Source organism: Camarhynchus parvulus, chromosome Z (genome assembly GCF_901933205.1).
Source record: "Camarhynchus parvulus chromosome Z, STF_HiC, whole genome shotgun sequence".
NCBI lineage: Eukaryota > Metazoa > Chordata > Aves > Passeriformes > Thraupidae > Camarhynchus > Camarhynchus parvulus.
The window spans coordinates 39,560,358-39,632,446 of record NC_044601.1 but is presented as its reverse complement, the minus strand read 5'-3'; the positions used below and the strand labels follow the sequence as shown (position 1 = coordinate 39,632,446).

The 72,089-nt window shown below is 37.6% G+C and overlaps 1 protein-coding gene across 1 annotated transcript; it reads left to right on the top strand.

The window, feature by feature from the left end:
- The first annotated feature begins 15,668 nt into the window (after nucleotides 1–15,668).
- LURAP1L (leucine rich adaptor protein 1 like) lies at nucleotides 15,669–36,062 on the top strand. The gene is made up of 2 exons (XM_030968877.1): nucleotides 15,669–16,170; nucleotides 35,224–36,062. Exons 1-2 carry the CDS (start codon nucleotides 15,973–15,975, stop codon nucleotides 35,596–35,598), a joined length of 573 nt encoding a protein of 190 aa, XP_030824737.1. The 5' UTR covers nucleotides 15,669–15,972; the 3' UTR covers nucleotides 35,599–36,062.
- The last annotated feature ends 36,027 nt before the right edge of the window (nucleotides 36,063–72,089 follow it).

The window sequence follows — 72,089 nt, the reverse complement described above, 5'->3', positions numbered from 1 at the left end:
ATCAGAAAATATCAGGTTAGGTGATTCAGTCTACAGTCTCTGCTGTCATCAGAGGCTCTTAATTTAACTAAAGCAAGATGCGGATAAACCATTTCTATTCAGTAGAAGGGTATCAACTGAAGTTGGAAAGTTGGGTTTTGTAGGGACTGCCCTGGAATTTAATGTTCATAGTGTTTTTTGTTAATGACATAATTTTAGGTTTAGGCCATGTAAGCACCATCAGCTAAGGCAAAGCAGATGATATCACAGTGCTGTGCATGCAATTGCAGATTACTGCTGACGGTCTAAATCCAGCTGGATTTAAATCTAGCTATATCTGCTCAGAGGTATGGGGGTGGACACTGGTAGGGGACTCCATGAAATGAGGATTACTGGCTTGAGCTGTACTAGAGACTTAATGCAGACTTCAGTAATTGTGCACAGTATTATAACTGGTTTGGAAGTCTTCATCCATGTTTTACCTCATTTTATAGAAAATCAATGCGTTAATTTAGTAACAGCATTGGGATTAACACTTGTTCCAGTAGGGAAGACACGCAGCAAGAATTACTTTTCTGAAAAGTTTTCAAGACTACGTGTGTGCTTTGTAGAGAGGTATGTGCTAGGGTATAGAATACATGAGGAACTGATTTGCTAATATGGATTGACTGTCCAAAGAGAAAATATTAAATCAAATTGATATGAAAATAAATAAATCAAATTATAAAAACCTATGGCTAAACTAATGGCATAGTTTACTATGAGATTAGGTTTCAAACCATCAAGACCTGATCTGCTGTTTCGCCAGGCAGAATCAGGTTTACCAGCTGAAAACCTCCCACATGCTAAATTTACATTTTGTTTCTTTGGCTTCACAGCAAATAACACTGCTCGACCCATATACTAAATGGCAGACAGAATGGCTGAGAGTCGTTTAGGGCTGACCATGGGGACTAGAGATCAGTCAAGGACCAAGTTTCAGATGAACCTTGCAAAACTGGTTACGGGAAGTTACTGGGGGTTACTGGAACAGATCCACAGACTATCCTGGTTGAACTTGCTGGCTGGATGGAGCAGAGCCACTGGGAGGGATGGAGCTGATGAGGTTAGAGATGTGCTGCACACTTACTTATATTTGGAATAAATCCCCACTTCCTGCAAAACCAGAGTACCAGTGACAGAGAATGATATTTGGCTTCACCTTAATGGACAATGGTGATTGCCATTAGTTTGTTTCTACTTAATGAGGGAAAACTGAGAGTAATCAGATGAAAATTGTATGCAACCAAGTTGGGAATAGGCTAGTTTTGGTGTGTTTTATGAATCTAGGCAGGAAATAAATCAGCCTAGGAATTTTAGGGTTTTTTACCTCTTGCTACCTATCCATAAGTGTTAGTGAAGTTATTGTTAGAAGCTCACAATAGAGAGAAAATTCATATTGCTGTATTTATTCCATGTTAAATATATTCCTGGTGGAACTGGGAGGGGTGGAAAGCAATTCAAGACACTTAAAATAATGAGCTATTTCCTCTCCTTATATCACTTAAAATAATTGTCTTGGGGACGGTGAAGAGTCATTTCTGACAATAATTTACTGTGTTCTCTTCATATTATTCCTTTCAATGATATCAAGGTTGTTTGTAATAAATAACTCTTCTACAGTTGACAGCTTTGATAACACTGTTCACTTCCCATAATAAATAAGAACAGCCTTCAGTGCCACTTTCATTGACATTTATCTTGTGACACTACAGGTTTTTTAATCAGTGCAAGGCCAAACACAGACCTTACTGTGTTTGTGACAGGTCCTGAGCCTGACTGTACAGCTGCTATTGTAGTGAATAAATATCCACCCCCTTTGCCTAAGAAGTAAAGACTAGCTGACATCAAGTTGTGTGCAAACGAAAAAAGAGGGGAGAGGTTGCATGGGCTACGCCTTTAAGATGTCAAAAGTGAATCTTTCAACAGCAAGATAAAAAGTAGGACAGCAATCATGACCTGCTTTGCATGCGCTTCCTGACCTCCCATGTTTTTCCACTGTCTGCCTGGGGACAATGAGAAGCTCTGTGCTTTGAATAATGAGTGTGGTATCTTTCTAGGAGAGCCCAGAAGATTCATGTCAGATCTGGGTCTGAGTTACTGTCATTTCCCTTGGAGACATTACTTGCAAAATTCATAACTGGCTGAAGAGCTATTAATACGCTACAAACAAAAGGACTGCTGTTCAGAAGACAGAACTCTTCTACTATTGTCTAGAAAAAATAAGGTTTGCCTCATCAGCAAGCCAAATAAGGTTTGCCTAAGCTGCAAGCCATTAATAGCAGTTAATACATACTATGAAATCTGTAAATCCAAGCAATTATTTTGCTTACATACTGAAAGAAATCTACTTCAAGGCCAGATTGGATGGGACATTGAGCAACCTGTTCTAGGGGAAAGTGTCCCTGCCTGTGGAAGGGGGATTGGAACTAGAGGTTCTTCCAGGTCACTTTCTATCTTAACCATTCTAGGAGTCTATGAATTCAAAAAGTGAATTTATAAAAGATTAAAATTCAGAGGAATTAACAAATAAAAGAATACAATATCTTGTCTCAAAAATTTAACAGTTTCATTCACTCACAATTTTAACATAAAAATTAAGGTCCATTATACTTGAGTTAAAAACAACTAACATTCAACAGAAATTTTTTGAGCCTGGACAGTAGTTACACCTTCAGAAACTGTACAAATTGACTGGTGATGTCAAAAGGTTTTGACCCTTTTGAGCCTTCCTTCCACCACCTATCCCTCAACCCTCCCACAGTGGATGGACACAGGAATCTTTGTGTTGGAAACTGAACCTATAAATCTGTTTCTTCCTGCAGTTCGAGAAAATGGGAATTCTTCCTAGTAAAGTTAAACATGGAACAGAACACACTCTCAAAGTTTTCAGCTATTATCTGGGAGCCATGGCCTCACAAAAGCAACCAAATGTTGTGAGGATGGAAGATCCAGGACAGGTTCAGAGATCCGCTGAGCTGCACTGACTGAAGGTCTGCCTCCAGAGGAAGGGTTCAGCGGCAGAGGCAGTAATGTGCAAATGATCAGCAGCTTCCTGGGGTAGTGGGGGGAACTGACAAGAAGCAAAGGGACAATACCTAATTTATGGAGTGCACAATTTTTTACATGGAACTTTGTGTCATGGGAAGCAACAATAAAAGAATTTAATCAGGCTTAATGGGTGTCTGTGTCAAGCTACACAGTGTCTTCACTATGCTAGGAGTTTTAGTGTGTGGGCCTAAATAGTTCATTCATACGCAAAGAACAGGAAAGCACCCTCTCTAGAGACTGAGTTAATGGATCCTGGGAATAATACACCTTAGCTCCTGTTGAAACTGTGCTGATTCTGGTGATGTAGTTTTGCCCTTTATGAGTGTGACTCTTTTTCTTTGAGTTATTTTTGCCTCTAATACATTACCAGCTTCTGCTGTTAAGAATATAGCTAACCTGATTTATTTTTTTAATTGATGTCTAGAAATATGCAGAATGCTGATGATAAATATATAATTAACAACAATCCTATCTTCCATGCCTTTGCATGATAGGTGTGTAGAATACCTACCTTACATCTGTGCTGCTGGAGCAACAAAAATAGCAACGAGCAGTTCCCTGACATTTTGCTGAAAATGAAAATGGGCACCTTCACATCACTCAGTTTCATAAGACAGAAAAATTTCAGGATCCTGAGTGGATCCTGAAATGTCTTCATGGCTCCAGATATTAGTAACGCATTACAACTGGCTTACAAAGGCAGAAAGTTTAAACTGGCTATCCAGGCTGAAGAAAAAGAAAATTGAATGGCTTTACAAGTCATGTGTTCCTTATGAATCAATCTAATAAAGAGAATCTTACACTACTCTTTGTTTATTGGTTAGATTGGCACAATAGTATGTGTTATTACTGTGGCTCTCCTTCACATTAATGCTGTCATTTCACAGACTTTCCTCATTTAATTTCTATTATTTAATTTTGCTTAATTGCTGCTATTTTACAAACCAACAGACTTAATTTCATTTCAATATAATATGAAAAGATGCTTCCATTGCAAATGCTCAAGGGGAAGGCAGGGTGTGGTATCGACAGCTTACTGAGTAAACTGGACCTAACTGGCCTCTGCTAGAGCCTAATGCTATATAGATGCTTTGACATTTCTCACACCTCCAGAATAGCTGTGTTTCCAGGAATAGTTACAAGGCATAAGAGTTCCCTTTAGCAATTCTTCAAGCCCTGAATAGAGTCACATTTTCTTGCAGTCCAGTTCTATGCCTAGCAGCAGTGATAGACATTTCTTAAAATACAGCCTTCCCTTCACCTCAGTATATCCTGGACAAATATCTGAAAACTAATATGCAAACTTAAAAAGGGTAAAAAGGGTAAAAAAGACTAGTTCTAATGAAAATTAGTTGTTTAAACTTCTCAGCAACCTACTATATCCCAGAGGTATAATTTCAGCCATTTAATCTTAGTTCTCTGCAGGATTAAATCACAAATCCTGAAGCTACAAAATGTTTTTTATTTCTATAAATATATTAGAAACTCTAAACAGTGAAACAATGAGAGCACCAGATGTCTGTCTATTTCCATTAGCAAGGCTGAAACCTGGAACAATATTGGCATCACTCAAGGAGGAAGGCTGATACAAAGGGGTATCTGAGGTGGCACAGGGGAATGAGTCATGGCACTGACATTTGGCCTATTGAACACAGTTCCTCTGCAGCAACCTTGGGCAACTGTATGTAGCCTGACATGTAGTAAAATAGTAGATTTTCATGACAGCTACTTAAATAAGGGAAGTTATAAGGAATTGGGGTTTTTTCTCTTTTTTTAACAGAGATGTGGAAGGAATGTGGAAAGAGAAACACTTTTTTTTTTACCATGGGATGAAAATGGGGGAGATGCTAGCAAAAAATGCAACTAACAAACTATAAATCCATTTTTTGTTTTTTTATATATATACATTAATTATTCTTATAAAGAGTTGCTTGTCTTCTAGCAATCCTTGGATTTCCAAGTAAAATATGTGTAATACGCCCCAAAAACTTATGGCTGTTGTTGAAAATATTACCTTACCTATGGTCAGTTATCTTTCTCCACCCTGACCTTCTAAAGCCCTCCCTCAATGACTTCTATATCCCCATGCAACATGCTCCTTCAATGATCAGAGGGTCTTTGCTGTATCGCCTTACAACCAAGCATAATGAGAAGGCAGATGCACCCATGAATTCTGTCACTAACTGGTAGAACAGAGCCTGATGCTTGCCTTTGACAAGTCCAGCTGTGTAATCAGATGCCAGAACTCAAAGCAGAAAACTACTCTTTTGTTTATTTTTACTGAGTCCTCCAACCAAAACAAAACAAAACAACAACAGACAATAAAAGAGTACCCCTCCAGTCATCCCTGCCTCCCCTCAAAAAACTCACACCAAATAAAACACAATGCAAAACCCTAGAAGTCAGGTGTAGATTAAAGAGACTGGAAGAGAAAGAGTGGAAGGGAAACAGACAGACAGAGGAGGACTGGAAAAGTTGTTATGCAATAAAAAGTGAAGGAGATTCTGAAGAATTCAGCAGGTAGAGAGTGAACTAGAAAGGATTCAGGTTCAAGCAAAGAGAGATGGAAAAGAAATGGTTTCTTAGTCCTACATAATGGTTCTTAATGGCTTTAGCTGACTGAACTGTAAATGAAAGAGAAGAAATTATTTTTTAAAATTTTTTTGGCAACCTATTCAGTGGAACTTGTTCAGTGGAAGGTGTCCCTCCCCAAGATAGGAGGAGTGAACTAGGTATTCTTTAAGGTCTTTTCCAAACCAAATCATTTTATGAGTCTGACATCATTGAACTTCAACTGGCACTTCAGTGACAGAATGGAAATTAGACAGTCATTCATAATCTCAGGACTAGCAGGGAAAGAAAAGTAAGACTGAAATAACAAAGCTTAAAAAAAGGGAGGGACTGAAAGACATGGGTGAGAGAAATTATGTTGAGTCAGGAAGTAATTGAATGTGAGAAAGAAAGCAACTGAATGTGTAAAAGTAAGATGTGGTTGAAACTAAAGCCTTTGATCACATAATTAAATGCAATATTGAAAATACAGAATAAGACAGTTTGAGCTGTGCTTCAAAGAGTTGAACTTCTACTTGCAACACTTCCAAACTTCTGAGTACTTAATTTCTGGGTCTACTATTGGAGTGGATGCATACAGTTTGCAGGAAAAGATAATTTTGCCAACAAGGAAAGAGGTAGCAGGGCTAAACCTTAACTGAATAGTCCTGATGCCTTGCATCTGCCCTTTAATTTCAGTTGTTATAGAAGAAAATACACATTTTCTCCAAAGACTTGAACAAAGGTTTAAAGCCACTGAGTACCAGTGTTATAAACCACATGGTTAAGAATGTTTTCATCATATGCTATAAGGGTTTAGCATTTTGTCATATGTGTTAGTCTTGGAAATGGTAAGAAAAAATTGCAGGATTCATTTGTAAAAATATGTTTATCCCATTACTTACCTTCCCAAGTCCTTTTCCAGAAAAATACTGCTTATATGCATAGTAGGAAGAAATTAAGTTGCACTAACAACCATGATAATTTAGATACCTAGTAATTTAAAAAGCAAAGTTCAATCAAAGGAACTGTTTTTCACAGTACAAAATTGTAGAATCATGGAATTGTTTAGGTTGTAAAAGACCTTCAGGATCATCAAGTCCAACAACTCACAGCAAAAACAGAAAGATGCTCAATGATCGAGACAGGTGCAAGTAATCTGTTCAACCAAAATTATAAAATATTGTAGAATAGCTGCTTTCCCCCACCAGTGCTATCCATGAGGGGTGCACCAACATTGGCAGAGACCCTACTGAGAAAGCAAGATAGGGCTGTACCACTGATCAGCATCCTCAGGCTCTACCAGGTAAAGCTGAAGATTCAACAGGCACAGAAGTACTTTGGCAAATGACCAGGAAGTTTAAAGCACATAACAGAATACATTAAAAGCATAGACTGTCTAGAAATCTCTGTCCTTGGCCACACAAAGCTTCATTGCATTCCTGAGCCAATTAGAATCCCTACAGCATTTTTCATCCAATCATGACCCATTCACTCAGCTTAGCCAGGACATAGCACAGGCCTGCTCATGACCAAGACTCAACTGAGTAAGGTTGTATTTGAGTATGTAGTGCTGCTGACACACTCTGAAAATAAGGGGAATTGGAAAAAGGTGTATGAAGTGTAAGTTTAGCATGTTCCTGTGTGCTTAGGACAAGTTCTCAAAAATAATTTCTGTTTTGTGAACAGAACTGTGTGTGGTTTCTGAGCCCACCCTCTTGTACTGTTAGCCAATTCAACTGCTCCTTTTATTTACAAGTTGCTCAGGAAATTTTAGAGAAACAAGATATTTTACAATTTGAGTTTATCTTGCTAAAAGGACTAAAAGTTGTACTCATAAAAACTAAATACAAACCTGTTGCTGCATGGAAGAATATTTTTGGTATTTGGGTGGCATACTTTTGATGTTTTCATGAGGATAGATGAGCATTGTGAAGAAAGACCCTGGTGTTTTGGGTCACAAAGGTGGTTGTGCTTTCAGCCACAAAGAAAATCCTTCCCTGTGGACAGAGGTAAACATACTATATTTTGGAAGCAAAGTATCAGAAATTGAAGTAGTGAGAACTTCTGATAATAACAAAATACTTCACAATTCTACATCCAGATAAGCAAAAATAAGGTTTGAAAGTTTTAACTGAGAGACCAAGTTAAATTCATTCTATGGATAGGAACAGGATACATAAAGGTTTGAAGTGATTTTTCTGAGAGCCTCAGAATACCTGGAAAGAGAACTACGGTCTTCTGAACACTAATTCAGTATTGACTGTGTTATGTTGATGCATCTTTTTTCCCCCAAGATTTCTTCCCCTCTTCAGGACAAGAAATTATCCCTATGTGACATTTCTACATCAATATGTAAGAGACTAAAAATCATCTCCATAAACTTTCTCTAATTAATAAGTAAAATACCTTTCACCTGATCTTTCCACTATAGATACTATTTTCTCACTCAGGCTGAGACTTTTAACAGAATAAAACTACTAGTGCTTGCGTTTAGGTCCAACTCTGTCAGCAGTAAACATGAAAATGGCTGCAGAAAAGTGGTGACATTTGGAAGTGATGTCACAATAAAATAACATTGAATTTCATTGCAAAACCCATCCCCATATTCAAGCTTTATGTTATGATGTATCTGTGATATCAGAAGAGCAGACAGTCAAAGGATTTATAAATATGACTAAGCAACTCTCACATTTCTTCCTGTAATGTGTCAGAACCGCAAAGGATGAGCATGATTCACAGTAGTTTGTTATTCTTCTCCTTCCTAATGTGTCAGATCTGACTGATTCTAGAAGTTTACTTTGCGGTTTTTTGGTTTTTTTTTTTTTTATGTAAATGTGATGTAGCCCAATGCTTGGGTGTGGTGGGAAGGTTTTGGCACAAAAACATTGGGTGGTTGAAAATTTTTTGCCCCAAGAGGAAAAACTTTTAACTTTCGATTGTTGCATTGAGTAACATTCTCTTGTTCTCTTTATCTAAAAAAATGACAGATGTTATTAATTTCACAACAGCTAAAGGACCCTGTTCTTTTGGTGCATTGGGATTACAGCTAAATGAAACAGTTTTTCAGCCAGTGGCTTGAAATACTTGGCTTGTTTCTTAGGCTTCCTTTACCAACTGGTCTGTATAAACTACTGTCAGTAGATTTCAAGCTATTGCGCAGCAAGGATCTTTCATCAGGAAAATATTATGAACTTCACCATTGGGAAAAAATATTAAACCAGTGAACTTAGAAGTTGTTGAGGTGGCTTCATGCTCTTGGCTGTTGAACAGAATTTTAAACACAATCTCCAGTGTTGCTTACAGCCTTAAAAAAATCAATACCACTGTAGGTCTGAGATGAATGTGTACCACAGCCTTTAAGGTCCTTGCACTAAACTTGACCTGGAGGTGCAGTACATTGTTTCATGAATTTTTGAAGTAAAGTCTGGATTGTATAAGAGGTATCTACAGTCTCTTCCCAGGGGCAGTAATGGCCAAGGAAATCATGTGTACACAGGTAAGGCAACAGAGAAAGAATAATAATGCTTCAGATACACTTTTGTGTTCTCTGTATGCAATGATTAATGCCTCTGGAGTCAGTGCATAAGCAGTTGCTCTGAACACATTGAAAAACTGAACATGTCTTTCGTTCTGATTAATCTGGCTTCTTGTACGAGCCTGTGAAACAGCAAATGCAGCAATCCTATCTCCTCCCTTTAAACAAAACCAAGAAAATAACAATCAGTGTTTCTGAAAGTTTTTCCTGCATTCCTTTTTCTGCTCTTGTCTCCCACATCATGCAAGGAATTCCAGAATGGCATTAATAGCTTTTAGATGTCACTGAGAGAGTGTGTCAAAACTGACAAGTAAAATGCCCTACTGCTTCTCACCACCATGTTCATGTTCCACTGTTCACTGTTCAGATTTTGGACACAGGACAATGCATAGCTGCGGTATTCCTCCTGAGGCTGCTGGGTGGTAACAGTGCAAGGTACCTTTGACAGCTATTTCAGACTTTCACAGTTCTTGTTTTCTTACAGCTGTATGCAGTCTTAAATTTGGGGAAAGCCTGCTTTGGGGTGAGTTCCCTACACAGTGCCCCAGATGAAAGTTCTGACTTTGGTTGTTATGACCCAAACTTCTCCAATTCTGTAAACATGCATCAGGCTTCACTTTGTTAGTGGAATTGAGGAATAGTCACCTTGATGATGATTATCATTACCTCCTGTTAGGCCTCCTGACCATACTCACTTGCTTTAGTTCTAGAGTATCTTCATTCCTCCTAAGGGAACTAATTAGGAAGCTCAGCTTTACTCTCCCCAGGTAGGAGTCATGCAATGTGACACTAAAGCATGGCCAATGAACACCCCTCTCAAAACACCTCACCCTCCTCTGGGTGTTGGTTTGAATAAACAAAAAATGATTGCTTCCCAGAAGCACCTGACAAAGACTACCAGCACTATGAGGTAACTGGCTGGCTGAAAGCAGGAAAGGCAGGACTACTGTCTACCACACCCTATGCTGTCATGTACTTGGAACTCTCTTAATGCTCCTGCAGCCTTTGAAGACAAGTCAAAGGTCCCATTTCTGTAGCCCAAACTCCACAGGTAGGTTATTATGAGAAGTACATTACCACAATATGAGAAATCACTCCCACAAAACTGGCTGACCTATAGGAAATTTTCTTTTAAAATCCTTAAATATTCACAGTGTAATACAACATAACTCTAGGTTAAATATCAACCAAATTCTTGCTGCACTATTGGAATCTGACAGATTAGGGAAATAGAAAACTTCTATAGGCCTAAGGCACTTGCTGTCTGCCTTTTGACATATTCTTCCAGCACTATTTTTATAAAGGAGAGACAGAAATTACAGTATCTGAGCATTCAGCTCAGTACAGTGGAGCATTTTATGCTGTCCAAAAGTTGAGAACTGTCTTATTGTCCAACCAGTCAACAGAAATCCTTGAGTAGTCTCTGGACTGGGCTAGTATTTCCCACATCACTGAGTCAAATTCATCTTAGATGAATTCTAGCTGAGAGAGGGCCTGACTATAGGTGCCTAGCTTTGCGCCTGGTTTTGGGAAAATTCCAAAATTTCAGAATCCTATTACAACACTTTTGGTCCTTTAGGACATCCTAAGGACTGTATTCAATATAAATGGAAAAAAATGTATTATAAAGAGATACATTATTATTAAAATCAATTATATAAATAATTTGAGCTGCTCATTCCTTATATGTAACATCACTGTAAATAAATTTTCATTTGTTTTGTTGGTTTTTTTTACATTTTGAATTCTAGCACTCTTCAATAAGCATCATCTTTTAGGGAAAACAACAAAAAAGAATAAACTGAAAACAAGCCTCTAAGCCCCTTCCTTCTCAAGCTGCCCAATGTTGTCCTACTTCATGACTTTTGTCCTCTGATTTCCCATGTGATTAGCTTAAGCAATCATTAAAGAAATAAATCTCATGAAGATCTACCGTTAAAATAAAGAACTCACCTTACAGGCTTGAAAATAGTTGCCTGATTAGACTACATGACTGAAGCTCATAAAATCAAGTTGACAATGTCCTCTTTGGAAACGCAGGTGTGTTGCATGATGGCACTATAGGGTTTTTTAACAGCATTTTCACTTCCCTGGACAAAGAGGGTACTGTGTTCCAGATTGCATATGTTGAAGGCATTGACCCCCCCCGCACAAAAAAAAAAACCAACTGTTTACTTTCAAAATTTTTAACATAACATCCACTCTTCAATTTCATATGTAAAATCATGGTTTGACCTAAGGCAAGTCTAAGGCTGTGCTAAGTAGAATAACATGAGGAAGTTTTTATTCCTTTGATCTTAAAACCTGTGGGAGATGCAGATGATATCATGTGACAATAGAAAGCCTATCTAACAAGAGACTGAACAGTATGGTCTTTTAGGCATACAAGCATTCACATTTTGTTGGACTGAAATATCAAGACTTCTGGCTACAGAAGGAATTGAGTGATTGATAAGAGTATTTAACAAGGCATTAAAGTTAGTGACTATCTCTATCTGAACTTAAAACAAAAAGAAATAAAGAAAGAAAAAAAAAAGCTAGCAAACACTGATATAAATGATCTTACTGAGAGATTCAAAGTAAGATATTCAAAAAGCTCTAAATCTCACCCAAAGAGTGGACAGCACAGGGCTGAAGAATACAGAGAAATGGAGGAGGACTACAGAGATACTATTCAACACTATAGGGAGTAAAGTCTTGTGACCAAAGCTCAGTTAAAGTCTAAACTGAGCAGCACTTTGAAGGATAACAAAAGGCCTTCTTTTTAAAATACACTAACTTGAAAAGAAGAACCAGAGATAATATTGGTCCATTACTTGGTTAGGTCAGTCACCTCAAAATCAGACTGCAGACAAAGCAGAGGTGTTTATTGCCTTTTTGCCTTTTTTAACATCAGTGAGTCCTAAACTCTCTTTTGGAAGGCTGTGATTAGGGAAATTATAAACTTCCAGCTAACTCTGAGCTTGAGACACTTGCTGCTCCAGATGGATGCATATAAATTTATGTGGTCCACTGGGACCTACCCCACTGTATCGAAAAACCTGGCTAATGTTATTGCAGAAATGCTCCCCATTATTTTTTTAACAGCGTTTGGAGTCTGGAGAAGTCCCAGTCAACTGGAATCATAGCAGACGTTCTTTCAATTTTCAAGAAGTGTAGGAAGGAAGATTCTGGTAATTACAGGCTTATAAGTCTCACTTCAGTGACTGGCAAAATTTTGAACAAATTTATTCTTAGAGTTAGTGAAAAATACCTGAGAAACAATACAGTCATTAGCCATAAACAGCACTGGTTCATGAGGGGAAAGTCCTGCTTCACTAAATTAATTTCCGTTTATGACAAAGTCACCCATCTAGTTGTCCAAGGAAAGGCAGTAATGTGGGTTCTTAGATTTTAACAAAGCTTTTGATTCTGTCTCTCACAGCATCCTTCTGGATGAAATGTCCAGCACACAGCTACTCAAATTCATTATACACTGGGTGAGCAATTGGCTGACTCAAAGAATTACAGTAAATGGGGTCATATCAGGCTGGCAGCCAATCACCAGTGGGGTTCCCCAGGGCTCCATTTTAGGCCAGTGCTCTTTGGTGTTTTTATAAATTATCTGGATGTGGGAATTAAATGTATATTGAGGAAGTTTGCCAGTTATACTAAAGTAGGGGGAACTGTTAACTCCCTCAAGGGTAGAGAGAATTTACAGAAAGATGTGCATAAATTAGAGAGATGGCAACCACCAACTGCATGAAATTTAACAAGAACAAGTGTCAGATTCTCAACCTGGGGCAAAGTAATCCTAGTTATATATAATTGGTGGATGGGATACTGAAGAGAAGCACCGAAGAAAGACATCTATCTGATAGTTTAGGTAGATGGCGAGTTGGATACGAGTCAACAACGTGTCCTGGCAGTCAAAAGAGACAGATGTGTCCTCTGGTGCATCAAGCACAGCACCATCAGCTGGTCAAGGAAGGCGATTGTTCTGCCGTACAGGGCACTGGTGCAGCCCATCTCAAGACCTGTGTGCAGCCGTGGGTGCATGCCTGGGTACAAGGCTATCAGACTATTAGAGTGTGTCCAGAGGAGGGTGACCAAGGCGCTGAAAGACCTCGAGGATAAGGCATCACAGAGCAGTTGAGATCACTTTGTTCACCTTGGAAAAGGGAAGGTTGAGTGTTGTCCTTGTTAGAGACCACAGCTTCCTCACAGTGGGCAGTAGAAGAGGTTACTCTGTTACCTTGGTGACCAGCAACCGGACATGAGGAAACAGAATGAAGATTCATCACAGGAAATTCATACTGGACATAAGGAAAATGTTCTTTATCAAGAGAGTGGATGGCCACTGGAAAAGATTTCCCAGGGAACCAGTCACAGCACCAAGCCTGTCGGAGTCCAAGGAGTGTCTGGATGGTGCTCTTAATCATATGCTTAAGGTTTAGGTAGTTCTGCAAGGAGCAGGGCATTGGATTAGAGGATCTTCATAAATTAGGACACTTTATTATTCTAAAATGAAGACAGAGAATCTGTCCCATGAGATGAAAATGGAATTTACATAATGTTTACTGGTTTTGTTTACTTATAGAGGAACCTGTTTCCTTAAAACACTTATTAGTTTAGCAAAACTGGTAACCTTGAAGATTTAACAAGGTGACTGCAACATAGGTGTATCTTTTAATCTTTGTAATTCAAAAGCATATCCAGTGACTTGCTAACTGCTATACTAATGCAAGGCCAGTGGGAGGTAAGAATCAGGCCATCAGATAGTAAAGCATGAATTCATGAAAGCATAGGGTGCATGATGTAGTTTACTTTCTGAATGTTGTTTGTAAGTCCTTATTAGAAAGGACTTATTTTCATTACTTTTAGATTATTTAGAGCAGGATTTGGGGAAATTTTTTATCACTGAAAAACCTTTTGTCAAACTAGCACAAATTCTTTGTATTATTTCTCTTCTATTTTTATTTTTGAAACCTTGATAATTCAGATGATCTGAAACATTTTAAAAAAATTAATGTTTCAGAAGTTTTCTTAGGTTTCTTCAAACAGAAAGTGTGAGCACAGTTGAATCATGACCTTTTTTATAGGATATTGCTTGTAGAACAAAGGAGTTCTACAGTTCAATGTTGTAACAACAATCATGAAAACTTAAAATTTTACTTAACAAGGTTTTCGTAGCTCGGAGAGAAAGAAAAAAGTGTGATCCCTACTAACTTACATAATGGCATAAATCAATATTAACATGAGACTATATAGAAGCTAGTCTGTAAATATCAATACATCAAAATAGAAATTCAGGAAATATTTGGGGGTGGCAGTAAGAAAGAAAATTCTTATTTGTAAGCAGCTGGTTTTGGCTTTCTTTTCTGAGAAGAATATTAATGGTGCTTTGTCATATAAACTAAACATATATGACAAACATGAGAGCAATAAATGTCTTTTCATATGTGTCTCACACAGTATTTCCAGATGGTTATAGTGATAAAATAAGGGTCCTGGTCTAAAATCAATCTACCTTTAAGATATCAGATACATCTGCAGACTTTTTACTTGACTGAACTAAACCCTTGCAAAGGTCCCTGATAATAAATCTTAGATTTTAAAGTATAGATTAAATTATTTCACCAAAAGCATCCAGTTTGCTGTAAAAACATTTTTTTCCTCAAGTTCACCACAGCACACCTTGTGATTCCAGTTGCTATAGAGGACCTGACACCTAGAGTGGCTGGCCTCGCTTTCTCACCCCCCTTGACACGTGTCAGCTGTAGCTCCACAGATGTGGCTATTCATACTTTAGTGCCTAAAATGTCTTTCAGTGCCATGGGACAAGGAGCATCGTGTGACAAGGAGCAACAGGACACATCCAGGGCTGCTATCTGCACAGCCAACGTGTGCCTTGCTATCAGTTGGAGCAACTGATTCAGCTTTGCTTTGCTTCTTAAAGAGGAGGGGGACAAAAAATAATAGAAATATTAAGAAGAATGCACTTGCTTGCAATAAAATTTGTTTGATAAGTGGGAATACCATTCACACTGTACTTATGCTCCTGTCCCTTGTGAGAAGGGATGACCCACATTTTCCTTTTTTTTTTTTACTTTCTTTCCCTTTTTCCTATTCATTTTCCTATCCCTTCCCTTCCCTTCCCTTCCCTTCCTTCCCTTCCCTTCCCTTCCCTTCCCTTCCCTTCCCTTCCCTTCCCTTCCCTTCCCTTCCCTTCCCTTCCCTGTCTTTTTCTCTCTTTTTTTAGCTTTCTTCTCTTTTTTATTTTTTCGCTTGCTCCTTTCGCCTCTCCTTCCTTTTTTCGCTTTCCTTCCGCCTCTCCCCTCCGACCCCCGGCAGTCTCTGAGGGACGCGCGTTCCCGCGGCCCTGGCGTGCGGGCCGGGCGTTCCCCGCCGTGCGGGGGCGCCCCGGGGCCGCGGGCGTGCCGACCCTCAGCGCACGGGCACCGCGGTGGGAGGGCCGCGCCGCGCCTCTTCCACTTGCCCGCGGCTTTAAAGTTGCAGCCGGGCGGGACGCGGAATGACTCGGGTCGTGTTGTGCCGGCCGCAGCTACTGGGGCGCGTCGCGGTCTCGTACACGAAGTGGGGCCGTTTTTCTCCATTGCCCCCGCCCGGCCGCTGCTGCCTTTCCCCGGCGGCCGGGGAGCGGGCGGAAAGGGCCGGTGCGCCCGGGAGATGCCCATGCCTGCCGCGAGTCCCCCGCGCGGCGCATCCGCCGTCCCCGGCGCTGCCGTGGTTCTCCGCGCCTCCGCGCCCCGGCAGCGGCCGGGCGGGCGCGGGTAGTGCCGCCGCTGCCGCCTCGGGCCCCTGCAGGGCGAGCGATGGAGCCCGGCGCCCCGCCTGACCTCCGCGACGTCGAGCAGAAGCTGGGGCGCAAAGTGCCCGAGAGCCTCGCGCGGCCCCTGCGCGGGGAGGAGCTCTCGGCCCGGCCCGCTGCCGCGGCCCCCGGGCCCCGCCGCCGCCGCGCTGCCGCCTTGGCCCGTCTGGAAACGAAACTTCAGCTCCTGAGGCAAGAGATGGTGAGTAGCCGGGCGCCGGCCGCAGCCCTTCCGCACCGCTCGGCAGCACCGGCGGCGGCCCGGGACGGGGACCGCGCTGCGTGCGTCCTGCCGGCCGGGCCCCCGCGGGAAGGAGGTGCTGCCTGCCCCCGCAGCAGCCGCCGCCGCGCATCCATCCCCCGTGGGGCCGGGTAGCAGCGAGGGCTCTGCTGCTGGCTGGGAGAGCAAGAGGCCGCTCGTCGGTGCGGCGTAGAGCGAGGCACTTGTCGGCTCTTTCCCTCGCAGCGGGGCAGTTCGTCAGGGACTCGTAGTTGCCTTCTGTTCCTGTCAGCTCGTGAGAAGTACTGAAAGCTGGAGGACCAATAAAAGAAATTATGCACTATCCATTTGTTGTAACTGCATTTTCTGCATTGCACCTGTTTCCTGCTCATGGCCAGCACCTAAAGACACACAGGATATTTTCAGGCTGGAAATTTGGCCTGGAATTCGGGAACTTGATTGCTGGACTTTAGTCTTCAGAGACTTAATTAGTTCCAAACAGGCTGATGAAAAGTTATTGAATTATTGAAAATAATTATTATTGAATATAATTATTGAAAAAACAACTAATTCTACTTTGGTTGAATGGTATATTTTCTTCTGCCAGTGATCTGTGATAGGACTATCCTTCCTGTATGTAGTTCAAATCCTCTAACTTGTTTACTATCTTAGTGCAGTGCTTGTCCTACTTTATGTTCCCATCTCAATGAATTTATTTTGCCATAAAATGTTGCCATAAAACTGGCTTTTTTTTTTCAAAGACAAACCGAAAGGAAACTCTGCAAGCAAGTGGCGAAGTCATTAGTGAACACTCAGCAGATACGATCTTGACAATGCAGGTCACCTCAGATATGTGAGCACAGATAGCTTCCATTTTTATTAGTGGGTGCTATGTAAAGTCTCAAAAGACACTTTGTAGTAGCAGTTCTTTCTGTAGCTCCTGTCATTTAGCTTATTTGAAAATGGGATGAATTTTGATCGGGTTGGGATGGGGATTTTTCTGGCAACATGTTGAGATAACTTTATGCAACAATCTTGGAACTCAGCCATTTACAGCCAATAAATCAATATTCTGTGTGAACAAGTTCAATGCCGTACCACAAGTCCCTCTGCAGTGCTACATATAGGTACATAGTTGTGTAGGTTTATAAAGATTTTTAAATAATAAGTGTGCTGGGCAAAAAGGGGAAGAGAATGGTTATTCTGAGAGTTAATAGCCAAGATGGTAATGTTAATCTTGAGGTGTAACTTACAAATTACAACTGCTGTTGTATGGCTTCATATTATTTAAAAGATTTCCACAAATCAAACTATCAGCATATTCTGTGGAGATCTTTTAGCCACCTTTCAGTACCTAGACTACGCCAAACAAGAAAGCTGGAGAGAGGGACTTTTGACAGCAGCGTGGAGTGAACAGGGTGAGGGGGAACAGCTTTGAACTGGAAGTGGTTAGATGCAGAGATATTGAGAAGGACTTGTTTACTCAGAGGGTAGTGGGGCATTGGGACAGGAGCACTGACCCAGAGACATTGTGGGTGCCTTTCTGCTTGTCATTTGGAAGGTGTCCCTGCCCATGGCAGGGAGGTTGGAACTAGATGATCTTTCAAGTCACTTCCAACCGAAACTATTCTGTGATTTTAGGTACTGATCACTGGGAATTTCAGTTTTAATATTGAGTAAGACACTGTCTGCTTATCTCATGCTTATTTTTTAGTTTTAAGCTTGCATGATGGTAATACAGTGACCTGCAGGTAGCTTATCATGTATGGGATGTCAGACCGCAAAGGCAGCGAATAAGGTAGCCAGAGTTTTTTACGGAACATGACTGTTCATGTCAAGACAACTAGGCCTGTTGAGGAAGGGGGACCTGAGTGAATTGCCCATATCACCTTTTCCTTTCAAGCTGGTCTCTTCACTTACTTCGCATTTGCAGATTTCATGTCACACTCTTTTTTTGCCTCTTCTTCCTCACTGCACCCAGTTTCTCTCTTTCCTCTCCCTGCGGTAAGCAGGAGCATGTTTTTGTCCCTCTCCTGTTTTTTGTCACGTCAGTGACTGACTGACTTTTCTTATCTGAAGTAATTTCTCATGCTGAGTAAGAGGAGTTACGTTACAATGCTCTTACCACTTCTAGTCTGTATATGCCCATTAAACCACCAGTACAATGAATAACTGTGAAGTATTGGTACCCTGTCTATACCTTTCCCGTGCTCTCAGCTGTCTTCTGTAATCCAGAGTGTGAAAGTGAACTACCTTCCTGGATTTTTTTGCTCTAGTCTCTGGCCTCTTTAGGATTTTCCGCAACCGTAAGGGTTTCTTCAGCTTCTTAATCTGTTACTTTCCCCGCTGTAGTTTTCTTAGTGGACATATTTTATAAATTTAAGAACAATATCAAGTAAAAATTGTGGTTACATTCTATGTTTCTTTCGTCTTTTTTACTGCATATCATTTCTAAAATAGAGCTAAAACATCTATTTTCTTATTTCACACCTCTTTCTAGTGCATTATTCTTTGGCTTTGCTGCAAGGCATAGGAGGTCTTGTGTAAGACAACAGTCTTGGACATGTAGAAAAGTAGTCTATAGCTGCTGCAGTAGTAAACATGCAAAAAATGGAAACGGCTAGAAAACCAAGTGTCATGTGTTCACCTTTCTTTTTCTAGTTGTACAATGATGGCAGCTTGTACAGCTTACTCACTGAATTTTGGACAGACCTATCTCTGCTTTTGTTACTTGCTGATTCCAGACTTGAGAAGAACTTTCTGTAAACATATAAAGCCCAAGGTTATTCAGGTCCTTCTTTTCTAGTGGTATATAAAAAAAGACAATGTTTGATTGGGAAATGTTGGGTTTGACTGTGAGCTGCAGTACCTGACAAATAGATGGGGTGTAAGTGGCAACTGTCTGGGTGAAGGACTTGAGGCTTTCCCTTGCTCCTTCTGATTCTTTTGCAGTTCAAAATGGTTCTTTTTACCTCAAACCTGATTTTGCTAATGGCCGCTGAAATCACACACAAAGCACACAGCGTATCGTTCTTGAAATACCAATCTGCTTGGCCAGGTTTACTTAGCTTTTCTTATCCTCCGTTTTCCCGTGAAGGCCATGATGGAGACTCCATTGGATCCTGAAAACCTTTGAGTTATAAGGCTATAAATTAGAGAACAAGAAAGATGTAATTGCCAGCATGAGTCAAAACACTGTGCTCTGGTCAAACTTGGGTAGAATGAATACCTCCCACTATCTGACCCTTTAGTATGAAATTTGTCACTGTTAAAATCTTTCTTCCTATGGTGTTATAGGTGGATTGTTCCGCTGGGGAGCTGAACATAAACCTTTATAGCTGCAGCCTTTTTTCTAGTGTACCATGCTCTGAGGACGCCATTTAACACATGCACCTTCACCGCAGTAAATAATCTGTGAGTCTCATTCTGCAGCCTGAAATGATACTGCTTGTAAAATCTTATTTCTCCTTCACAAGTTCTGGGGTAACTCGAAGGGAGATTTTCTTTAACACTCAGAGAAAGAGATAGGGTGGGTTTTTTCCCTTTTAATTCAAAAGTTTCCAAACTCAATTTTTGAATGCCTCTTTGCAAGCTAGAAATACAAACACAGTATAGCCTGCATTACATACAAAAATCTAAAAAAATGTTTTACATGAAAACATTGAAGGCAGAAAAGCTGAGCTGTGTCTTGGAAGTGAGGGGTAGATGGCAGTGCTGGGGCTTTTAATGAGATTCCTTCCAGTGAATACTGTTAAGAATCAAATTGTGTTAGTGAGTCTGACCATCCAGGTGCATATACTGAGTGCAGCAGTTTTTAGACTGAAGGATAAATAATCCTATTTTCAAGAAGCTGAGCATGCTAAAGCTGTTTAAGATAGAGGAATATTCTTCATGCTAACTCATTAGTTTTCTTCTCCTTTGTTCTCCTAGCTCAATTTTAGTATAACTATTTTTTAAAGGCAATTAACATTGATCCCTAACAAAATGAAACTGGAATTGAGGCAAATGGGATAATTACAATGGCAATCCTTCTTGGTGTTTTCGATGGTTTGGTTTCTTTTTACTTTTTTTATTGGTTTTGAGTTTGTTTGTTTTTTAACCATCCCTAGCACATTAATGAAGGTTCAGGTTGAAAGACAGGGCTGTCATAACCCTATTCTATCATCTCTAACATATTTTCTCAGATTTATTAGATCCACAGTTTTGGAGGTCTGCATTTATTAGTTTCTTTGAAGGACTGATTTTAAAAAATCTACAACTGTGACTTGAAATATCTCTTTAACACATGCTGTAGATGCAGGCTGCTACATTCACTATTTTGTATGATAACATCAGTTGTATTAACTGAAGCCAAGATCTGGCTTCATGTGTCTCATCAGCAATGCAAAGCTGTGTATCACATGCTGGTTTTCAATTAGATTAATTGAAATTTTTGCTTAAAACTTGACTGAAGATAAAATCTTAAATATAAAATTACTGTGCAGGTGAGTTTGATTAACCTTTGTTTCTTAATGAGCCGTTACTCAGTGAATCCCTGAAATGAGGCTCTTAGACAAAAAGAAGGCATACAGAAATAGAAATTAACTTGTTTCCCTAGGTCCTCCTGATGTTCACTGAAAAAGGGGTTAATCCTCCATCTTGCTAGCAAGTTCTCTCCATGCTACTCCAGTTTGCATGATGTAGTAGAGGAGCTTGTAATTTTTGCATATAACGCAGATTGGGCAGTGATCATAACAGTGACTCGTTAAAATTGTCTTGTAGATTAATCCTTAGGGAAAATAAACAACTCTAATAAGGGAAAAATGCAACTTAATTGTAGTGCCAGTACTTTGCCAAGTTTTCCATCTTTTCAGATCATCTCTGGTAGGATGAGTTGACCAAGGTTATTTAAATTAATGCATATTTAAACAGATGTTTTGACTGGGAAATCTCACTCTGTGCCTGGCAGAAAGAAGGATTTGAATTGTAGAACATCTCAATGTTGTACTCAGAGTTTATGTCTGTTCTTACTCAGCTTTAGCTGCTGCATGGCCATGAGTCCATGAAACCTTGCTGGTACCTTAGCGAGCAGCATCAGTGTGAGGTACTTCAGTATACATGCATCTGTCTGATGTGAATCATCACAGCAACATCAGGGATACTAAAGTCAAGACTTCCAGTTAGACTGCCTGTGTACTGTGAGACTTTTGCCAGCTTTTTTTCCAAAGAACATGTATTATAATTTCATGATTCCTTCCTGATTCCTTTTTCAAGAGTAGAAGAACCATTGAAGTTGGTTTTGAAGTCTGATTCCTGACAATTTGTAATGAAATGATGTGAATACTAAACCACTTCTGCACAGAGTTGTAGAGCTTATGATAACTTGTAGCAAATAGATTATAACTTTTCTGATGGAATCATCATAACAGCATGAATAGAATAACCTGGGGTGGAAGGGCTACTTCAGAAGACCATCTGGTTTCACCTTTAGAAGGAAAGGGAGTCTGGGTGACATTGCCAGTGACCCTGTCCATCATGAAAACCTCAGTCATGTAACTGAGGAGGTTGATTGCCTTCAATCATTCTCATGATTGATTGCCTTCTCTGAAAAAAGTTGAGCTCATATTAAGATGAAACTTCTCCTGGTCCTCTTTGTATCAGCCCAAATTACTGGAATGCTATGAGGAGATACTCATATCCCCAAGACTTCTCTTGGGAGAAAAGACCTACCTCCCTAAGTCTTTCCTCCTATGGCAGATTTTCCAGCCCTTTGATCATCATAATTTTGTGTGGATGCTTTTTTTATGTGGTTACTTATGGCAACAACAAATTAAAATTACCTTTTGTGTATGAGCAGGAAAAACTTGAAATGCATAATACCAAATATATATATTAAGCAGAGGTGATTGCCAACAAGTGCATTTCTACACTGCAATACTTCCTTTTTCCTAACAGTAAACAGTAAAAGAAAAATAATGGATTTTCAATTCATGTTTTAAAGGTCACTAGGTTTTTGTCTGTTCTCTACCCTCAAGGTCAAAACCTAGTAAACTTTCCACAGTGGATATGGTTATTTTCCATGTGTTTCATTTCTGTCCATGTCCTGGAAGGGAGGCTGCTTACTGGAATCTGAAGCAAATGAAGTTACAGGAGTGAAAAGACACAGGATCTGAGCTGTTGAAAAGCAAGTGGAATTCAGTTAAATTGGATGCAATTTCTCTGATGGACTTAACTTGCATTTATAAACATGGAAGTTATGCTTACTATATGTAAGCAGTTCCAAAAGATGGTTCTCAGCTTACTATTTGTAAGGATGAAGAGCTCTGATCATAAAACTAGAAGACAATCTCATAATAAAAGGGAAGCTTGTTGTGAAGACAGACTCATAGCTTTTGCTATCCAGCCTTACTCCCATAAAGGTGGCTTCTAATTATAAGCTTTCCCTGTGGTGGAAGTGTTCGTGGTAAGTAACTGGAAGCAGCTCTAATTTGGAGGGTGACCAAAATGAGTGACCAAAACACATCCAGAGGGTCCATAAACCATCTTGTATTAAATCTTTGAAAGATATAAACAACATAGTTCAACCTTTCAAGCTTTTTCAAATCTAGAAGGATATTGGGATGGTCATTTATTTCACTGGTCACTTGTTGTGTGTTTCAGAGTCCCTCTGGTGCCTGCCTGAAGATAAAATGTGTCTGAGAATCCCCCTCTTTGAAGTAGCTCTCAAGCAGGTTTCTTTTCTTCCATAGAAGAAGATAAGGAAGGACATTGAAGAGTATATTTATGTCAGGTATATAAGTATCTAAAGTCAGCTACTCTGTTTTGTCAGGATATGCAAACTCGCCTATAGCTTCTATAAACATGGAGAAGAGCATACTGGCACACCAATGCAGCTCTGGCCTCAGCAATCCAATCCTTGTCTATCCCCACCAACCTAGCTGTTCTTAACACTTACAGTTTGTCAGGAGAATGGTATGGCACATTTCTTAATTAACTGTAAACACAAACTAGCTAAGCTGCCAGAGAAGTTATCAGAATGTTTCATTTGCCATGCTGTACAATGAACTCCTCTCCAAGCTGTATGGCCCTGGTGGGTGCAGTGCCAGATGAAGTGAGAGCATTTAGTGACTTTAAAGCAACGGTAAATTTCTTTTTAACTACTGGGAGTTTCAGGTTCTATAAACTCTTCACTGGCATAATTAGTGATTTTGTTTGCTGCTGTTAAGATATCAGCTGCACTAATGACAAATGCTTCCAGAAGAAGAGCCATTTTACTGCATTCTGGTTTAGCTATGAACCCTGTCTCTTTATAGGTGCAGAAGGGAGCACAGCTAAGAACTATAATGCAACAAGTGTTTTCAAGCTCACACATTTTTACCCTAGGGTACAAAAAAATAGAACAGCTTGGTTGCTTTGTATTTTTCTTTTTCTTTTTTTTCTTCCTACAGGATTTCCATTGGTTTAAAGAAGTGTTGTATTTGAGATAGTTGCACTGCTCTTGTTAGCTCAGACACTTGCTTATGAGCTACAGCAAACTCTGGACATCTCTTAACATTCATTTTAAAAAACTTTTTTATTTAAAATTTTCAGACTCAGACCTTGATCCTTCCAATAATTATAAATTACTAGAAAAAAACAGTCCTGACACCTGACAAGGAGGAAACTATGAAGCATTTCTGTGGAAGGAGGAATAGGATCTGTATTGTCTAGCCACCTCTTTAGACAACCAGTGAAAATCATGTAGGCAGGCATCTATTCAGCCCTGGTAAGGCCATATCTGGTGTGCTGTGGGGGGATCCATTTTGAACTTTCCAGTTTAAGACAAGGAACTACTGGGGAGCTGGTCCAGCAGAGGGCTATAAAGATGAGTAGGGGTCTGGAGCATCGTCTCTCTTATGAGGAAAGCCTGAAGAAACTCCAGGCCAGTTTAGCCTGGAGAAGAGATAGCTGAACAGGGATCTTACCAATGTGTACAAATATCTTAGGAGTCGCTGTCAAGAACATGGGACCAGACTCTCTTCAGTGGTGCCCAGTGACAGGACAAGGGACAATGAGCACAAACTGAAATACAGAAGGTTCCATCCAAATATAAGGAAAAGCTTTTTTACTTTGAAGGTGACTGTGCATTGGAACAGGCTGTCCAGAGAGGTTGTAGAGTCTGCCTCTCTTGAAATTTTTAAAACTTGCCTGGACTGGATCCTGTGGAACGTGCCTTAGCAGTGGTGTGGCATTAGATCAGAGGTTCTTTCCAACTCCAACTCTCTCATGATTCTCTGATTCTGAATATCTGGTGTTCTTCCTGGAGTACCTTTATAAGTGTGCCTGGAGAAGACCTGTTCCAGCCACATTGAAAGACTGGCACAGCCTTTGGAGTTTGGCAGCTAATACAAACCATTTTCTTTGTTAGACAAAGGCAAATGGTGCATGTTTAGAAGAAAGTGCTTAATAATAAAAGTGATAATGTAGGAGGTTTAGGTTGGATTTTGGTGTTGCAGAATCCTATTCATGGATAGGAAGGTTTTCTGACTAATGAGATTTAGATGAAGCTGAACAAAAACATAACAACTTGAAGAAGTCATTCAAGGAGTCATTGTAAACTTCAGGCTATTTTTCTAGTCTTCTTGAAACTATACAGCTATGAGAAGGGCAAATATGAAGGCAGAATAATTTTTACAGGACTTTTCCTGTTCTGTGACTTCATAGGGCTATTTCAGCCACTGTGACTGTTAATGGCTTGTCCACATGTCTTGGCAGAATAGTGCAGTGCACTGAAATATTTTTATTTCATGTGGTGTTATGTGGCAGGGTTCTAGTGTTACAGGGTTTGTAGGAGATAACTGTAAATTCTGCTACAGCAGAGAGAGGAGAAAGCCTCTCTGCAAGAGAAGAGTTTTACTACTAGCAAATCAAAGTAATAGTGATGTTCTTCAAAGGCCTGTGGAATTTACATCCTCCTTTGTTACCACCTGCCACCAGTTGCTGTGACTGAGGCAGGGAAATGAAGGCAGGTTGCTATTTTCCCCGTAGCCAGATGAGGTAGCCATCTGTGATGATAACTTCATAAAGCTGCTTAGGCATTCGCCAGTGCATCAGTCCACCCATTTCAGACAAGAAAGAAAATGCAACCAAAACAACACTATGATCTTTAATATTTTGTAATTTCTTTCCTTCATTGTTGTTAGTTTGTACTCTGTGAAGTTTAATAACAAAATTACTTCAGAAGAGCTGTTACCAGCTCTTTTCAAATACAACCAAACTTCTCTAGCCCAGATTCTGCTGTTTTCCTTGACTAGTTCTCTCTTTTCCCAGGTTACCTTTGGTTATTCAGAAAGCATATATGTCTTTCCCTAGCCATGTTTTGCAAGTCTTGCGCCTTATTTTTCCTCCCCAACTAGCTTAGTAGCTAGTACTTCCTTGTAGAAGAAGAAATGAGAAATGTAAGCAATCACCTTGATTTATTCTGAAGCTACTCATACATCTGATAACTGCATTGACAGCTATGATTAATATTCTGTGCTGAACTAGAATCACGTCATAATACCCCAGTGCTCTTCTATGTAGAAATCTTTGCTAAGAACAGGTTTAAGTGTACAGTGTAAAAGAGTATATAAAAGTATATGGCATGAGCTAGAGTTGTTTTGGAGGAGCTGAGGACTGCACTATGTGGTGTGGATATGTTATTGGTCAGAGAATTGATTAAATAATGTGGAAAGAAAATGTTACCTACGGTGCCTGGTCTTGCTTTGTAGTTAATAGTTCATGACTGGTTGCTCTTACTACCTTCTGACATCCTTTCCTGGAAGTATAAGATGTGTGTTTGTTTAATTGTTAATATTCATTGCTAATCACACCTTGTGACCTCTGGAATGAATTGCTGTGGTGTGTTCTGTGAGGAAAAAAGGGATCTCTGGGTTTTTGAGCTAAAAGGGCTCAAAAGTTGCAGCTGGTATAGTTCTCAACAGCCTGCTCAGCTTGTTGTGCTGGCCAATTTCAGTATTTTAGCTTGGTAGAAATCGTTGTAGCCTGTTTGCTCCTTGATTTTTATTCCTTTGATCCCAGATTCAGGTTAGCTTCTAGCTGTTTGGTACCTTCTTAGTAGATGAGAAAAAACTAAATTATTTAATTTTTTTGTAGATACCTGGAGGTTTAAAAAGGTGGTTTTGTTTGAAAGACTCAAAATAGGCCATTTGATGTTATCTAAAGACCTCAAACTTACTAGTACTTTCAGAGAGATGTAAAGACTGTGTAGGGACCATATTTTAGGAGAATGGTGATTACAGCACTGAGATTTGGATGAGGAAAAAGTAAGCTGAATTTCAAAGACACGGAATTTCAAACAGGTCACAAAGTGAACATAAACAAAACAAAACCCCTTATTTTTTAAGATACTGACTCATTTATATTCAAAAATTTAGCATGGGAACTTAACGCTTATAATGTTTTAATAGGGGAAAAATCCCACTTATTAGCAAATCAGTTTCTAGGACTACTAAAGTGTTTTTAGGAACTCATGTGATAATTTATAATACCAAGGCTGTCTTGAAGTTCTTTTGTACTCTTATCCAGATAAGCTTCAGTAAATAGGACTGCAGGTTGCCTTTACTAGAGATTTAGTTGTTAGATTAAAAATATGCTTTCAATAGGATTATACCGCATCTCCAGAAAACAGAATTGTTTCAAACAGAATTCTGTTTTGAATTCTGGGGAGATTCAGGCAAAAGTTTTTTTTAATTGTATGTGTCCAGTGGTATTGTGAAAGCAGACTTGAATTTCAAGAGATTTCAGATTTCTCCCCAGTATTACTATTGTTGTGTCTCAGTTGCAATTTAATGAAATAAGTTGAGTGTTTTGATGACTTTTTTATAGGTTTGGGTTTTGGGGATTTTTTTTTAATGTTTTAAAATGTTTTCAAACTTTGCTGTTATCTCTATAGAGGCCGTATTTTCAAACTTTGCATATACCTGTAAGCAAACCCTATTATCTTCTTTTATTTTAGTTGTATGCTTTTGAGTAATTTCCACAGTGCCAGTATTAAAAGTAATTAATTTTGAGGGGATAAACAGGTATGGAGTGGTTATTATATTTTTTCATTTTTTTGCGTAGTGTTTCTAAGAGTATGTTTTGGTCAGAACCTACGTAAATAAGGCAGAGAGTGAAATCCAATGAACAAAAAAAGAAATTATATATGTTCTTGAGCCCCAGTGCTGTGTCATGTTGGTCAGAAGATGCATGCAGTCCTGCATTGTGGCTGGTGTCCAGAACACTTCATAATGATGCTGTGATCGTCCATCTGCTGTAACACGTTCTGACACCCAGAGCCAAATGTTGCAGCTTCATATTGACCTGAATGTTCACAATGGAGTTATCTTGTCTGTCAACAGATGTGGGTCCATATTATGGATTGTTCTGGACATGTTCACCTTTGTCACAGTAGATACATTTCTAAGGTCAGATAAAGCTTTTTTGACAGAAGTTTGAGATATTTGGAAACATTCGGTAAAAGCTTCCAGCAGCATTAGAAGTTTTTCCTCTTCACAAATCCCTACATTTTCTCACTGCTTTCTTTTGCGTTAATTCAACTAAACTTTAAAAGAGCTGGGATTTTCCTTTTATATTTTTTATCCTTCTGTGATGGGATGTTTCTCTCTTTGAACTTTGTGCTAATTCCTTGTATTTAAAAATCTTATTTAACATTTGTTTTATTTGGACAGGAGGTGAGGAAATAAGAACCTAACTAATTAACTTTTTTTCCCTTCTACTTGTTCTCAGTTTTATGTCATGTTTCCTTTTGACAATCATTTTCATATCTACTTAGGAGATACTTAAATAGCTTCATCTTTTTCACAGCAAAATTAAGAGATGGCCAAAAACTAAACAAACAAAAAAAAAAATACTTTCCCGCCTGGGAATGTTTTTTTATTACACTTAAGCATACAAGATACCTCAAACACTATAATGTTAAAAGAAAAAATACATCCTACTTATCAAAAGATTCATCCTAATCATTGGTATGTTATTATCAAAGGTATTAATGCACTTGGCAGGCTGCCCACACATACTCCCCAGACAAGACCATGCATATTTCAAGGCAGTGAAAAAAGGCCTTGAGATTCACTTTTCTATTTTTTCAGAGATAATATGACTAAACAATTGCACAGCTTCGTGGTATGTATTTTCCTGTTAAGTATAAGGGAAACAATTAGTATGCATAAAATTAAAATATTAAAATAGAGAAATGTAAATCGCCAGTACTGTAATTTCCTGTATCAGATGATGGGCATATTAGCATGACATTTTGTTCATATATTTGCAAGATACGTCCTTGAAACCTGCTCCTTGAGTTATTTATGCTCATTGCCTACTGAACTAGCTTCTCATGAAGTTGCTCTGCTTCCTGATTATTCTGGTGTATTCTGCATTACTCTGGTGGTGGCTCAGACCCGACCTACCCACTTCCTTGCTTTAGCTAATGGATTGGTAAGCTCTCCTTACAGTAAAATCCTTTTGTGGCTGATGTGGACTCGTGGTCTTTCTCCTTCCTAATGAAAAGTCAGTGTGCTCAGAGCTATGTTATGTGGCTGCCAAATTTTATAGACAGACCTGTGAAAATATTTATTGCGAGCATTTGGTGAAGGATTGCAGTGGAAATGCAGGAACTTGAAGCAGGACAACAGCTAGGCTAGAGCCACTGTTTAAAGTAGCTAAGGGTGCAGACAGAAACTGAAAACTCAGTGACTACTCACTTTATGAGCAGCTGGGAGTTCAACCATTGTAATGAACACTGCCTAAAAAATCTGATATGAGGATTTTAACAAATTTGGAATCTTCAAGAGATACAAGATTATAAACAATCTCTTGCAAAAGAAGTCAAAAATTAACAATCTCTTGTAAAAGAAGTCAAAAATTGTGGTCTGCCACAATATTTTTATTGTGACTCATTTGTGGAAGTACAGCTGAGTAAGGTCAGTGTAACTTATTCTCTTTACAGAAAGAAGGTAGATCAATGAACCATAACTACAAATCAACAATGGATCACAAAAATTTAGCTTTTTTATATATATGTAGCTTTTTTATGTGCTCCTTCATTGTCTGAAGTTTACCACAAGCCTAAAAATCAGAAGAAAATAAATGGGAAAATGATACAGCAATATATTTTAACACAAGTCCATGCTAAAAGAAACAAGATGCAGAAAAAGCTATTGATCTACACTTACCACTGTTGACTGAAATTTAATTTAGCTAGCTCAGTGTGAGGTAAATCACAGTCAGAGACAGAAGGCATAATGATGAACATTGCAGCACCTACCTTGACTCCAACAGTCTCATTCTCTTCCAGGCTTTGGTCCACATCTCCGTTGTTTTGAGAGAACTTACGCCGTTTCAGTCAGGTTAGTTGGGTTAGCTTGAATTATTGTGGTGTCTGAATTTACCACAGTTAGTTGGCTTTGCTGTGGAGTGCATGTTGCACATTCCCACAATCAGTTACTCTTCCTCCATAGAAGATGCCTTCCACTTAATGTCAGTAAACTTGTCTTCTTACCCTCTGTCATGTAAAACTCCATTTTTAACAGGAGATGCTGAAGATTCAAATTCAGGAGAAGTACAAATTCAGAAGTCAGCCTAGGTATTCTGATTTTTTTCATCTTGATCCTGAAATACCATTGCCTAAAGCCGAATAATTATATGAAGAAACCAGTGCAAACACTTTGAATCAGTGGGACAATTTAGAAGCAGGCAAGAAGTTTAAAGACATGCACATGCATATGTTTTAATTTAAGTAGGATGTAGCTCCTGCACAGCCTGTTAATCATCCTGTTTGTTAAAGGAGCAGACATTATTTGTTATTTGTGATTTTATTTTATTTTAGACATGTTAAATGGGAAAAAAAGAGCATCTCTTTTACTCACTGGTGTTGAGAAGCTGTTGTGGTATCACTTTCAGCTTGCTCACCTTCAAATGGCATGCTTCATGCTTTGAGATGGTGTCTTATAAACAAATCCTGTGTGTGTCTCCAGACTTTTCCCTGTTGTAAACCTGTTAACTTGGTGACTATAGTTAAATAAAACTTGAATTCACATACTTTGAATTTTGTATTTTGAATAAATTGCTTATGGTATTTTAGCTTGTTATGGTCTCACAGAATTAGTCTATGAGGTTTTATTGGCCAGTTTTTTTTGTCGTTTTATATCTTCTTACTATATTTGTATCTTGATAAGACTTGAGTAATTGCCGACCACTGTTTTATTTTCCTCACCATCATCTTTTGCCTCTTAAATTAATTTCCTTAGTTACTTTAAAACTTGTTATTCAGTGTTTGTAACAGTAAAAGTAACACCAGGAGAAAATGGAATAAGGTTAACTTTTTTTCAGAAGAGACATCTCAGACTGCAAAACAAATTATTATTTGGACATTGATTGTTTGCTTTTTTAAAAATGCATCTGGAATTATTTGATGGAATTTACTATTTTATGAGAAGCTGAAGTAACCTCCCTTTAAAACCTTAAAGGAGAGGTAGGCGTAGCTGGCAAGCTCTTCATCCTGAATAACGGAAATAGAAGAAATTGGACAGGAAAGCAGAAAGCTATCTCTGACACATCTTAGGAAAAGGAAACAATAGTAGCATTAATACTCCCGAACCATAGTGGTTATGGCACACCTATTTAGTGTGGAAATGTTCTACTGGTATGAAATTCTGTTTATAAAAAGTGTGATAGAGATGGGTGTGGAAGTGTTTAGCAACAGATGGAATTGGCTGCAGGTAGTTTCATCTAACCCTCCCCATGTTTGTTACTTCTGCAAGACTTCCCAGGCCTGAAGGTCTGAGATACTTTCTCAGGAGTACTGTACTTTACTACTGTTTCCATCCATTTCCACTTATCATGGAATTTGTGTCCAAACTCAAGATGTTTTAGAACACAGATTCCAGAGCAGGTAACCCTAGATTCATTTTGAGATGCAGAACAGAGCAGAGCTTCTGATTGAAGTGACTTAAATAGCTCCCTGAATCCATTAAGTTGTAAGTATAAGATTCTGTCTGTTGTGAGGACTTAACTTCAGTGTGCTCTGGCTAAAAGACTTAGCCTGAAAAAAAATACTCTATTATTTAGGTTCCCTCACTTCTTTTCCTTTTACTAGTAGACTCTCCACAGCACAGAACATAAAAGTGTTGAGAAGAAATGAAACAAATAATTTAAATAAACTTAGGGATATCTTTTCCTCAAACCACGTTTTATAGTTGCCATTAATATCCTTGCAGAGTTCCTGTAATTAGAAGAAGCAGCATGTGAACCCAGCAATTTAAAAGAAAGTAACCTGCAGAAAGAGTCTAGAGTTTCAAACAGCTTTCACAGCTTAGCAGGAAATATTTAACAGTCTATGTTTGCCATTTCTGGAGGGGAAAGTGACCCACTGTGTTTGGAACTGACTGGAAGCTATGTCTGCAGAACACGCAGCAGCAAAATGCAAGTCTGTTTTGCCCAAATTGTGACTACATATGTGACTTTGATCCAAAAGCCAAGTGATTGATACACTACTTTGGGTGACTGCCAGGAAGCAATAATTGTCTTTGTTAGCAGTCCTGGTCATTGAGAGTTTTATTCGAAAAGCAATAACCTAGTCAATCTTTCTCAAAAACACTGAATTATATTAAAAATTAGCATGAATATTTGTCTGTCTCTCTGCATAGATACATACACAAAAGCCCTTATGTTTATATATATATATCAGTTCTCTTGAACAAATTATGAGTGTGTTGTACATTTTATTACAGAAGACCAAAAGGAAGGAAGAAATATTTTGTTAGAACAACAGGTATGACAGGGAGGCACAGACAAGTGTTTAGTCCAGCTATTCCTTCCAGATCTAAAGTTCTGTTTTTTTCTGAATGCTAATCTGTGCACTTACACTACCAGAATGTGTTACTTGAAAGATGCTGTCACTTTAATTTCATTGTTTTCTCTTGCTGTGACTAGCTCTTAATGTTAAACATTTGGTATCCTTCCTGTGATCAGCTCTATTCTGGAAATATATGGAGCAAGACTAAGCAAAACTATATAAAAGTTAACCTGTAACAGGAAATTAGTTTTTACTCTCTTGTAGTTTTCTTTATACACCATAAGTTTTTACTGAGAACTGATCCATAATAACAGACACCTTCCTTATGGTGGTCCTGTGCTCTGGCTTGAACTCAAGAGACAGCTATAAAAACTGTTCTGAAAAGCCTGTATTAGCTATGATACGCTGTTTAGATTGTTCCTGAAATGCACCTGTTACTGTGCTTAGCAAATGCAGCTGTCAAGCGTGGTGAGATTTTATTGTGTTTAGTCCTGTTAGCTGAACCATCTTGGACTGACTTGTTTACTCCAAAAACGCTCCAACTTGTATACTCCAACAACTTCAAAGATAAATGTGTTGCAGCTACATAAGTGAGTAAAAGCTCATGTGATTATGTCTGTGCTAAAGCACATAAGGGGCAAAAAATGTCATTTTGACATTTTTTTGTTATTGAACAGATGATGAAGTAAACCATATTAAAGAAAGATGACGCTTGTTAAACTACTTTTTTGTATTTGCTTTAGGAAAAGCACACTCTTGATATGGGAGATTTGGAATGAAATGGTAGCTAGGAGGAGGAGGATTCTAGTACTCAGGAATGCAAAGAATTGTTTCCAGTAAGGCTATTCCAGAAAAATGCTGAAGCTGTTGCTGTATTTGGAGAAAAAAAATTATTTCCTGTGAACTGAATCTGAAATATATGAGATGTCTACTTTATCTAAAAGGGACTGTTTCATTTGAGTCATGTTGGTGGTAGTTCTGTTAAACATTTCCTTAATCAGTCTTTTGAGAAACTTGTCTCTGAGCATGTTTATATTCAGCAAGTTGCTGAAGTCTGTAGTTGCGTTTGAGAAGTTGGGTAATTTACTGCTTTCGTGACAGCCTAGTTGCCAAGCAAATGGTTTATAGTGATTTATTGGTTAGAGTAGAGGAATTGGCTTGGGCAGGAGAACTACAAAATGGTCAATCTGTTTTCATAACCTCACTTCTCAAACAATGATAGATGGGCAATATTGTTAAAACTATGAATGGTAGGTAAAACTATTTTGCACAGTGCCAGGTTAGCTGTGTTAAATCTTGTGATACTGGATTGAGAGTAATTCAGAAGTCATTCTGGGGACTGGGAAAGGAAGCTGGGAATACATACGATGGTTACACAGGCAGTTTGTTACTGGCAAAGCTTGAAATGTCTTTGCATTGGGCTGTCCCTGGCCAGTAACTAAGCATGCACCAGCTGCTCACTCACTCTCTTCTCCTCTGCAAGTGGGGTCAGGGGAGAGAATTAGAAGAACAAAAGTGAGAAAAACTTAGACTGTAACAAAGACAGTTTAAAAATTAAGGAAATAAATTAAATGAACAAATGATGCAAAGTCAGTGAGTGACACACCATCTCCCACCAGTAGACCAAGCCAGCCCCCAAGCAGCAGCTGTATAGGAAAGATTAAATGCACAGGTTTTATTGCTGGGCACAACATTCTATGGCAAGAAATAACCATTTGATGAATTCTGGTCAACTGTCCCATCTCTGTCCACTCCATGCACCTTCTCAGTCCTATCCTACCTGCTGAGGGTGCAGAGTGAAAAACAGAAAAGGCCTTGGTTGCACTCCCTGCTCAGCAAGAGCTGAAACACTGGAATGCTACTGACATGGTTTGGTCACAGATACAGAGAGCAAAACCATAACAGCTGCTAATAAGAGTCCTAGCTGGATCAACTGCAATCTTTCAGTATCTAAGAGAATAAAAATACATTAAAATAATTTTTAAACAGCTGTACCAGGTCAGGGAAATTTGGGATACTGAGAAGATGGCATTTGAGTATGGAAAGGAATATGTTCACATTATACACTTGGCAAAACAAGATACAGTCTTTGCTTCCTGAGAATACTCATTCTGCTCCAGATCATTCTGTATGAACAATACAGGTACTATTTTTCTGTACAATTGTGGACTTGAAGAATTTTATAAAATATCTATTGTCTGATGTAATAGATCTTACTTGTTTTTACTTTATTCTTCAGTTGAGTGAAGAGTTTCAAATTTTCAATGTGGCAGGGTCACAGATTATTTTTTCCAGTATCTATGATGTTTCAGATGAAGAGAAGGAAGCAATGAATATAAGCCTTAAGTCTCACCTTTATTTGTCAGCTGAAGAGACTTAAAAATGGTTTATATAGTTTACATGTTAAGGAAAACATCAGGACGGTTAACTCAAATATATCTGTGAAATGCAACACTGTAATATTCCACTGTGCATCACTATTAACACTTCCGTGTGTTTGCATCAACCAACACAACTAAGTGAGAAAGTAGGAGTTTGTTCTTAATGTCCACTTTTTATTTAGTTAGCTATGGCAAATGCTTGCTCCATGCCTGTAATACGTGGTTAACTCTGAACTTCATCACCTTCATCTAATATGGGTTTAAATAACTGAAAGTTACAGTTTCAATAGGTCAAATATTTCAACTCTCAGACATTTATATAGCAGATTTTAGTGTCCATTCAGGAGTAGTGTAAGTAAAAGTTAAATATCCACAAGCTTTTTTCCAAATTATGCACATCTGAAAATTTTAGGTTTCCCAAGTAGCCATAGTAAGGATAACTTGGGGTGAATGCCTAGACATCTGTAGCTGTAAGTAGCTTAGAGTAATGGTAAATAGAAATGGCTTTGTGCCTTGCTTCTCTGATTAGTGAAAGGCTATCCCCAGGAGTTGTCATAGCAGCTGTGTTTCTCATCTGAACAGCATTGTACCAGTGTGCATACAAGTTTTGCCATTGACTATCAGTCCTGTTAATGGAGTGCTTAGGGAAGCTGACCAGTATTAGTATAGGTATACTTTTGGGGCTTTTTGTTTATTTGCTTGTGGGGTTTTTTACTAGTTACTGAAATGTTTTTCCTAGATAGGGGAAATTTTTTTGTGTGTTTTATTGTAGCCCGTTCAAGCCTGCTCTTTGGCTTGATTATGAAAAGAGTAATTTTTTTAATTGCTTTTGCCTTGTAGGTTAATCTCCGAGCCACTGATGTGAAGCTTATGCGCCAACTCCTACTCATCAATGAAAGTATTGAATCAATCAAGTGGATGATTGAAGAGAAAGCCATTGCCAGCAGAGGCAGCAGTTTGAGTGGAAGCCTGTGCAGCTTGCTAGAAAGTCAGGAGACATCGCTCCATGGCAGCTGTAACAGTTTACAAGACTGTAGTGATGGACTGGATGGAATATCAGTGGGGAGTTACTTGGACACCTTAGTGGATGATGTTCCTGGTCACCAAACCCCTTCAGATCTGGACAAATTCAGTGATTCTTCTGTCACGGAGGACTCACAGTCTCTGCATAAGCATCCCAAAATTGATTCTGATGAGTACTACTGTTTTGGTTAATAAGAACAAGTTCCAGTGGGACACAAATGCACTTGTACTTACCCTTTTTCTTTGCTGCTATTTTATTTCATGTGCAAAACCCCCAAAGTCCTCTTGGAAGGAGAATATAATATGATACTTCAATTCTATTGCTTAACTTTTCTATTGCTTCTAATGCATTTTCTCCGTGATGGGTTGGGTTTGTCTCATCCTCCTCCTTCTCACGTTTTCTTAATTTATTGTCGCAATTTTTTTTGTTTTAATTTTTTACAATGCTGTATTTACAAGTCTGTAAAGCTGGTTAAGGAAAAGCTTTATCTTTAAGATTAAACATCAGAGAATTGAGTAAACAATGAGTAACAATTTTGTATTTGTTGTTAATAAAACATCATCTGAAAAATATATGTTGTCATAAATTTTCTTGACTACCATGTCTGGTCTTTCTAAAGACACTGTTTTAATAAGCCTTAAATCTGAATCTTGAAAATACCTCTACAAAATAATTTTCCTTTTCTAAGCAGTGAAATTTGGTTCTGTAAAGCTTTAAAGTCTTCCTTTGAAATATAAAGTATTCTAAACTTTTGTGTGTGGGGTTTCTTTCATTTTGCAATGTCATCTTGTCTCTTGTCTAATTGCTTGTTTTTTGGTTTTTGGGGTTTTTTTTTAAATTCAGCAGTGTTACCCTGCTGTCTTTTCCTTTCCTGTTTTACAAGTAAGAGTTTGCCTTAACTTTTTTGTGCCTACTAGTGCAGTAGAGAGCTGCAGCTAATCAGTTTTATTGGAAGTACCTGAGAAGTAAAACAGAAACGGTTGCATGTAGAGCCTCTGTTTTTGAGTCTGCCCTGGTCCCTTCTTTTGAAAAGATTAGGAGATAAATTTTTCTTTTAAGTGCTTCAGAATCATAACAAACCCTCCAAGATTTTATCCTTCTATGGTAAGAAGAAAATTAGAGTAAAGGAACTAAAATTGAACAAGACACTCTAACAGATGATGAATCTATATTTCCCACATACAAACAGTGAAAGAGGTATTGATACTTACACATCATTTAAAAGTGTTCTGTTTCACCAAGTTTGACAGTATTCCTATTGCCAGTGAAGGCGTGAAATTCCCTCACTGAAGTAGTGTTTACTAAGTGTAAGGCAGGCTCCCATTTAAAAGCGATTGTACACATTCTGAAGGAGTACAAGTACATGCAGCAGTTGATGTATGTGGATTTGGTTTATTCTGAGGTAGTCCAATGAGGTTCTGTTCATCTAAGCCATGATTCCAGGGATCCATCTTGTCCAGTCTTGAGCAACATCAGGTGTAAAGAAAAGGTAAAAAAAAATCAAGAAAGTGGTAATTTGTGCTCTGTGACCAACTCCATCACTTTTCAAAACAGGAGATGTCTGTGTCTCTCAGAATTAAAAAACAAGATGTATACTTTGCTTTGGTCATCATGATAAAGAACTTGGCAAAAAATTCTTCCCAGGATGATGTTAAGTAGAATATGGACTGGGAATTCAAAATAGATTGTATTATTTTCAGTGATTTTAATCTAGGGAACAGAACTAAACAAAACTCCCTGATATAAAACTGTGACTCGCGAAAGTTTTTCTACCTTTATTGCTTGCCATGGAAGTTGAACATCAGGAAGTATACACTCTCTAAATGAAATGTGAATGTGCAAAATACAGTCTTTTCTTCTCCAACTGAGATTTTGGGCAGTAGGCCAACAAGTACATAAAATTTTTTCGCTATGAAGAAAATCAAAGAATATTCTTAACATATCTTCTCAAATATCAAACTATGCTGAAATTACTTGAAGGAAAATGCAGGCTGTTTCCGTCACCTACTCACTCCCAACTATAACACTGGATAAAGAGTAATTTAATCAGAGATAGATTTATCACATTATGATTTAAAAGTCCATTTAATGGGAATCCGAGATAGGGAAACAAAAACCCTACTAGTAGAAGCAGTAAAGCAAGAGCTGTATGTGATTAGAAGCTTTTATTCCTCTATCTCTTGACTGGAAGTGGGGAAAGAGTACAAGTGCCAAAACAAAGATGTCAGAAGACTGCTAGAAGGAAACAAGTGTTTCCAAGTGTTGTGTTTCTGATATCCAAGAACATGAACACCTTGGTTTTGATTTTTGAAACATAAAAGCTTCAAAAATTTGGAGCAACTTGTATTTTTTAATGGGAATTAACAGGGTTTCATAATCAAAAGATAATGATATACTCTTGGCTTGCCATGTAAAGACAGACCATGAAATTTGAACATCTATAATTAATCAAATAAGTTTGAAGTGAACTACAACTTGACTGTTTAGACAATGGAAAATACATTGTTCATTAAACAACTATTCCTACTGGATTGTTAACTTTGTTTTTAAACAGTTTACTTTTTTTTTCCAGCTTTCTCTATATTTGGCTGACCTTGGTCTTGCAAAATCCTTGTGTGGCATCTGTGAATCTGGATGCCCTCTTCCAGCATGGATTTCCTTTTAACTTTTGATCTATTTACAGAACTAAAAACATTAAATGATTGAGTAGAATAGGGAAAAGTATCTGAAAGCACAAAGCTATGTCAGTTTCAAATGGATAAAAACAATATAATTAAAAAAAATAAAAAGCATGGATAAATACTAAATTTTATTCATTTATTCTGTGTCATTTTTTATCACCTTAGCTCTTTTGAGACTTAGCTTGCTTTCAGGAATGACAAACAGTTTCAAGACACTTTGTAAAATCACAGGTGACAAGCAACACCCAGTCCATTCCCATTTCTATACCTCTGATTGAAGTTTTGTCTTTGAAAGACATTCTGCTGTGTAAGCTGTGTAATTCAGTGACAATAAGGGACACTCAAAAGTAAGGTAAATTTAGTATACTTTCTGTTTTAGGATGCTTATTTCCTACTAATGGGAACCAGCTAGTAAATGGATATGCTGTGGTCCACAAAAAGCTATTGAAGGAGGGGAGAGAAAAACCTAGCATTTTCACATCTGAAAACTGGGACTTTGAAGATTCTGCCAAACCAGTCTTGTTATTACAATTTGAGGCACTTTCAAAAGACTAATTAAAATTCTTTGAAGTCTCCCTGCTAGCTGCCAAGTCTGGTATTGATCTCAAGGTTGCATTGGCTCATGGAGAACCAAGCAGGAGCTCTTGAATCATCCATCAGGAGGCCAGAGACATTGCACTAGGAGACCAAAGACAATAAAGCATCTCTGCCGTAGGAAGGTGAACTACTGTTGTCCTATAATAGAAACAAGATTCCTAGAAAATTCAGAAATCTGGTGGATCTTCTTAAAGCAAACCCTGACTTTTGAAGGGAGTGGTAAAATGCTGGAAGTGCTGTTGAATAACTAGAAGTCGAAAAAATCTTTCTCTGTATTTCTCTTTGGAAAAGAGAACTGGTTAGTCAAGGTGGGTGAAGTCTGAAATAATGTCTGGTAGCTGCTTCTCATATAATCCTATGTAATCAACTGAGAAACTGTGGAGGTTTTGTTTAATAATCGTAAGCAGTTACTAAGCTGTCGAAAAAGCTTGTGCTAGTATTCTTCATCTTGCCAACACTTCTGAACCAAGGCTAAAAGATGTGTCTTTGATATAAAGAATTAGTGTATACCAAATAAACATGACATCAGTAGAAAGCATCAATCACCTTACAGCAAAGGAGGCTTTGTTTTGCTTAAATGCACTTACAGCAAGTTTGTCTTTCTCAGAATACCTATGAATTTACTATAGAAACAGTTTAATGGCATCCTACCCTGAAACAAACAGAAGCTTTTCCCTTACATAAATTTAAAAGGGATTAATGCTGCCTGCACTTGACCTTCCCATTGGCCAGAGATTAAATTTCCCTACTAAATATGTCTGGAGTGAAGATAAAACAATTTCTTTCCCCCCATCATGGAATTTTCTATATTGTGGCATACCACCAATTGGGTAAGCAATCTTTATGAAGTCCTTTTGAAAGCCTAGTCTTGCAGCAGACATGTCTGGTCTTCCAAACTGATATTTCCTTATAATCTTTCTTGGTTATATTAGGTGGATCTCAAAAGAAGGACGTTTGATATGTCTTTTGGTTACTTTTAGGGAACCACATGATACAAATACCTAGCAATAAATACCACTAACAAAATTTTTCTTTAGGGCAGGGAGGGAACTGTTGTTCTTGCTTTGTAGATGAGGGGTTTTTTCTTGTGTTTTTTTTTTTTTTTTTTTTTTTTTCAAAAGCTGGCTGCAAAAACCAAGTTGATGTTCATAAGCAGTTTTGAAAAATTTTTCCCACATTATTTGACATACACACAGAGAGAGAGTGGCAAGCTTGAGCCCAACAGTTTGAAATCATGCTTTTACCTGTGAACACTTATCCTCAGCAAATTTTCAGCATTGCTGGGTCCAAAATTTTAGGGCTAACAGAAATATCATTATAATACTTTTAAATCCATTTGCACAATGATTCCATTGTTCATCTTCTGGAAAACTGTAAGAGTATGGAAACCTTTCAAATATAAAAAGGATACTGCTTTGATTTTTTGAAGGAAAGTGTTCTTGTTAGAATAGAGTACCTTATGGGTTATGAATTATGAACGCAAAGAATAAAGTACACAAGAAAAGCAAAAATGTTTTTGTGTTACAGATCTAACTTTTTTGTGTTAGATCTGTATTGTAGTACCCTGTGTTTCTCTTCAATGTTGTTGGAGGCTGTTTATCATCAATGCATGTTTTATCCCTAAAGAATAAAATGGGGTTTTTTTCAGATAGTATTATGTGAGGCTTTTTCAGAATTTTTTAAAGTTGTAAAAGCATTAAAACAAAGCCTAAAACACTGACTTAAAATATATTTTTAAGATTTAGAATTTATAACTTTAACTGTATATTTTTGATAATATGATCATTGCTACTAGTTGAATTTTAAAGAAATAAAATCTTTTTTTGGCTCTAAAAATATTATTTTGTTTGCATTCCAAGTAAAATTCCACAAAACAATACTGTGGAAAGAGAACAAAAAATGCTATCTGTGAGATAAGTTGTAAGAAATCACTTGGTTAATTCTTTGTTCAAGCTTTACTGTCAGAAGTGTTCCCATCATCTTACTGGGTAGATGTTTAAACAATAGCATATATCTTATCAGGCAAATCAGAATTAAGCAATACAGCATAAAGAAGTATTTGTAATAAAGTGATGATGCCACCTTTTTTAAGGAAAAAAAATACAAAAAAAACCACCAAAAAAAGAAAAAAAAGGCAAACCAAAGACATTTCTCTAGAAAAGGAAGGAAGAGAGAGACAATAACAGAATAGTTATCAATACACCCAGTGCTGTGTGCATCGAAATGATAGGGGACCTCAGTGTTATGGACAGATCTGACCCTATAGCCAGGCTTGCAGGAGGCAGCCTAAATGTTTTATACATAGAAAACAAATCTGAATACTTCCTCTGCATTTTCATTTTACTGAATTCTACCTAAAAGTGTTTGTTATACCAAAGGGAAAAAAATATGAACCTGACATTTGGGAGTCTGGCTTTCCAGATTGCTTATTCTGTCCTTAAGACATACTGATTTCCAGGGAACTGTTCAAATGTTTGAAGAAAAACTGCTACAGTTATATTAAAGTAGTGCATGAATATAAAAAGCTATTTAACAGTAGTTCATATTTATTTTTCCCCCATTCGTTTTCTGCGACCCACTTTTTTCTAAAAGGCAGGCTTTTCCAGTGAATATGAGAGGACTTTCACAATATGTATATATTTTACAATCCAGTTATTTTGGCGAAGTTATTAACTGCCCAGCGGATATCATAAGTGATCAAAATAGGGAGAACTTCTTAACCTTTTGTGCATCTCTGAGAATTTTGATTGCTCAGACCTTTTTTTTCTTTCAGAAATACAGTGCCCTTTGTTCCTGACAACTGGCTATCACAGTTTGCCCAGTCAAGTAATCCTAAAAATATTTTGATGAGGGGGGAGGAGAAGGGTAATTAAAATGCTCCTTGCTTTTTGCACAGAGAAGCTGTGTTTGGAACAGTGACATAACTCTTAGGACAAATATGGCTTTCATTGTGCCACCCCACCTCCTCGTTGTCTGAATTAATGTAAATATTTGCTCCAGTCCGTGAAGCTACCCAGAGTCACTGCTCGGTCACTTTCTGGTATTCAACATGCTGATATCAGCACAGAAATTTTCAGAATGAGTCACAAGGAAGCTACCAACTTGTTTAATCTTCACATAGAACTAATTGCTCTTCAGCACACCATCATCAGGAAAGGTAGAGTTGAGAAACACTTTCAGATAGTATTTAAAAAGAAAATAATGTAAACCTAGGGTTTTCAGTCTTATTATTCCACTTGTCTTACAGTAGCTTAAATTACTCTGGCCATGATGAAAGCTGAAGGATGAGTTTCAGTTTTTAAAAGGAAGACGGATTTATAAGGGAATATAAGCAGAGTGCAGCTTCTTGGTGAAGTGAAGCAGACAGATGGGGGAGTGACTGAATATGAGAGTATTTGAATAAACAGACTATGCCATTGATCCCAGTTAAGTAGGCACTAGCAAAGGTCCTGGAAGACAATTACAATTGGATTGGTTTCCAGAGGTGAATCTTATAAACAACAGGGAATTTGAAACTATATTTGTGGAAACTTCCTTATGAGCAAATGTTTGGTGGCTGTGGGTTTTGGGGGTTCAGTTGGGAGTGGGGTTTGGTTGCTTGGGTGGCTCTTTTCTACCCTGTGCAATGGTAAGGTAAAAAACATATGTTTGAACTAATCTGTGGTTTATGAAATCAAATACCTTCCCTTTTTCTGTCTGTGTTTTTAAGTATTTGGCAATTTGAACCACCAAGATATTTACTGAATAATGCTAACACCATGCCTGGAGTTGGACTTTCTGTTAAAATGCTGACATTTCTGTACTAAAATATTTCATGTAATATTTCATGCATTAAATATTTTAATATGCATTTGAATTTCCATGGTAGGAAATCAACTTGAAGCAGTTTACTTAGGAAATCAATCCTGGACCAAGGTTTCCTCACATTTCTGCACAATATGAATTCATTGATTTTTGTAGTTCTCTTTTCCATAATATGATAAATCCAGGATACAGTAAATTACAAGGCAGGTGGAGGGTTCCCTTACCTTTTTCATTTGGGCCAACAAAATTCTAGCAAGGCTTTTAAAGCTTTGTTGTTATTTCTTGAAGATGTTGGAATTATTTAGAAGGACAGATTTCCTCTATTTTTTTTCAAAGAGCTAAAAATTAGTATAGGAATCAATAAAGCAACATCACAATTTCAGATCCTTTACCATGGCAATTAGGGCAAGTTTGGTTTCCTCCGCATTTTTAAGTGGAGGCTAATCCTGACATTATAACATGAGTATTTAAAGCCTGAATTGCTAGTTTTGCTGTGACATCAGGCTGATGAACCGCTGACAAGGTAAACAGAACATATTGACATGTTTTAAGACTAGGTGGTATATGACCTAGCCTGGGAAATGCTTTCAGTGAGGCATCCTGGGAATGTCTGATTTGTGCTGCAAATCCCAAACTGAGTTTTACGCTTCTATACTGATGAATATTAATTAGTAGGACCTGAGGTGGTATCTGGAATGTACAGTACACAGAAGACTGTACCATTAAAGACCATCATGAACAATGTACAATTCATTACATTTATTAATGCTCTGTTTCCCCTTCAGGCAAATCATTTCACCACTGTGTGATAATAAAGGGCCTCAGTCAGACAATTTTGACAAACTTGACATGTTATTGAACAGAAGCCATGTTCTCAGATAAAAACTACAGCTTGCTTTACAGGGTTTTCTCACAACCAGGCCTGGAAAAGGAGCACACATTTCCATCAGCACCAGGTTATTTGATGTGAAGCTTGAAGTTGGCATTTGTATGATATTGAAGGGGTCTTAGTGAGAAAGATTAGGAGTTGGAGAGAGAGGAGAGAAAGAATTATAACACAGCCAATGTCAATAGATGCTGGCGTCATGTCGGATCCAAATGCTGGTTAGGAACCAAAATCACAAAGCAGGATCAGTCCTGAAAGATAGGAACTGGCAAAACAATCTCGTCTCATCTGTCCACTCTATCTGCGCTGCAGATCTCATGGACATGTACACTCACAGGACACCTTTTCGCACGTTTTTTTCTAGACATATAGGGGATAATTTGACAAAGCACTTAACTACATCATGTTTGTCACTTTTACCTCTTGTCCCAGGCTACTTTCCTTTTTCACCTCGGGAAGAGCCTGGGAAAAAAGATTTTTCTCTACCTTTTGACACTCAGGGAAGGAATCCTGCCGCAGAAAGAGCTGTCCACTACTCAACCCACCTTGCCCTCTCAGAACTGCACTCCAGGCTTTACTAGCTGTTGATTTGTGTTAATCAGTACAGCAAACAGAATTTTATGAGCCAAAAAGTGGTAAAAGGCAAAGTTTAAAGTTTACAATTCCATAATTCAGCAGCAGTCTGTATTCTGCTTTTTTTTCAGCAGTTTGTATACAAAATGAGTCTTTATTGTGTCAAAACATCAAAATAGCAGGTCAGAAAGTCTAGCCACTTCCACAAAGAAATTAAAAATAAATTTAAAAACCAACACACACACAAAAAAGAATTTTCTATGTTTTTTATACGGAGCAGTAAGTTACAAAGGCTTGTCACTTTTCCTTGGTAGTGCAGGAAGTTCAAAGTACAGATTGGAATAAAGCTCAGAGTACCTAAGTCACATAATTTTTTCAAGGACTACCTATTTATTTTGACAAAATACTGTTCTCTGCTATAGGTGTCTCATCTTCAGAGATGGCTGATGGCTTTCAGCCTGTAAGAAAAAAAATATACTGTATATATTTTCATGTTTTTCTATGTATTTTATGCTTTATGTGTAGAATTTTTGGACTGTTAGCCTCATCTTGAAAATTAGGAGGGCTTTTGTTCTGTGTCCAAGTTCATTTTTTAGTAATATTAAGCAGTGACTGTTTATATTTTAAAATTGTTTAAAATTATTTTAAATTAGTGATTCATTTATTTTTTTTGAGTTTCTAATTTTCATAACCCAAAAGCATGGACTGGTTTCTCCCTTTCATTGAGCTAATTGAATTTAGATAAGACTAATATAAATAAATATTATAATATATTTAATAAAAATAAATAAATAAATTCTTCCCCTTTATCTTCATTTTCTTTTCAACTGAGAATGCTCGTTTTTCACACTGATAGGAAACTTCCTTTCAAACCTTTGGAACAATGGTGTTGGGGTATTTTTGCCTTTTTGAAAAAAAAGAACAAATGAATAATATTTTGCAAATCTTGCAAATCAATCAGCACTTTATTTTCATTTTAGAAGTGCTTCCCAGGAGGAGCATTTGCTACACTAATAAGCTCACTCATTAAGATACAAATACAGGAAAATTTAGTCTGGAGAACAAGTGCCTTTCTTGACATACTAGGCAAAGTGGGAAGAGTTTACTCTGGGCCTCAGCATAATCTTCTTAAAGACTAGGGCAAAGGACTATTTAATTTGTTTTACCTACTTGCCCCTAGCTGTCCTGGCAGTTCAGCAGGGTAGAGAAAGGTACTTATTCATGGGAAAGTTCTGACAGACTTTCCAAGCAAACATTACAAAGCTGATTTGTAGCCAGTCCCTGGCAAACCAGTTTCCTACAACCGTTCCTACAACAAAGTGTAGGCATCCATTGGGCATTCACTTCAGAAAGATACTTAAGTATGTGGTTAACTTCAAGTGAGTGAGTAATCTTATTGATTTCAATGGGACTATTCATGTCCTTAAATGCCTGGCTGAATCAGGAGCTAATTCCTTCTGGTTATCCTTTGAGCCTGCATAGAGACAACTCTGTGCAGGTGCTGAATCTCTCCAAATGAGAGTTTGCCAAATGGTCTTTGCTTAGTATCCAGAGTTCATTGTTTTCACTGCCTCTAAAATTCCTCTGTTATCACCACTTTACTGACGGACAATTCACCTTTCAGTTGTCTTTTTCTTAATCTTTACAGAGATCATCATGTAGTAATATCCTCTGATGATGGTGTAATTGAAATGGTGGCCATACCAGGATTCAGTCAAAATGTAGGGGGTTTATTAGTCAGAATATGACTTAGTTTTCTTTTTTTAAATGCCAGTGCTTGTTTTTAAGGTTTTTTTTTTGTAATCTAGGCCAACCTTTTAGTCAGTCTTTCAAAAAGAAGGGAGAATGTGCATTGTGACAGGAGTTGGGTAAATATTAATCATTCACTAAATGGTTCATTCAGTACTACTGTATATCATGGCACCTGCTTAAGATGTTTAACAAACCTCATTTCTTTGTCAACTTGCCAGATATCTTCAAATTATGCTGGAGTAGGGGAGAACAAAAAAAAAAAAAACACCAAACAAAACAAACAACTCGCAAAAACAAGCAAACCAACACAAACCTACAAATGGCTTTTTTCCCCCCTCTTTTTTTAGGGATTAGGGAAGCAGTTTCATCTTACTGAGTAAAAGGTAGCACTTCCTATTTCTTTCCCTGGAGATCAATCCTGAATATTGCTAGCCTGTACTCCCCTGAGTTGTCTGCTAACATACTGTAGTGTTCTCCCTGAAGGCAATAAATGTGCTATTCAAATATGGAAGAGTGAGATCAGGAAAATGGAGGGTAAATCCACTTGTAATTCTCTATCTGTTCTGTTTGAATGCTTTTCCTAGGTCCTGATAATATTTTTAGTCATATCCTCATTCCATGAATTGTCAACTGGTCATGACTCAGACTATAAGCAAAGGTTGGATTTTCTTTTTGCTAATGCTTCTCTTATGCTGGAGTTGCACTATTGCCTATCAATAAAGAAGGAGCAACAAAAGCCTCTTCTCTTTATTTTCTCCTAGGGAGTCATTAGACTATCCCAGAAAAAGGGAGGTAAATGCATCAGAAAGTATCCTTCTAATTGGGGCTGTATAAGTGTACACAGTATTGTTGTGGAGCACAATTTGTGTCTTCTGATCAAGAATTTCAGACATATTATTCAACTTTTCATAGAGTGTCTCTGGAGCTGGGCATGGATTAACTAAAAAATTCCTTTTTTCTCTTAAAATTAGTAGAAAAAGTTAAATGTGGCCTAACTATCTCATGCTTTCTCACAGACACCATAAGCAAAAATACACAGACTTTGTAGTTCTAAGGATGAGACAGCAGAAATGTATAGCAATAGCTCACATTTAAAATGAAAATATAACAGTAAGACCTTAGCATGAACAAAACTGCACACTTTTTGAGGTTTATTTATCCAAATTGTCCCAGGAATTTTCCAAAATTACTTGTGTGACAATAAAGGACACACAGTATGCTAAATATTAGTGTCACATAATGTGACTTAGGTAATTTGCTCTTTTCTGTCTGTTGTACTGTCTTCTGCTCCCATGTGTGTACTGTGACTTCTAAATAACCTAGACCTGGTAGGAAGAATCAAACTCTAGTGTGAGACCACAAACAGCATAAATCCAGAAGGTTGGTAGGCTTGGAACAAGCAGTCTTGCAAAAGAGGAGAACCAAACCCTCATTTTACAGATCAAATCAATTTCTATTGTGCTCTGATGAGGGTTTTTGTTATTTTAAATAACAGTTTCAAAACCGTCATGCAAGAAAAATGTCCAGCTATTTATTCCTTATTTTTTAGTATCATTTACAATTTAATAATAATAAAGTGGTTCATGCTTACCAAAATCTGCTCTATTTTTTGTTTGGTTAGTTGGTTTTGTTTGGTTTTGTTTTGTTAGTGTTGGAAATGCAAGATTGTTTAGGAAATGATCATTTTATTCACTGTGAAGCTCAAGGACATTCAGACAAATGGTTGGCTGGATCACATTTAATGGATTAAACCAAATAGATTGCAAGAACCAAAAAATCTGTATAATAGGCCATGGAATTAAGTAAATATTGACCAGTGCAGAAGAATCAATGGCTGTTGAAAAAAGAATAATTACATTATATTGCATCCTGAGGGTATAAACATATAAATACACGCAAGTGTTTTAACTTGCAAAGCTTTGTTCTGTTAGGCATAGGAAAAAGTCATTGAAACCATTACCTAATCTAATTGCTACTTTCTCTGAGAAGGAAAAGCAGTATGGAGACAGTTTTTCTTGTCAAAATATGATAATATCTTTGTGGCGAAAAATACGGGTAGAATAAATACTTTCAAAATTGTCTAAATGTTTAGAAGGGCCCAATCTAGTCTGACAAGAGCTGGAATGTCTGTAATTGCATTAGGAGTAAACCATCAATTTATATTCACTTCAATCTGTAAAACTATGTAGCACAATAGCTGCAGGGGATTCCATGCTGATTACATGGGAAAAGCTTCCAGACTGTTGTGGAAGAACACAAATATTTTGGGCAAGCATCTCACAGAAGTGCTAAACTGGATCATGAACAGTATCAGTGTACATAGACAAAACACAATTTTTTTTTCCAAAAAGGTGGAAACAGAACTACCAAACCCTGTCAAAAATCTTGCACAGAAATGTCCTTGAAATTTTTTATGGCTTTTTGGAGATATTTCCACATGTAAGGCTCATATTTATGTTTTCCCTACAGAAGTATGTAGCCTAGTGCTTTCAAAAGTTTGTGCAGCTGCAGTGAATTCCTTTTCAATGTGAATCTCTTATATGGTGGATTGACTTCCTCTGTCAACAGAAATAGATGAATATTGATTTTCTTGCCAATATTTTAATATAGTTTAGCTACTTTTAACAATAACTACTTTTGAATTCAGAGACAGTTTGGTAGTTTGACTTGAATAAGTTGTCCTGAAATAAAAGTCAACAGCTTAAAAATGTATTGCCTGAAACTCAGCAAATAGATCTATATTTCGGTAAACATGGAATTAGTCCAGAATCCCACAGCACCATGGAACTACATGTTCATCACATTTATGCTCTCTACTTGGCAGAAGGTATTGACAACATCTTAGCAGAAATGTATTAACATCTTAAATTCTGTGTTTGTGTCTTAAATTGTGTCTGGAAATGTGTAGTAAGTGCACAAATGAGGTGCATATGACAAAGTCCCTTAAATCAAGAAAGTAGGCCAAAATTCTTGCTCTTCCCAGTAAGCTTGAAGATTCTGACTCAACTATGTTTATAGGAGTCCTACCAAGATGACTCTGGCTATTGATTTAATTGTGGCTTGTTGCTTTACTCATACCCACATCGAACAGCTTTCCACTAAGAAAGACTAATTTTACCAGCTGTAAGTCCCCAGTGGTGAAGCTAAGTTCAGAATGCCCATTAACTTCATATTAATCAATTAAATGTGCACATGAGTGAACACTTCCATTAATAATTTAACTCTATCAAATTTAAATTGACTTGGACTTTATAAGCATCAGTTAAGCTGTGGATATCAGTTGAATAAACAGATCTGCACAGGAAGTACTTACAGCCTAATGAGTTCTAAGGTAAAGAACTAGTTTTGTTTTATATTTCTCTTAATAGCTGTCTTAGTTGAAAAATGCCAACTTTGCCACAGTAAAACTTTATAAATCCAGCCCTTATTCAGTTAGTGGTTTAGATTGAGCTGAAGGGAAAATTAGTTTGAAATAGCAAGAAATTTCATTTTCATTTTTTGTGAACATACTATTTCAAGTTTCCTCTCCAGCCTTAGAAAGGGGACTAAATCCTGTCTCCCAAATGAATAAGAAGGAAGTTATTTTTCTTCTTGAAGTCTATTATTCAGCCTACCATTAAGATGTGAAAATCCTGATTCAGATCCATTCTACCCCTAATTTCCATTTCTTTCCCTCTAGATATTTCCTCATTCAGTCATATGGTTCATAGTCTAAACCACTCCTCTAGGAACTGACACATCTGAGTTTCAGACCCGCTGTCAATGAGGTTTTATTTGTATTTTGTACAAAATAGGGCTACATCATCAGGAAAATTTGAAAGGATCATCTTCTATGAAGGACCTAACCTTTCTCCTAATGTCTTCTATAAATCAAGCTAAAAGGGACATAAAATTAAAACAATATTTTAAGTTCAATTAATTTTTTAGTTTTACAAAAAGCTTTTTTTTTTCCAATTTAATCTCTATACTGATACATCTATTTTTGAGAGAAATTTGATGTAAGAAGAAAGAATTCATCTGGAAGACAATACAGAAGTTGTTTTCAAGCATATTAACTTTTTGAAATTAGATGTAGAGCCAGATCTCCTATGCATCCCATTTATCTTTTTCCTTGACGATAACAGTCCTGAAGTGTTTGAAGCACGCAATCATATTCCTGCCTAGTAACTACAAAGTCAAATCAAGGTATTCATTTGATTTGAACTTTCCTCATAAAATAGTCCCTACAACCACGTGTTTATTTCTGTTGCTTTCTCTGAGCTGCCTCCAGCGTGCTGAATTCCTTGGCACAGAGGTGCTTGTTCCCATAAGCTGTATGTGTGGTGTGGTCTCTCTCATGCTACACAGACTCGAGTGATCTTTTCCCGAGGCCACAGCATTGTGCCTCTACACCTACAGCCTAAATTTATACTGGCTTTTTTTTGTTGTTGTTGTTACTGTGTTCCTTTGCAAGATTTTCATAATTTGCTATCTGGAGTCAACCTGAGGGATTTTGGCTGAATCTTCTGATATTCGTTTCAGGTTATTCTTCCTTTAGACTAGCCTGCATCTTTTCCAAATTAGATATAATTTTCTTTTTCTCTGACAAAATTTCTAACTTTTCTTATTCCTTGTCTAGTTTTGGTGTTCTTTTTTTACCAGGTTAAACCTTAACATTTGTAAATATCACTCACATTCCACATATTATTGCTTTAAGTTCATCAATAATAAAATAAATTAAATAAAAGTTAAGGTGGATCTCTTTGACATCCACTGCTCTCGATTATCAATTATTTTGCAACTTAAACCATTACTTTTTATTAATATTTTCAATTATAACACCTAGTGTAATATGTATATGGGCTGTCTGATATATTTTTTTTTGCCCAATTTCCTTCCTGGAGGTAGTTGCTAAAAGAAGAGTTCAGATTAGTAAAATTAATTTGCAACTTAGAGGCATACCTGTGTCAATGTCTTTGCCTTTGGCAGTTATATGTACATATTATTTTTGTATATAAACCCCTCAGAATTTCAAATGTAATTAATTGCCATTATTACTGTTCTAATGTAAATTCAGGACTAAAGTACAAAAGGCTGAAGTTATGACTAAGAGGAAGTTTAGGTTTGTTATGCCTTGACCCTAACCTTGACATCATATTAAGTCCTGGTCCTAAGTAACCCTTGCAGAAATTTAAAGTATTGGAAATAAAGGAAAATATTATTCCATAAAAACTGAATAATGAAATAATTGAGAAAGTTGTCATGTAAAATGCAAGAATGAAGCTTCAATCTGATTATAAAGAATTGTTCCAATGATGTAAAATTTGTGTTCAGTTTTAGAAAGAAAAATATTGTTAGACTTAATCTTCCCATAGGAAGACTAATTCCAAGGCTGCTTCAAAATATTTGCTCTTTAATCACAATATTGTTGAAAAAGGAGTCTGGGACAATGCAAAATCACCACACTGAATTGTTCTGAACAAATATCAAAAGGAATTTAATAACAGTTCTTGGAAAGAACTCATACATGACTAATAATCTTGAAAAGACCTGTTGCTTCTTAAGGAATGGCAAAGTGTTTAACACAGCTTTGTATGGAAAATAGGAAGGCAGTTTTACCAAGCACATTTCTGGACTTCACTTTCTTGTCAATGAAGGACCACTGGTGATGTGGTCTTTATGAGCTCAAGAGGAAATAATATTTTACTTGACATTGTACTACAAATAGGACGTAGAAATACTCCCACAAAGTTTTTCAATGCTTAGAACATACCAAATGAGAAAATGAGAAAACAGGATGATGCTTTAAAGTTTCAAAGTTTAGATTTATTGGATAAGGGGGTTGGTTTGGGAATTTTTTTCCTTTTAAGAGAAGAATCAAACCAAACCAAACAAAAAACCCACAACAAACAAAAAAAGCCACAAAAAATGCCCCAAAACAGAGAAAGCCTTGGAAGGTTAAAATGGTATATCTGAAACATTTCATAGACTCCTATCACAGAGTTTGATCCAAGGTGTCATGAATATTGACAAAGACCTGTTCTATGTCAAAAAGGACTTCAGGAATGTGAAGTCTTTTCTGGAAAGACAATACTCCTAGGCAGTTAGATGTCAATATATGTTTGGTGCATGCACAGCGCCTACAGGTATTGTTGAGGGCATTCCGCACCTATGTGTTTAGTGGGTTCTTCCTTGTGCAGCAGCAAGTTGCTGTATATTTTTATCCAATCATTACGTGTCCTCTTTTTTCAAGATATGTATGGAGAATTCCATTTCCAAGATAGTCTGGAAGCAGACTGCTTCAAAATTCACCAATCCGGCAAAACCTTGTGGAGAAGAAGAAACATCACAACAGGTGCCTGGAATCCTTTCTGGCTCATTTGCCAGGCCCTGCTGATTTGGTGTGCAATCTGCCACATAGCTGGGGACAAGGTGGCTTTGAATCCTGCTTTACAAAACAGGATTGCTGTTTTGTAAGCCCTGCTGATTCTGCAGAAAAAAAATTGCAGCACAAAAATATTTCCATTTAAGAAAAGAAAGTCTTTTTCAGCAGAACCAATCAAGATAAAATGTTTGAGTAGACCTAATGATAAATAGAATTGAAATATACTTTGGTGGGTTTGATTCTGTAGACAGAGTAGGGGAAGTTCAGTCACCATACATAACATCTTGAGAGATGTAGAGATAGGTTCAGGAATTCTGCAATGAAGATTCAGACCTATTTTTCTGTGATTTCACTGAATTATTCACTGTTCTTGAGAAATGGTTTGTATGCTGTGCTGTCATATATTTTTAGGTGTTCACTAGAAAACCCAAATATAATGATTCTTTTGTCAAAATATGTTAGATGCTTTTCAGATATCCCAGAGCAATGGTATCATCTCAAGGGTTTAAATCTGGGTAATTTGCATTCTCGCTTATAGCAAATGAAGGTATAGACACTTGAATGCTTGTGAAACCAGGTCTGTCTTAAAATTTTTTTCAGACCTTGGACAAGTAGTTCCATCTCCAGAGCTTCAATCTGGTGAAATAAGAGTCCATATCTATAAATACTTTGAGGTAAAATTCAAAAAGCATTTTTTGTTATGTTTCCATATGGATGGCCTCACTTATTTCTTTTCCTCATGGCTTCAAAAAACCACCTGTGTTTGGTTCAACATAGTTATAGCTGTACAGCAGGGCACTGCCTCTTGCACCATGCAATATATAGAGCAAGAAGCTTTTGTCCAACAGATGCACAGAGATACAGCCACTGTCACATTCTTTTACCTCTACCCTTCCCAACCATATGGCAAAATGGGGTTGGTTTTCTTCATTTTCAAAGGAAAAGGGAGTGCAATCTGTTTTCCACACCGTTTCAACTAAGTGCAGTGTGTAAAACTGCAGGACCTGTGTTCTGTGCTCTAAAGCCCTGTGTTTCTCTTAGTATTCAGAGAGAAAAGATGTTTGAGGGAAACACTGCACCAGGTATGCTTACTGACACGCAGCGTTTTGTTTTTCACATTTGTTTGAACAGCAATGTTTGAAGAAATATTTATATCCTATTTGAGAGGAAAGCACTTCAGAGTAAAACTCTGGTCCTCCATCGACTGAGGACCATATTTTTTAATACTTAATACAGTGCTGCAGAGTAGGATGATATCAGGCCAATAACACTTTTGGCTCAGTTCACATATTCTGATTTTAAAAACACACCATCCAATTAGTATGGCCTCTGTTGAATGGACAAACTCGGTTAAAAAGATTCATGGAAAAATTTCATCCAAGGATGGCATGCTTTCCTAAAATTTCCACCTTTTTTTAAAGGGTTTGATTTAAGAAAAAGCTAGAGAAACACCTCTCAAATACAGCCTGAGAAGACAACAGCTGAGGAATATTAGGAGAAGGAGGAAAATGCTCTTACACTTTATAGCATCAGTGAGGCTATTACTATATCTGAAAGACATATTTAAAAGCAATATATAAAATTGGAAAAGGTCTAGTGAGATGGTCTGAAATCTGAATAATGGACTATGAAGGATAAGATTTAAGATCCTTCTCCCATGGAAGATTTAAGATATCAATCCATCAAATAATCCAACAGGAGGTTAGCCTGTGACTTGATCTCATTTTCGAAGTATCTACATAGGAAAGATTTATGGATTTTAGCAGAAAAGAAAGCTTAAAGAGAAGGAAACTGATGGAGGTGAATGCCAACTAAAAATAAAGCACTGTATTAACAGTGGAACTATTTCTGTTCCACCTGAAACTCCTAAATCAATACAATATGTCTTTTCAAAAGATGCTGTGTAATTCAAACAGAAATGATTAGTTTAGTGCAAAAATACCAGTGTCGTGCTGTTGCTCAGAACTTAATTTCTCCTTTGTGGACTGGGAAAGTTTCGGATCATGCTTCAGAGCTCAGCCTATTGCGGTGCTTGTGGCTGAGATTTTTTTATTTTTGGGGTCAGCTAATTCAGGAGGCAAAAAGGCACAGGCCAGGGGTCCTGCACATTTTTGCCACGCACAGTGCAGTTTCTGAGGTCTACAAGCTGACATTGGCAGTATGACACAGACTCTGGGTGCTTCACCTCTGGCATGTCACCTATTAGGCATATTGTCATTCCAGAAGAAGAGACTGATCAAACTATACGAAATTCCTATATGTTCTGAGACATGTCATGAGCTTTGCTCTCCTGAACCTGAGAGAAATTTAAGAATTAGCTCTCCAGTCATTCAAGCTTGTATTCCTGTATTCCACAAAGCTGAAATAGTGTAAGTGAAATGTGGAAAAGCTGTTCTGAACTTGGGAAAACATGATTTCTGTGAGAGCAGCAGCATTGTATCCCAGGGTTTTTCCTGTTCCCAAACTGCTATTTGTTTCCTCAGCAATGAGTAGTTTATTTTTATGCTTTAAACTTTTAAACAGCTTGAGGCTCCTGAGTGGCTTCCTCCAGGCTTCCTGGAGGCTTCCAGGCTTCCAGGATCAGTCCTTGCTTCACAATTAAAACATTTCTGATGTTAAACAACCCTTCATTGTTGTTTCAAGAATAGCTGCGGTATTACCTGTTAGAGGTTTCCTGTTTATCAGCAGAGAGCCTAGCTATCACAAAGTATCTATCTCCCCTGAATATTAGGAAGACTAAAATCCTACTTTCTAATAGTTTTCTTTAGCTACTCCTGCCATGGACATTTTGCATAAGTACAAACCATTTGGACAACTAATCTCAATAAATGTTTTACATAGAACTTTTAAAAAAAATCTGTTTCCAGATTTTCTAAACTACTCAATTAAAAGGGACATTAAAATGTTCTAAAAGACAATATTACATAGTCAAAGCATGTATTAAAAAAATAATTTTCTCTTTTTCTTTATAAAGTTTATTATCTAAAAGTTTGTGTTCCTAACCTGTTTATTTTTATATTATAAGCCTTTCTGTTTAGCAGTTTGGATTAGAAGACAGTAAAATTTTCCAAACATGTAAGGATCATTGAATTCCTGGTGAAATGTGTTGGTCATAAGTCCATGGATAATTTTAATTATATGGTGGGAAGTGAAGGAATGAATAACATATATAAGGAATTAACACTGTATTTCTATTTGACAGTGTCTTGCTGTAGGCTTAGTATTCCAAATCAGTAATAAGGACGTTAAAAAAAAAACAAACTAAAACAATTATTCCCCTACTCATTTGTTCTTATTAATGAATGCTTGTTTGTAAATTGCTCTGATACATTCAATTGAAGGCACAATTATTAAAGTCAGTAGAGCAAATCTTTATGTACAAACAGGAATATAGCAGAAAGGAAGGACTAACAGGTAACTGGGCTCTTGAGGCTGGTATCACAACTGTTTATCAGGGAGCACTAGAGAGGCCTTTCCTCCAGTTGATGAAGTATAATTATCAAAACTTGGCATCCTCAGAGCTGGTGAAGGAGCTGAACAAACCAGATTCATTGCATTCCTTGGCTCCAGACAGGGGATTCCAGTCTTATGAAAGTCGTGATTTTAAGCAAGGTTAGTTTAGATTGGAGTGCACACATGAAGAGGCTTAATGCAATTCTATTTTCCATTTCAAGATTTATCTTTTCTCTGTTTCTTTCAACTATTTTTGTGTAATTATTATTTTATCCTTCTGTTCATTAAAAGAAAAAAAATCTTATCTAAAAAGAAAAATACCTAATATAAAAATAATTCTTAATTTTGTAATTTCCTTTGGCTTTTATAGAGAAAAATGTTTCTGTTTCCTGACAAGACATTGGAAAGGAACAACAGAAATTTTCTTGCCAATTTGTTCCAAGTTTAACCCACGGAGCTAGGATCAGATAAAGAAATTTTTGCAGGACACCTTAAAGAAGATGTTTATCTTAACTCAGTAGAGAATCAAGACTTGTTTACTGCTTTGAAAGCTTTCCCTTGATAGCCATTAAATAAATAAGCAAAGGCAACTCCATTTCTTGTACCATTTATCAGTTATCTGTGTACAATACTTTCTCAAGCAATAGGTTATAGAAGAGAAGAAAGAAATCAGCCAAACTGTCATAAACAGGTTTTTTCCCCATCTACATTCTGCTGGTTACAGCAGGAGTAGTTTGTAGATGATCTTTACAAATATGCGCTGTTGTTTCACTTTATGATAGCTCAAAACTAAGTGCAAAGCCTCATCTTAATAAGTGATCTTATTATCATTAAACAGTATGAGTTAAGTCTTTCTTCATTTTTGGGTTGAAATTACTTGTGCAGGTTAAACTGTCTCTGTAACCATGAGACTCCCTGATGAAATCAACATTACAGTCTTTTCTGTGGTTCAATTTCCTATCTGTTCCCCAAACACACCTACGAGACATGAGGATTTTAAAGTCCAGTGATGACTGAACACATTTCACTCTACATCTCTGTAGTAAATACAGTTGTTTTACTTGCTGAATCTGCAAGAAGTAAAGCAAATCTGAAATCATTAAAATTCAAAAACTCTTTGAATGTATCATGGGAGTTGTCCCTGTTTGTGACCTGCCTCAATGCGGAGTACAGCAGCCCTGAACAGAAGCAGAACTATTTATACTTTGAGGAAGAAGGCTTGGGAATATTTAATGGGGAGAATACAACAGTCAGAACAGGTTTCTAAGTGACTGTGCTGCTCTCCTTTGCATTCTTTCCATCCTTTCCTGCCTTCATTCTCCCACTGCCTCTGACACCCCCTCACTCCCTTGCCTTGCTTTGCTGTAGCTATTTAGATCTAGACCAGAGAGAAACTGTGGATATTCATGCTTTGGGGTTACTTTGAAACAAAATCTTAAATGCCCACCTGCGCAGCAATCCTTACTTCTGAAACACAGGCGTGATAACCTGAAGGAGCCCAGGTCTGTTCTCCATGAGTAGCTATCAGTAACTATTTTTTCTCTTCTTGGTTATATATCTGTTTGTGTCTGTAATTCTCAAGGATTAGCCTAAGCCTAGGGTAGCAAGTATTTTAATTAAAATAAGATTGAGTAGATCAATGAACTGTAACAGAAAATCCTTGTGAAGTAAGAGCAATAGTAAGCCCGAGTAAGTTTTTTACTGTTTTAAACAGGAATGGATTTGCTCTTATCACTGATCTTTGCTTTTAGAACACATGGTATGCTTCTTTATTATGCTTTACTTTATATAATTCATTCCAAAACTCAAAATGTTTTGATCATCCTCCGGAAGGCTGAATATTCAAAGCCCTATATGTCACCTCTGTCATCTGTAAAATTGTGTTTCTTTGTTCAGCCCTGTGAAAAGACAAATAAGATACGGGTTTCTAAGGCTACGCAAGGCTTGGTCTATTGTACAAGCACAACAACTAAAGCATAATATATTGCTACTTATTCAAAGAATTTTACAAGACTAGAAATTCCAGTCACAGTATATCCTTGAGTCAAAATCTAGAAACACACAAAAAAAATACAAGATTAGCAAAGTTCTCTAGGTGACAACAACAGCCACAGGTCTCTTCTCCTTCCTATGTGTATTTCTGTCTACCACTTTACATAAGACAATTATGTAATAACACGATGAAAGTCTTTCAAAGCAAGAGTTATTCAACCATCTCAAGGCAAGCCAGGGTTGGTTTTCTATTCCCCAAGCTTCTATACAGCCTATTTTTTATCAGTTTCTGCTGTCTGCACTTTCTTAAATCATGAGTTCTGGATCACTAAACTCAGAAATTAAATGAGTCAATGCCAGTATGAAGATGTGGTCTCACAATTCCTCCCTACAGAATGAACAGGAACACCTTGGCCTGCTCTTCAGCAATGCAGTTGGATCAAACAATAGGTGCTTTAAAAAGAAATCACAAAATACATTTAATCTGTAACAAAGAACCCTATTTTAGCTCATGGATTCTCCTTGTAATTTCTATCTCCAGGAAACCCTGCTGAGCTGTTTTTTCCTGCAAAAGATGTCTGTTTTCTTTCATAACAATACAGATTTTATGAATTCAGATTTGTAAGCAGCAAGTTGTATCCCTTTCTGATTTTTCAGACTTTTTGTCTGGATTTTTTCAGATTTCATCGTGCTGATTTCAAGAGCCAGTGACAAAGGCTATAGGACATTTGTTTTATAGGCTCTCTTAGAAGATACTCACGTCATTACACAGGGAATCCAAATGGATTTCTGCTGGCCCATTAGTACATGAACACACGATTGATATCTTTATTAATATGAAAGAAAGGAAGAGAAATTTTAGACAAATGCACTTGTTCACAAGTTTAAAATAGATTTAGATTTTTAAAGATTTTTATTGGTCAGAATCAGAGTTTGAGGACCATGTTGCACTTTTGATATGCACTTCTAAGAAATTTCAGTGAAATTAAAGAATGCATGAAGAACCAGTTAATCTTGAACATCTTTGTGAAGTTAGACTGCACATTTTTTAAAAAGCTACTATCTGCTGAGATACATCTTTAAGTACTTAAGCATCCAGTAGGCATAAACTTTATTTACTCAGCAATGTTTGGACTGAAAGAGTAGAGCATCCAAATTACCTTTCATTTTGAAACTGCTTTTCAATATATACATTAAAAAGCCCTCATTCTAGAGCCCTCCTCCTCCACCATGCCTGAGAAGCTTCCATTTGCAGCCCCACAAATCCCATCTACCACATGAAGTGTTCCAACACCAGTGACTTTTAGGAGCACTCATGTGCACTTCTTGCAAATTTATTTCTCACTGTTTCTGCTTTGTCAGTAGCCCCATAGACACACACTATTCCACAAAACAAATGGTAATGGAAATTAGATGCAAAAGGACTAAGCAAGTGCTAAGAAGGTAAATCTTCACCAAATGTCTCTTTGAGGATTCCTTCAAAGCATTGCTGTATTTAGATATTTGGTGGTGCACCAGCCTCATAGCTTAACAAAGTAACAGGAAAAAAAACCCTTCTGTCAGTAGGATAAATGTACTGCTTCTTTTTTATACTTTGTTTTTGGATAACTAACAAACACAGTTCACTGTGGGAAACTGAAGGTCTGAAAAGCCTACAGCCTCATTACTCTTTTCCATTGAATCACATGGACTGAAACTTCGCTCTCTATCTAAACACTAAAATACCAGAAATGCCGCTGATGAGGAAGCTTATCCATCCTGAGTTTTACAGTGTCTGTCTGACTGGTTTGTCAAAGAGATTTGCAGATAAGAGGAAAGCAGAACAGTTGATGCCAGATTTCTCAAAAGAGCAGTCAAACAGTAGGGATGTATGTGAAATAAATCAATCCTAACTTTCCCTTTCCACTTTTTTGCGTTCTTTTCCAGCTCTTTGGCACATTTATGTCTCCTGAGAAGATTAAGTTGAAGGTTCCTCAGTTTACAGGAGAGGAAAATCTAAACTTTTCCACATAGAAAGGAATTTTTGCAGTCTGCAAATGAAGTGCATGTGACATAGTTGGTTTCTCCATCACCATGACTTTAGAGAAGCCTGAATTTTATGAATATTTTTTTGTATTGTAGTATTTGCCAGAGGTTTCCAGTTTCCCTAATTACTGAAAACCTGGAAAAGAGGCAAACTTTTGAGATGGTTCAAAAGCTAGTCTCAATCTGTGAAGGGAATGTCTCCAGTGTCTGAGAAAGGGGAAAATGTCAGAAGGAAATAAAGAGTAAGTTGAGGAAACTTTTGTTTTTGTCACTTGAGATCGTCTGTCTAAAAAAAAAAAAATCAGTGTAGTCTGTGCTTGCACACAGCAGGGTATTTTGTAATTGCACTAAGCTGTAAACAGAGCTGAAGGAGTTGTCTGGAGCTATGAAACAGTAAAGTAGCCTTTGATTTGTAAAGCAAGGTAGAGGAGCTGAAATGCCATGACTTGAGAAAACTTTTAAGTAACCATGAGGTTGTGGAAAACTGTAGGATGGTTTATTCAGACCTGAAAAGTGTGAAGCAGAAGAGGCACCAGTGACATAAATCAGGCAGCTGCCCTGGATGGCCTGGCTCTCAGTGCTGCAGCAAAGGGCACAATGTCCATCCCCTTCTGACAGCTGGTGAGTGAAAGACCTTAGGGTGAACTCAGGTAAAGACAGGTGGGAAGCATCTAATCTTCTAATAAATAGATTTATTGAAACGGTTCTATGCATGGTGACCTCATACTTTATTCAGCAGTTTGGAAGTACAAAATTCTTGTGTGAATCTTTCTAATTTTCAAAAGAAAGATCCATTAATAAACATTCTTTTTTAATATTCATATGCAGAAATGTTTTCTAAAACTCTTTTCTTATGCACCATTAAGTGAAATATTAATAACTATAGTTAAAATTATAGTTACTTAAAAAATTCATCTTCACAATATTCACTGCTCTATGGTACAAAACTAATCACTGAGATCAGGATAAAAGTGGCTTTAAAGGGATAAAAACTACAATGTGCCTGAGTCTCTTTTCTACTTTGGGCTAATTAGAATATTGAGCTGTCACACCTGGAAAACTAAAGGCAAAAAATGAAGTTTTACATCTGTTATGAAAGAGATTTTCTTCTAAGAATCTTAAAAAAAATGGGGCATTCATTGAAAATAGCAGAACCAGAATCTAGGATGCAATAATTGTTGTGCTGTAAGAGCACTCATGTGATTGAAATGCTTTGTCTTCATGTGAGCCAGTGGTGAAAGTATAGACATAGAAACAAATGTCTGAGTAGTAGCAAAACCTGAATAAACTCTAAAATTTCTCCACAGTGAACAACTTTGAAGAAATTTTTATTCTTTGCTGACAAAAGGAATTAAATGCATGCAGTTTAACATAGATATTTCTCTCCATTTTATACTATGCATTTTGCTTGTAGAAAGAAACATTAATGTTGGATAAAGATTTATGTGATTTAAAAAAAAACAAAATGCTGTGAAAAATTTTCCATTCATCTGAAGTCCTTTCTTATCCACAGAACTATGCAATTCAAGCCCATAAACTCAGTATTAGCACTCTAGGCTGTAATAGTCTAATACAAGGATTTTTAGCACTGATTTTTCCCACTCCCCATCCCCCTCCCCTAGTCCTGCCCCACTCTTAAGACATGATCCTTTGAAGATTCCTCTGATTTTATTGTTGAGAATGAAGATAGATTATGATATAGAAATATTCATGGGGTAAAACCACCATCTATGATTTTATAGATTTTTCATCTATGAAATCAGACACAGGTTAGCAAATGCTAGAGAGATACTGGTTTAATATATTTTGGGATATCAATTCCTTCAACTGCAGTGATTTCTGCACTGTAATAAGATTTTTTTTTAACTGTTTGCCTAAAGTTTTGACTACTTGTTCTTTTTTTATGGGACAATTTAGAGCTTTATTTGTCAGCAGCTTCATCACAGATTAGCTCATGTTAACATTTTGTCTCATTACAGGGTTTTCCATGATAATAAGCCTGAAAACACTGATGACCTCCAACAATATGCTTGACCTCTTATGTGTTCTGTATTTTTGCTGTTGATTCTTTCCAGTTCAGCGTGCATCACTGAAGTTATAAACAAAGCAGAAAGGATGTACAGTAGGGCAGATAGCTAAGTGGAATATGTAATCAAAACAAGAGATGGTTTTTCATGTTATCATGTGTAAGGTACTTGAACTGGTTTTGGCTGGGGTAGCGTTAACTTTCTTGGCTGGTATGGTGCTGTGTTTTGGGTTTGTGCTGAACACGGGATTGATAATACAGGGATACTTTTGTAACTGGTGAGCAGGGCTTCCACACCGCCAAGGCCTTTTCTGCTTTCCATACTCCAGAAAGTTGAGGATGCATGGGAGACAGGGAGGAGAGACAGCAGGGACAGGTGACTCCAGCTGACCAGAGGGATATTCCATACCATACAACGTCATGCTCAGTGTATAAAATGGGGAAAGAAACACAAAGGAGAGAGGGAGCATTTGGAGTGATAGAGTTTTGTGTTCCCAATTAACCATTATTCATAATGTGGCCCTGGTCTCCCTAGGATGGCTGAACAACTGCCTGAACATGGGAAGTTAATTAATTCCTTGTTTTGCTTTGCCTTTATGCACAGCTTTTGCTTTTGCTACTAAACTGTCTTCATCTCAATCCATGATTTTTCTAACTTTTGCCCTTCCGATTCTCTCCCCAATCCCATTGGTGGGAGAGTGAGCGAGCAGCTGCAGAGGGCTGTGGTTAAAAAATGCCAGTACTGTAGGGGCACCAGCATTGGACAAGCTAAATATTTTACTTCAGTTTCATAAATAGGGGAACTGAAATTATGCTGTGCATGTACATGCATATCTACATAGGTGAAAGACAAACTTATGCCAACATACTGCAAAACTTCCGGAACTGTGTTTTATTATGCTGGCATTCTTTTAGACAGTGAATGGCATAGTGTACAGGAGACTTACAGCCTGACAGAATATATTTCTTTTTTCTCCAGAGATTTTCTTTTGTAGATGATTAGACCACATGGTATGAAACCAGCATACTTTACTGCAGTGGACGGTCTGCAGTTTTTCTCAGCTGACCACAGTCCCCAAGGTAACATGACACTGGGGAAAATGGCAGGCAGTACCAAATCTGGAAAAAAATATTTGCTCTGTTTAAAGAAACTTCAGTAACTTCTGAGAGCTAGGTATTGCTTTATTAACTTGACCATGAGCTTCAGATACATAAATCATTTCACTTTTGGCACACTGGAAAGACCATAATAAGGTAAGATCAATCTCTGCTTTGTATTTGTTGATCTATACAACTCTATGGGGCCTGATGGGACTCATCCAAGAATCTTCAAGGAACTGGCTGATAGCTTTGCAAACCTCAATTGATGATTTTCAGGCTGCCTTGGGAAACTGGAACAGTCCCAGCTGACTGGAAACTGGCAAACATTGTCCTGATTATTAAGAAGGGCAAGAAGGAGGACCTTGGAAACTACAGGGCTGACATTCTTACTTCAGTGCCTGGTAAAATCATGGAAAAGATTATTCTAGGCAGTATTGAAAAACATCTGGAGAACAATGAAGTAATTGGTTAAAATCTGAGCCAACACAGTTTCATGAGGGGGACGTTGTGCTAATCAAATCTGATTTATTCCTACAACAGAGGAACCCAATTGATGTAATCTTTTTAGGCTTCAGCAAAGCTTTTGATGCTGTCTCTCACAGGATCCTTCTGGACAAAATGTTGCATTATATGTTGGGCAAGCATGTGGTTTATGGGTGGAGCACAAGATGTTACACAAGATGAGTGGGTGACACCAGACTGGGGACCTGTCATTAGTAGGGGGTTCCACAGGGCCCCATCCTTGGCCTGGTGCTCTTCAATATCTTCATTAGCGACCTGAATGCAGGACTTAAAGGAATACAAAGTAATGTTGTCAACACTAAATTGGGTAAAGCTGTTGACACCCTGGAGGGCAGAGAGGCCCTGCAGAGAGACCTTGACAGAATGGGAGGCTGGGCACTCAGCAACCATATGAAATTTAGCAAGGGAAAGATACTGCATCTGGGCCAGTCTGGGATGTTCAGATACACTGGTGAATGAGAGGCTGAAGAGCAGCCCTGTGAAAAGGGAGGAGGGATCTTGGTTGATGGCAAGTTGAACATGAGTCAGCAGCGCCTGGCAGCCAGGAGGGCCAGCCCTGCCCTGGGGGCATCAGGGACAGCATCACCAGCCAGGCAAGGGAGAGGATTGTCCTGTTCTGCTCTGAGCTGGGGCAGCCTCACCTCAAGAGCTGGGGGCTGGTTTGGGTGCCACAATATAAAAAAGAAATTAAACTGTTAGGGAGTGTCCAAAGGAGGGCAATGAGGACAGTGAAGAGCCTTGAGGGGAAGCTGTATGAGAAGTGGCTGAAGTCACTTGGAGAAAAGGAGGCTGAGGGGAGAATCACTGTAATCTTCAACATCTTCATTAGGGGAAGTGGAGGGACAGGGACCAATCTCTTTACTTGTGACCAGTGACAAGTCTTGAGAAAATTGCATTAAACTGAGTTAGGGGCAGTTTAGGTTGGATATTCAGAAAAGGTTCTTCCCTCAGAGGGTGGTTGGGCACTGGAACAGCTCCCCAGGGAAGTGGTTACAGCATCAGCCTGACAGAGCTCAAGAAGTGTTTGGTTGATGCTCTGAGGCACACGGTGTGACTCTTGGGATAGCCTATGAAAGGTCAGGAGTTGGACTTGATGAACCTGATAGGTGCCTTCCAACCCAGCATATTCTGTGATTCTGTGATTCTATACAATTACCAGTCCATTGAAAAATACAACAAAAGATGAATAGGCATCTTAGTGGGCATATTTACTTCAAAAGTTATTCTCTATTGGAATTGGAAAATATGTAGGGATATAGGGTGACATAAATAATTGCTCTAATATTTCATACCAATATTTACAGCTGTCATTATTATATGTACCAAACTCTTTGGGTTTGAGTGGTTTTTTCCAGTGAACCTATTGAAAATAGTTTTGTTTTTCTTTCTCGCTCATTTACATTTAACTAATATGGCTGATGTAATAGTTTTTTGTTCTTCGTAGCACAAACACATTTTCTCTGATCAGCTATCCACCAGAACTGACAGTTCATTCGTGATGAATTATTGGTTCATTGTAATCACAATTACATTTTTTTGTTTGTTTGTTTTTACCTAGGCCATGATTTAATTGAAGAATTATTTCAAACAAGTTAGACGTTCTGCTGGTAGCATTTCCTGACAAATTCATAATGACCTTCAAAAATTATCTGACATCCAAAACACAAAAAACAAGTAAATATTACATGAAAGCTAGTAAAAACTTATTATTTTTAACATGATGGCATTTCATTTTCACACAAAGGAGAAAAATCCCTTTCTAATACTGTTTCTTATGACCATAACTTGAAACAAACCAGAAAGAGTTTGAATCTGGCTATATCATTATTTAAGCAGCTTTACCCTTTGGGTAGCATAACATACCACTTTGTATTTTCTCTCTGCTCTTGTCTCTCTGCAGTAAGACTGAACAAATTAGCACTACAAAATAAAGGAGATTTTGTTCTGGCCACACAAATGCAAGATCCCGGTGAGCATTATTTGGAAGAATGCTGTTGTCTGATTTCCATTTGTAACTGTGACATATACGTATACACAGAACCGGGGCACAGCAATAGCAGGTCATATGAAAAACTGTCCACGATAGGTATTTTTGACTACCAAAACCAAGCAAAATCTAAGGGAAGAGCCCCAAAAACATGTAAGGTGCATTTTGTCCAGAGAAAATAGTCTTTTGAATATGTTTTTATGTCCTTTTAGGGAAGAAAATACTATATTTTCAAACTTTTCATATTTTCCTTCCTTTTTTTTTTTAATTCAGAGCTGCATAGAATGTAATTGTCTCTAGGGAACAGATTTTACCAGGAAGATGTGCAGATGGAAGGAGCAAAGGTTCCACGAGGGGAAAAAGTTATTTACATTTTCTGGCAATTAAAAAGAAGTCTTAGCCATACATTTCAATCTGCAGCTGCTTTTATGTTATTTTCATTCTTTACTTGAAACAAAATTGGCCACCTTTGCTTTCAAATGTGTTTTGCCAGGGCTCCTCTTCACTCTATTGCCATTTAGTCTGCTAACATCTCTTTGACAATAAAGTATCTGGACCCAAAATTAGCATTGCTGCTCACTAAGGTATTTATGACCACATTTAACTGTCTATAATAACCATGAAAACCGTGTTGGAGAAAGAGGAAAATATTAAATACAGTCCTGTGATTTAACCTAGTTTAAATAAGAGTGTCACAAGTGTAAACTACTTATACTGATCTGGTAGGTATAGTAAGAAAGTGTGCAAATTGTCTGTATTGCTCTGCAGTTTTGCAGTTTCATCATGGGACCCTTTATAAGGAATTCTGATTTTATAAGGAATTCTCAGGGTCACAGATGTCAGCTCACTTTGAGTTTTCAATTCATTACCAATGTATGCAAAGTTTGCAGAAATGCATGTAGGAGTAATAGTTGGACTCAATGGTCTTGGAGGTTTTTCTAACTTTAATGATTCTTTGTTTCTATGAACACTTATTCTATTCCTCATACTTCTGTATTTCTGTCTTCTGCAATGTTATTTATGCTAGAACCCTTGGCAATAGTGACACAACCTTGCTTTCTGCTCTGGACCCATTTATATAGATTTCAGTTTGCTGAAATAGGAGAGCTAATGTTAGCATTAATCACTGGTTTTCAGCTGTCTCGGAGCTCTATTTATTAGATATTTTCTAGGCAAAGCGGAAAGTTTCTGCATGATCAATAAACATTTAAGCAATGGTAATTTATATTATTTTCTTTCTTTTTTTTTTCTCCCAACAGTTCATTTAACATCTGAAGGTGATCTGTTGTAGGATATCCTGATTAATAGTATTTCTGTTCCTTTGGAAATCTGGAGCTCAGCATGAAATGAACTGCTTATAAAATGAAGACAATGAGATATAACTTCTTCAGAGTTGATTTTATTTGAAGCAAACTCCTCATTGCCTTTTTTTAAGTAGATAGATAGATAAACAGACAGACAAAGAGATCAGAGTACATAATATATTACATATTTCTTACATATATATATATATGTCTATATGTATTTATATGCTTATATGCATGCAATGGGACTGTATCCCTATGCCCCCTCAGGCATTGCCTGCCAATTACATTCCTCAGGAAAACTGCTAGTATGTGATCAGTATGGAGGGAACAACTTATGCTGAATTTCCTCCTAAGCCAGTGCTGAAAGAAGTTTAAAGAGTTTTAGCACAGATACTGATGCTGTCATGTTGTTAAAAGCTTGAATTTTTGGTTCATTTGAAAATTGAAATCTGACCCTTAGAGCACTAGGAGTTTTTTAAGGTTTCTTTCCTGAGATTCAAGGTTCAGTGGTCCACATCTTCAGGCTCAGTCAGCGGTGTTTTCTATTACATTCGTTTTTTTTCTTCCAGGTATTTACCTTACCTCTATGTATTTCAGCATTACGGTTAAGAAGGCAGCCAATACCACAAACATGAAAGTGGAAGAAGTCTTTCCTTCTCTATTCATGTTTGACCAGAAGCCTTTTTTTTTTTATTTCAGCACAAGTCAGTGTTTTTGATGGGACGATGGGACTCCACAGATCAGATTATGGGACACCATAGACTGATGTTCTAAATTTCCATTTGTTTTCTGTTACTCTCTGGGGAATCTGCTGCTTTGTAAATTATGGCCAAGAGTTAATATTTCCTAAATTGATCCCTCATTAATTATTTAATTTTTCTAAATATTATTTAAGTTTTTAAATTATATTAAAGCAAGGTTTTCCCATTCCAGCAGGATTTGTTCTCTCCTCATGAAACAACATGAGGCAATCTCCACCAGCTATTGGATATATAGTGCTTTATACATCATCTTCACAGAAAAACTGTCCTATAATTGTGCAATATGCCAGCATAGATCAGCAGCAATTCTTTACTCAAAAATTATGGCATTTCAACTTGGGGCCAAAAATTCCCAAGTCCTTTGTCTATGAAAACACAAATATCATTTTTGGGACCATTGAAAATGCTACTTCAGTAGTTATTTAAAAATTTCATCCTAGTTTATGATATTACAATAAACTTATACTTAAAGAAATCAGGTTCAAATGTGAAAGGAACACTTGCTGAACACAATTTAATCCTGGTAAGGAAAAAATCTGTAAATGCAATAATGTAATAAAATCTGTAATAACATCTTATAGATCTGGCAGGAGAAATGTATGGACTATGTGACTTAGCAGTTGTTTAGCATAGACTGAAGAGTTACATTTAAATATCACATAAAGAAAAGACATGAATTTCCCACCTGCCTCTCCTCCCTTAAATAGGCTTTCTGAGTCATCAGTTTTGGAAAAAATAACTTCCAAAAGTTTTTTGTGTCCAGCTCTGAAGTTACGTTTAGTGCAAGTGTCCTAAAATGCAGTGAAATCAGATTTCCTTAGATGAGCAGGATATATATAAGATTTCAAGATTGTGCTTTTTCAAACACATGTATATTTTTTGTTCATGATTATGCATCTAGAAATTCCTATTGACTCTGTTAAGAAGTTTTTATATATTTGGATATATAACTATATATATATATACATACATATAGCAAATTATGCGCTTCATTATTTGCTTTTATTTATGTTTTTGTTTGATAGATGACATATAATGAGTTAAGGAGAATTTCTCCTGTGAAGGAGAGAGCTAACTTCTTATCACAGCCTGAACACATGCTTGTTATCTTACTTTCCCTTGCAGCTGTCAGTTACTGGTATACTGAGTTGGTCCTTGTTTGCAAACAAGTCCATCAGCTTTTTTAGCTAAAGCATTAGATGTTCAACATGAAACTGAGCAAAATTCTGAATCTCTCTGATATATTGATGTACTGATGCACTTCTGCTGGGATACATGCCTTTCAGTGTAGAAACTCTTGTAGTAACCTTAAAAGATATCAGCAGCCTCATTAAAGCAATATGGCACTGCCGTCAGTCGCATGGAAACACCCTCAAGACATCCTCTCTTGGACATATCCTAAAACTCCCTGGGAAATTTGCACTTGACAGCTCACAATTTACAAGCAACTGTGGTACCTACTAGTTTTCCTTTTTGGTACATCTCTCTGGTATTTACAATCCTCTACCTAGCTAGTGGTAAGGGCTGATGTGTTTTGATGATAAAATTCAGTGAAAGTCAGTGAAAGCAAGCAGCACTGCTTTACTTGCAGCAGGTTGCTCTGTCTGAGCAGGGATACAGCAGCTCAGACTGTGTCTGGCTTACAAGTTGCCAGTGAGAGATTGAGCAAGGAGGGTCTTCTTATCAGTGATAAGATCAAGCAAGAAGGGTCTGCTGGTTTTAGTGCTTAAGAATGCTGAGAGCTGCTTGACCATCCATCAAACCCAGTTGTGAGGATATGCAAGAAAGATACTCCCTGACTGAGCCTGTGAGCAGCAAGGATATGCAGGCCCTCATATGGAAATGAGAGTCAAAATTTTCAAGCAGGAAAAAACAAAGAGCTGATAATGCCTTTTTCAGCAGCAAAGAATATTTTGCCGAGTAAACATGACAACACAAAGTATAAAAATGTATAAAATAATAAAAATTAAATTCACTCTATACTATGAAAGGCCAGTCCAATTTTTGCACTGTAAGGACTTCTAGCACCCCTCCCAAAGGTGAAAGGATTCAAATAAGTCATTTAATATGTTTGTATAAGTACATTTTGTTTGGCATCCTTAATTTTGTGTGTAAAATCATATAAAGGTCCAATTAGACCTGTATGATCTTTAGATATAAACTGTTGACTAAGTCTGGGGCTAGGATTGGATTTACCTAGACTCCTCTCTAAGAAGTTCATAGAACAAGGGGACTCTTTCTAAACCACGTGACTCGTTGGAAAGTCTTTGCTAACAAACTTTGTTTGAAGGTCCCTCTCTGCTCACCACTATCCTGTGAAGACCTGACTGGCAGCCTTTAGCAGTGTGGGAGCCATGCCCAGCCCCTGCAGAGGTGGGAGCAGGGCAGCAGCGGGCACTGCTGGCCTCAGCGACCTGTGCCCGCAAGGCGCGCCCCAGCGCACAGGGGACACCCCATCCATCCTGACCTTTCTGAGCAAGCCAAAGGCTGACTGATGTCAACCACTGTAACAGTGATGAGAGGTAACCTTTGCAAAGGAAAAACCTGGGATCAAACTGATTCCCTGAAGTCAATCCTTCAACCTACCTTCACCCTTCATGAACAAAGCTTTCTTCTAGAGGCAGTAAGAAGAAGTTCTTGAATTTTGTATCGGACAGTAAAGGCCACAGTCTCTAAATGCTTCATGGCAAACAGCCCCAGCTAAGACACAATGAGTGTCCAAAATTTTCTCAGCAATTTTAACACCGCGCTTACCTAGAAGACTGAAGGAAGAATAGTTTTTGTTTTGGATACCCACAATGATACCCATCATTAAACTTATTTTGTTACTGAAAGTAATGGACATTTAAAATCTGCATATCTACAGTAGAACAACCCTTGTGTTGACCCAAATACCAAGACAAGCATCCATTCAGTGCTAAATCTCATGATTTTTCAAGTTAAATTTGCAACAGATAGAGGCCTAAACTCATTTAAGATCGTGATCAGTGTTTTATAACTGTTGAACCCAGTACTGTCAAGTAACAACAGTTTCTTTTTCTCAAAGCTGAATGCAGGCTGTTCTATGATGCCTTTGATGATGTCACTCTCTCTTCCAGATCCAGTTTGTACAGAATAGCAACATAAATGGAGAAGGCACTGAGGTACTTAGGGGGACTGCTAGATGTTTTCTGTTTTAGTATTTACTTCTTGTTGTCCAGTTTGCCTTTCCTCTGAATTAATAACATATTGTTTTTCCCTAGCGCTGGCTATACAGCCACATAACCATGTATTAATATAGGGCTTAAGATCAGTAATAATTTACAACTTGTGACACAGGGATTAGTACTGAGTCCTCTTCAATGACATTCTAATTACCTGTGGGTCAGTTTTAACGGGCCTGAACAGTTTTCTTAAATCCAACACTTTTCATTAGGGGTGGAGCTGATCTCAATCAACTTTAGTTGTATAAAAGAACATTAACTGCCTGGATAGATTCCAAATTTAGTCATTACAAAACATCATATTCAGTGTCTGATTCATTCCACCCTGAGGTAAATCAGTCACAGGAAGCGCAAATCTCAGTGATTATCTCCAAAAAAGCAACAAGATCTGAATGTTTGATATTGCTGAGAGTATCTAGTCATCCTGGAAATGCTTCTGAGCAAACACCACAGGTCTACAGTGCTTTTTTAGATCAGCTTTGAGAACAAAGATCCCAATGCACAGAAAGTGGTCCCTCAGAAGGCCTGTTGCCAGCTCCTACTCCTGTTGAGCCTATCCTTAAAGGAACCTGTCATTGCTGAAGTAACATTCAACTTCCAGATGAAATTCTTTTCTGCTGGGTTTGGGATGAGTGTGAAATAAGTTTTTTCCAGAATGCAATCTCATTTCCATACAAGACTGCTTGTCTGGTGCCAAGGAATAAAATAAATTGCTAAAGATTCAAAGGGGAAGGTTTAATATGCTATTCACAACATAAGGCAGAACAGCAACAGATTATTTAAAAATTTTATTTACAGGCTGGGAGATCTGCTTTTCTATCAGAATATAGAAGATCTGTATTAACATAAAAATAAAAAAATCTTCAACATGATGCAATAAAATTTTAAAATAATTATTCCATTATTATAAAATTTTATTTAAAAATAAATATTTTACAGAAAAGCAAAAGGAAAAAATAAGCAAATACCCTGAGGAGTTTTCAGTTGCTGACAACAAAATTATTCCAACAATTAAAATCTTGCATATGGATTTCTGAATACAAGAAGCAAAAGGACAGGCAAAAGTTGTAAGTGGATGATAGTCAAAATATATGCAGAGAGGAGGCTTTTTGAACGCTCAGTAGAAGGAACTTTCTTATATAGGCTTATGCTCTCAAAATATTTACTATGGACATATATAATCCAGACAAATTTCACTATCAGAACTCTTTGAACTATGGAAAATTTTGGGGTTTAAAGTCAGTGTCTTCTAATACTAAAACACATGAAAAAAACTTATGGAAAATAACTGTAAAAACAGTTACTCATAGATCAAGACTTGAACATGTTTGCTTACATGTAAGTGCTTGAATAGTGGAATTTACAACACATGAGTATGTTTTCATCACTGTCTTATAAAAACATACACTGGAAACAATGGGAAGCCATAATCATGGCAGAAGATATGATGCTGGTGTTTTCAGATCAGGTTTCTTGAGCACTGAGATGCCTCCCCAACCTCAAACATACCAGAAAAATGCTAACACCTATCAGTGTTTCCCAACATTCAGCTTTACTTAGGAAAACATACTTTTAGTGAGCTAATTACTTCTTAGTATTTACTGCTGAAGTCTTTTGCTACTGGAACTGTTTTAGAACGTAAATCCTG

What these genes read in the sequence shown, in the direction of transcription:
- LURAP1L (XM_030968877.1), top strand. Translation starts at nt 15,973, where the DNA reads ATGGAGCCCGGCGCCCCGCCTGACCTCCGCGACGTCGAGCAGAAGCTG. An exon ending in AGCTCCTGAGGCAAGAGATG is followed by an intron (nt 16,171 to 35,223) that starts GTGAGTAGCCGG and finishes TTTGCCTTGTAG; the next exon opens with GTTAATCTCCGAGCCACTGA.